Source organism: Vigna unguiculata, chromosome 3, assembly GCF_004118075.2.
Source record: "Vigna unguiculata cultivar IT97K-499-35 chromosome 3, ASM411807v1, whole genome shotgun sequence".
NCBI classification, from domain to species: Eukaryota; Viridiplantae; Streptophyta; class Magnoliopsida; order Fabales; family Fabaceae; genus Vigna; species Vigna unguiculata.
In genome coordinates, this window is record NC_040281.1 from 5,549,531 (window position 1) to 5,600,143 (window position 50,613).

Consider the following 50,613-nt stretch of genomic DNA (forward strand, 5'->3'; position numbering starts at 1 on the left):
ACACTGTTCTTTCTATCCTTGCTGTTGATTATCCGATTGACAAGGTGGCATGCTATGTATCAGATGATGGTGCTGCTATGCTTACTTTTGAAGCACTGTCTGAGACATCTGAATTTGCTAGGAGATGGGTTCCATTTGTTAAGAAATACAATATTGAGCCACGGGCACCAGAGTGGTATTTTGGTCAGAAGATGGACTATCTGAAAAATAAAGTTCATCCAGCATTTGTCAGGGAAAGGAGAGCAATGAAGGTATCAACCTTTTCTTTTACGAAATTTGATTGTTGTGCTGAAAGATGCAAACCTTTGACTCTGCTAATTGTCATTTCTATTTTCGTTCTTGCAGAGAGATTATGAGGAATTTAAGGTGAGGATTAACAGTTTGGTGGCAACTGCACAGAAGGTTCCCGAGGATGGATGGACCATGCAAGATGGAACTCCTTGGCCGGGGAATAATGTGAGGGATCACCCTGGCATGATTCAGGTGAGAAGATATATCAGCTTTTAACAGACCAAAATTAGTTTTTGCATATGATGTTTGCTGAGTTTCTGGTGAGATGATGCGCCCCCTGTTTAAACAAATTCCTTCGCATGATGTTCAAAGCTAATTTATTTTATTACACGACGCTATCACACACCGTAAGTAGACATGCTTATGCCACCATTCCTGCTTTGGGTAGAGAGAATTGGAATTCTAGTTGCCTAATTTTCACTAACTTCTGGGTTAGAAATGCTGACATTCTTTCTTATTTTACAGGTTTTCCTTGGCCAGGATGGTGTTCGTGATGTTGAAGGAAATGAGCTTCCTCGCTTGGTCTATGTTTCTCGAGAAAAGAGGCCAGGCTTTGATCACCACAAAAAGGCTGGGGCAATGAACGCTCTGGTAAGTATCGAGTCACTTTTATTTTGGTTCATGCTCAATTGGTGGTCCATTGGCCTTAATAACTTATGTTTTGATGATAACTATTTGAAGGTACGGGCGTCAGCAATTATCACAAATGCACCATATCTTCTGAATGTTGATTGTGATCACTACATAAACAATAGCAAGGCGCTTAGAGAAGCTATGTGTTTTATGATGGATCCTCAACTTGGGAAAAAGGTTTGCTATGTGCAATTTCCTCAGAGATTTGATGGAATTGATAGACATGATAGATACTCAAACAGAAATGTTGTATTTTTCGATGTAAGTTTTGTGTTCCTCTATTTCTGCATGTTTGAGTGTTTTTCTTTCAGTCCTTTAGTATCAGAATTACTAACTCACCAATTGAAAACAGATCAACATGAAAGGATTGGATGGGATCCAAGGTCCAATATATGTCGGAACTGGATGTGTTTTCAGAAGGTATGCACTATATGGATATGATGCACCTGCCAAGAAGAAACCACCGAGCAAAACTTGTAACTGTTGGCCAAAGTGGTGCTGCCTGTGCTGCGGCTCTAGAAAGAAAAAGAATGCCAACACTAAGAAGGAGAAAAAGAGGAAGGTGAAGCACAGTGAAGCATCGAAGCAGATACATGCACTTGAAAATATTGAGGCTGGGAATGAAGGTTAGAATTTTGAACCATGTGCCTGTCCTTACAAATAAAAATGCATACTGTGAGAAATGTCCTTAACATAACAATACCATATGAATTCTTTTTAGGAGCCAATAATGAGAAGACGTCCAATTTGACTCAAACAAAGTTGGAGAAGAAATTTGGACAGTCCCCAGTATTTGTGGCCTCAACACTTTTGGAAGATGGTGGTGTTGCACATGGCGCGAGTCCTGCATCACTTTTAAAAGAAGCCATCCAAGTTATCAGTTGCGGTTATGAAGACAAAACTGATTGGGGAAAAGAAGTAAGTATTACACAAATCAATTTGTTCGGTTAATTGTTTTTGAAAATTGTTCTTGTCTTATATTTTTCTTCCTCATGATGCTCATAACTGTTGCGTTATTATCAGGTTGGATGGATATACGGTTCTGTGACAGAGGATATCTTGACTGGATTTAAAATGCATTGCCATGGTTGGCGGTCGGTGTATTGCATCCCGAAGCGCCCTGCATTCAAGGGGTCAGCACCTATCAATCTTTCGGATCGTCTGCACCAAGTTCTTCGGTGGGCCCTCGGTTCCGTCGAGATTTTCTTCAGCAGACATTGTCCAATCTGGTATGGCTATGGTGGTGGCTTGAAATGGTTGGAACGATTTTCCTACATAAACTCAGTGGTGTATCCATGGACTTCAGTCCCATTGCTTGTCTACTGTACTCTACCTGCCATATGCCTTCTCACTGGAAAATTTATTGTACCTGAGGTATTCATTCTTCAATGCTCTCTCTATCTATATTCTCTTGAAAGCTATAGAAAGTGGTTACTGACATGAAATTCTCCGTCTGAAATGCAGATTAGCAACTATGCGAGTCTTGTGTTCATGGGCCTCTTCATATCCATTGCAGCAACCGGCATCCTGGAGATGCAATGGGGTGGTGTCTCCATCGACGACTGGTGGAGGAACGAACAGTTCTGGGTGATCGGAGGCGTCTCCTCCCATCTTTTTGCTCTATTTCAGGGTTTACTGAAGGTGTTGGCCGGTGTGAACACGAACTTCACGGTGACCTCAAAAGCAGCAGATGATGGAGAATTCTCAGAACTGTACATCTTCAAGTGGACATCACTGTTGATCCCTCCAACCACACTACTAATAATGAACATTGTTGGGGTGGTTGTTGGGGTCTCAGATGCCATCAACAATGGTTATGACTCATGGGGACCTCTGTTTGGAAGATTGTTCTTTGCCCTGTGGGTCATCATCCATCTCTACCCCTTCCTCAAGGGGTTGCTTGGGAAACAAGACAGAATGCCAACCATCATCTTGGTCTGGTCGATCCTTCTTGCCTCCATCTTGACTCTTATGTGGGTCAGAATTAACCCCTTTGTTTCAAGGGATGGTCCTGTGTTAGAGATTTGTGGATTGAATTGTGATGAGTCGTGAATAAAGAAAAAGGGTGGTGTTGGTTATTTTTGAGTTGCACTCATATATGTTGTTGAAGAAAGAACATTGGTTGAGAATGCAACGAGGGTGGTTCACAAAGTTGGAAGAATTTTCGGATGAAAGCTTTTATTTTTCGGGTGTGTAGAGATAAAAGAGGAAGCAGGAGAGAGAGGGGGCTGACACATTGTTACCTTGTAATAGGGGTTTTTCATTTATTCTTTCATTATATTTTCTGTGGGTCTTAGTGTTATTCTCTTTCTAGTTTCATGTATTATAAGAAAGAGGCATTGAATGATAAATTATTCCCTCTCCAACATGGGGAATCTGCACTCTCAACAATCACCTGTCATATTTTAAGGTATGCTTCTTCTTCTTGTTCTTGTTCAAAACCTTTTCGTCATTTGTAATACCGTCAACTATGGATATTCTTATTCTTATTCCTCAGATGTCTTTTTTTTTTTTCTCTTATATCATTCAACATTCACCAATCATTGTCTTCGCACTACATTCATCAGACATGTGTTGTGGATTTTACCGTTTCTAATTTCTTGCTAATAATAACTTCGAAGGAAGATCTCTGTCCTTACGTTAGTATAGAAAAACTAACTTGTGGTTGGATGGCGATGTTAATGAGATTGAAATATATTGAATTTGAACTCTTTTTTTACGATGAATTGTTTAAATTTTAAAATATTTGTTAAATTTTAATTTTTGTTGTTTGAATGAAGTATTTAAATCATTATTCAACAATATAAAAGCATCTATCAAATTTGACTTGCATCAGCTCAAAAAAATTTTGAGTTAACTCTGGTAAAATCTATGTCATCGGCAACCACATTGGGAGCTATCCTTTTTTATTTCAATTTTCTTTTTATATGTAAGTGAATAAAAAAATTATAATATTATAAAATATTTTCTCATCATAATAGAATTCATTTTTATTTATTATATTTATTTCATCACTGTCAAACAAAACATAAATATTCTGATAGTACCAGAATAAGCAAGCAAGATGTGTAAAAGAGAAAGGGTTATAAAAAAATTGACACAATCCACTTCTTTTTATTAACCGTGTGGGTAAAATCATGATTCCTATTATTATTTCAGCAACTACTTATTCGGCCCATAATAACTTAGGAAGTGCTAAATAGGTCCAGCCCAATGGCCGAAAATGGGTTTGAATTCAAAATACTCACCCTAGTTAAGCCCGGAATAAAATCTAAACATTTTGCGAATTACACTTCCTAAATGCTATATTCACTCTTCTTTCCTTTATTACTTTTACTATTTAATGGAGGTACAAACTCTAACTGTATTCTTTACATTCTTGTTGACAACTCAATCTTTCTTCCCAATTTCCTGTCTTCTTTCTATTCAATTCAATTACCAAACTTTTACTTTACTTTTACTTATTGCAATTCAATCTATTCAATTTAATTGTTTGATAGAATCGCTGAATGAAACTTGTGAATTGTGCATATTTTCCAAAAACAGGTCAATTTCTCATCGTGGTTATTTGAATTTCAAGTCAATTCAAACCCATTGCAATTCGAAGAGATTTTGAATCGATCAAATGTGGAAATATATAAGAATTATCAGTTCAACTGGTCCATTTAAATGTTCATTTACCCTCGAAACCAGTTAATACTACGTTTGATTCGCATTTTATTTTTATTTTCAGTTGAAGTTTTTCTATTAACAATCATAAAAATATAACATTTTCATTTTACATAATTTTATAAGATATTGAGGAAAACGTTATTATACATTGCTAGTAATACTGTCACTGTTGTTGGTCTGATTAATTTTTATACGTAATGAAAGTAAAAGATGAACAACCTTTTATATGTATGAATTGGTGTATGAATCGGAGAATGCTGAGTTTTAGAGAGGGTGGCAAAAACTTTTCGCAAACACATGGTGGGCATGTACAATTTGTAATAAAAAATTAAGTGTGAATCAAAATCGTCAAAATTCCAAATCAGATAAAGAAGACAAAGTTAAACACTGTATAAAATAAAAGTCACATAAATTTATTATTTTTAGATTTTAAATTAATAGTAGTGTTAAACACTTTTATGTTTGTAAAATTAATGTTATATATATAAAAGAATAATTTTTCAATTACCTAACTCCGTATATGAAACATACAATTCACACTATGATATAAGTTCCTTGCAAACATGACTACTTTGGGTGTGTATGACACTTATCATAGGGAATTTGAAAGAGTTGAGCAATGGTGATGTGATTATTTTACATTATTGCTTTGCTTCCACGTTCCAAATTCTCTGACTTGCATAAGCGTATATGCTTTGTTTCCAATGAAAACGCGTTAGTGAATCAAAGAGAGAGAAAAAAAATTGGGAGGAGCTTGTTCATAAATTAACCTTTTCAATATTTTTGTATAAAGAAAACAAGTTTACTTAGTCAATGGTTTCAGACAATCGAAACCTGAACGTAAACCATTATTGCGTGAAAGTATTTTTTTTTTTTCTAAATATAAGTAAAAGTCTCACTATAAATTACTGAGAGGAGAAACATATAAACATGAAAAACCTAAAAACTTATTACATATCAAGATTTTAGGTTAAAAATATCATCATATTCATTTATACAGATTTTAGGTTCACAATCGAAGTTTGATAAAGAAAGCAACAAGAACTGGCATTTTTCATTTGGCTTATCTGTGAAAATAACTTGAACAGATTTGAAGTTTTCCAAAGAGGACTATTTCCTGAGAAAAATAAAAACATTTTTTTGTGTAAAAAAGGAAAAAAAATTCCACATATCTCCATCAAAGTGTGTTCCAAATTCTACAGAAGCAACTATAATTATTTTGTTGTGTGTCTGATTCCTTGACTTGGGTCAACCCAAGCAGAGCTATGATAAAAAATAGTAAAGTCTCAAACCGTTTAGGACTTTCCACGCATTCAAACGAAACCCTTATAGAACAAGTTTTGCTAATTCTAGTAACCGTTGGATGGACGACTAATAAGTCAAAGATGAGATGATAGAGAGAAATCCAACGGTCAAAGATGCATTAAACAAATTATGCGAAAAGTGAAGAATACAAGAATACCAGGTTCATAGAACCAACCTCGTGGTTTCTGTCTAGGTGGTATCGTTTTTTTTTTTTCTAAATTAAAACTCACACAACACGTACCCACAAAACACGCTAATATGATTTGTGTTGTTGAGCAGCACAAAACACAAGCATATGTATATATAATTGTTAAGTGAGTTCAAAGTGTTTAACACCAAAATCCAATGGCAGAATCACCTTCTTCTTCTTTGCCCAAGAGCGTGAAGGATCATAACATGATCATAACTGAGTCTGAGGTTGACGCAGAGCAGAAGCTTATGCAGCTCAGCGATGAAGAGGAGAGGAACAGCATTAGAGGAAGCAAGAGGAGCAGAAGCAAGAGTGATGAAAGTTTAAGTGATATTATAATGGCGAAAATACAAGAGATTTTCGGGAATGATATTGAGGTTTTTCCAACGAAGAAGCAACGAAGATATCGGTCTCTTGTGAGTATTTACATGGTCACAAGACCTGTTAATGCTGCAAATCACACAGGGGTGAAGGCATGATGAGAAGTCAGAAAGTAAAAATTGGAACTTGCGAAATAGTTATGGTTTGGTTTTAATAATTTTCAACTGGGTCATTCCCAGATTCTTGTTTGAAGAAAAGCTTCTCTAGCAACTTCATTCTGAAATGTCCTAAATCTCTCACCACCACTGCTGCGTTCTGTCAGATTGTGCATATTAATGTATTCATCTATCTGTTTGCTTGCGTTTTATATTATCACATTGGCTCACTAACGTGAACGTTTAACGTAATTTTGTAGCTCCTTCTGATACTAATTTGGTGTTTTTGGTTTCGTTTTGTTCGTAAGAGTTATACATTTTACGAGCGAACTATAAATTTAATTCAATTTCATAAAAGTTTATTAAAAGATGATTGCATTTATGTATTCTAAACTTTTTTATATCTTTCAGCAGTGAGTGATATAATAGATCAAACAAATATCATATTTGATTAAGATAATCTCAAATTTGTGACTCTAATATTATATTAAGAATAAATTTTGAATTTAATTCATCTTTACAAAATCGATTTATAAAATAAGATTGTAAATACTTATATATTGTAAACTTGTCTTATCTTGATAGACATGGATGTTTAACCCATTACGAAATAAAAAGATTTCTTAGGTCTCCGGTCTGCACATGTAATATGTGTTTGTGAATGGAGAAAAGCAATGAAAGAATGAATGTGTAAGTGTAACACATATGGTAAGAGTGATTTATTGGTTTGTTGAGTTATTACAAAATGCAAATTAAGGGTTCAGAAGCTTGGGTTATGAAGATAGACACTTGGTCTTCTGAAGTGTAATTAGAAGCTTTGTTCATTGTTGGAGGAAAAACTCGCTGCATTTTACACTTAAGATTTGGAATTTCGTTCTCCAAAATCCGAACACCTTCGTCTTCGAAGTAGATTCACATGGAGTTTCAAAGTTTCAACACATACAAAAGATTATAACACCATTTACAATCCAAAGTGTCTTAAGAATCCGACCATGACATAAGTCACAGGTGGCCGAGAGAAAGAGAGCATAAGTTAGATTGAAAAAAATAAATTAGTTAGATGACATAACATAATACATATACATATTTAGATTGTAAGTGTTGATATAGAAATGGAACACATCTTATATCTATTAGAATTAATAATCTCAAATAATAGTCTAACAAAAGTAAATATAAGACTATATATATTAATTATACACAAAAGAAAAATTGGTGATAAATGGTTTTTAAATGTTATAGAAATAGTAATCATTTGAAGAAGCCAATGAGCAATAAGAGCATTATTCACGTGGTTGCCTTTAGCAATTTCCATTTCAACCTGTTTTATGAGCAAAATTGGGGTCATAACTATTGAAAATTATAGCCTCAATCTCTGACTCATCTATGTATGCATGTATGTACGTTGATTACATGTATGAGAACTCTCCTGTGGTCAAAGAATTCAGCCAATTTCGTCACAACAATTAGGATCTGTAATATTATCTTCTTACAATACTCTAAAATTAAGATGGTTAACAAATATTTTTATTAAAACACGTTTAGTGTTAGGATTAGATAAATTGTATAATTTTAATATCCTAAATCATGTTTATATTAACAGTTTTCATGGTTTTCTGTTATGTGAATTCTATATAAATAGGTTGAACTTTAAATGTATGTTTTGTGTCCTTTCCTTTTCTTGTTTTTCTTTTTGTGTTTTTTCTTTTTGAGATGTTGATTTAATGTAATTTAAATACCATTATATTTAATATTGGATGTTATAATATTAAAAGTTAAAATATGTATTCTCTTGCATATAATAAATATAATATTCAATTAAATGGTTTCTTTATAAATTAGAATAAGTTAAATTATTCTTTTAATCTTTATTTTTGTCCAAAAGTGTTGGTTTTCCAGTTTTTTTTTTCTTAATTTGTTCTTGACTTTTTAAAAGTAAAATTTTATATTTATTTATGTCTTCATTCTTTTTTATATGTGTTTTAGTTAGTAGCGCATATTTTTATACTTTTTTATTGTCCTAACAATAAATTAAAGAAACAATATGACTTAAATGTTAAAATAAATAGTTAAATATGTTTTTTTGTCTCTTAATTTTTAGTAAAAATTAGAATCATTATTTCTTCGAAACTTTGAACTAATTTAATTTACGATTCTTACAAAAGCGTGGATTTAGTCATTTTAACCAAATTTTATTAAGTTTATTTGATGTTTCAAACGTGTTTCTAACCTAACATTGAAGCATAAATGCGTCAAATGATATAGACAAATCAAATGTTATCATGAAACATGTTTAAAAGTTAAATAAACTTAACAAAAATTGGTTAAAATGACTAAATGCACGCATTGCTAAAGTTGGGGGATTAAATTGGATCAAAGTTTCGAAAAGAGACTAATCCTAATTTTTATTGAAAGTTAAGTGATCAAAAACATATTTAACCCTAAAATAAAATATCAAATAATAGTTGCATAAATGACAAATAATTATAGGGGAAACAAAGTAAACAACTACACATAATTGAAATTACAAGACATCTGCCACATGTATTAATTTTATAAAAATTATCGTACATATGGATGTTACTGCACATGTGTGTACGCATTTTTTTAATTATATATGATATTGTAATATTTGTATGTTAATATACAAAGTAAATTTATATTTATTAAAAATAAAGTAGAATAAATGGAGAAAAAAAGATAATATAATTATTAATGAATGAGAAAAGAAAAGAAAATAATTGTTAAAATAATTTTATAGAAAATATGTAAAAATATTTGTTAATTTTTAAAAATAAATAAATAATTATATTGCAAACGGTAAGTTAGAAAAAAAGTAATTGTAGACAAAAAAATGATCTCTTTATATATAGTTATAAAATTATAATGAGATTAGATGGAGGATTTGAAAAAAAATATCTAACAAGTAAATTTTTAAAAGAGATAATGAAAAATTGTGTGATGAAACAAAACTAAGAAAAAAATAAGTTTACATTATTGAACACTAAAACAAATTCTCATATAGAAAAAAAAATATTAAAAGGGAGAACAAAATGGTTAGATTTATGCTTATAAAACAAATTAATTTGATGAAATTGTGATTTATATTTCTTGAAATGCAATACATCACTTTAACAAAACCATGCAAATCAAGAAAATTTATAAATAAAATTATAATTAATAAGAGAAAAAATACCTTAAAATTTTAAGAAAACTTAATTGATATTAAAATATTGCATAGCAAAATAAGGACTTCTTCAAAAGAAACAAAACAATAGACAAAAGAAAATAATTAAAATAGGTTAGTTAGGTTACCTAATTAAGTGTTTTAGTAATTTAATTAAAAATGAATATAATAATAGAGACAAATAATATATATATATATATATATATATATATATATATATATATATATTTATTGTCATCCTCGTACTCACAATTTAATAAGATTGAAATTTAATTTTCATGTTTAGTCGAGACAGATTTTTTTTAAAATTTGGAATAGATTTAAACAATATTCATGAGTATAAATTTATTTTTTGTCCTTACATGAGATGACAACATCCATAGATTTATTTGTACTCATTTGTTTAGAAAGTTTAGAAATGACATGTTATTCATTCGTTGGTATTCTCATATAATTGTACTTTTTTTTCAATAAGTTCATGTAAGTCATCTAGCATAACATGAAGATTTTATTAAAAAGAAAAAAAATAAAAATATGAGAGGATGACACCAAATCTATGATAAAAATATTAGACACAGGCAAAAAATACCTATGATGAAAACATTAAGTAAATACATAGACGAAAAAAGTAGATTAACGCAACACCATTAGGAAACTAAAGCTCAATAATCAAATTCCCTAGCATATTAAATTCACTCACTATCCACAAAAGGCCTTTAAAACTTATTATAACCTTTTAGAAATATTTGTTTTGGAATATTTAGTATTAACTTTCTTTGACTTATCCCGATAAGGTTTTCTTGTATTATGAACTAATTCATTATCCTCCTCGAAATTCTCTCATCAAACATATTAACCTATTTAGAGATTATTTATTCCACAATAGAGTTTCCTTAAACATAAAAAATTAGGAATTGTCTCATAATTACAATGAGTTGAATATAAATATTGTAAACCTCGTAAAATATCGAAAGTGAGAATAACATCTTCTAAAGAAAACATATTACTCAAGGAATTAGAATCCATTAGTACACCACTACTAGAATAAACATTTAGGTTCTTAAAAATATCCATACACAACACAAACATTATCATTTGTCCTTTTTTAAATATTGATTATCTATAACTATATATAAAGAGATTCCTTTTTTGTGTCCACAATTACTTATTCCTAATTTTATCTTTACAATATAATTATTTATTTATTTTTTAAAGACTAACAGTTATTTTTACATATTTTTTATAAAACTATTCCAGTTATTTATTTTATCATTCATTAAAGGTTGTTTTCTCTTTTTTACTCCATTTATTCTACTTTGTCTCTAATAAATATAATTTTTTTATATATTAACTTAATTATATTGTATACACAAAGTCGTTAGAAAAGAAAGAATAAGAATCGAACTATTGAGATATGCCTCCCATCCAAAAGAGAAGAAGATGGAAAAACATAAGGAGATCTTTTTTTTTATTTGGCTTCCATTGTCTTCAGTTCGTGAGATAGCTCCCCGGACCAGATCTTTTTGATAGAATCCTAGTATCGACCTTCCGTTCAGTGTAGGGAAGGGATTTGCCCCAAGCCAAAGGAAGCAAAGTACACGTGTTATCAGTACAAGTATAAGCCGAGTCATATCACACGGGAGCAGGATCCACGTTCCACCTCTAAACTATACGATCGAACAATTAGAATCATGTCTCTTTTTTATGGCAGGTTGAAGTTCCAGGCAAAGGGCGAAAACAACTATGACTGACATCCTTAGATGAGCTTTAGGCCACTTGTCCAAAAAAAAGAGTGAAGAATTTGTCTTTTTCTTCCAGCTGTATGAAGAAACCAGCACGCTAATTATATAATTAATAAAATATCTTAAAATATAATTAAATTTAATGAGTATCAAAGAAAAACTTGACAGAAAAAGAAATATGCAATAAAAGAAAATTTGTCGACTTATACGAAAACAAGACTAAAAAAAGCAATAAAAATAAGTTTAATAATTCAATATGTAAATGAGCAATAAAATTAAGTTTAACAATTCAATATAAAACGGTAATAGAATAAAACATTTATGTATATACACATTCGTATCCTCCTACGATTTTAAAAAACGATTGTTACATACTCGTAAGTATTCAACTCATATACATTGATTTTGTTAAAATTACCTCAGCTTAAAGCAATACCTACAAGCCACGCTACACTAACTCATGGGCGAGACATTACATTTTCAATACATTTTCAATAAAAGCTTCTAACCATTTATAAAATAATCATTATAGTTGAAATGACATGATATTAAGTTGCATACACACAAAGCCATTTAATAAATTATATAACAAACTCAACTCCTTTACTTGTTAATAAAAATTGAGTTAAGTGCACCCAACCCATGTTTTTAATAAGCCAAAAAATATACAATTCATTCAATCCACCAATAGATTAAGAATCGATACTTAAACCACCAAAGACCGAATTGTTCACGTGCAAAGCACGAAATCAAAATAACAATATTAACGTAAACTTACTGGACAATATTAATATTACTTTAAAACACACTATTAAATTATACTAAAATAACAATTTTGTAAATGTCGATTGAATCAAATCCATTTGAGTTATATTCTCCAATAAAGTTTAATTGGTAATAAAAATATTTGAAAAGAAAGTAAATATTCCTTTGCTCACACTCACCTAATTTTTGAGACATAATACATTATAATCCAGAAATCCTTTTCTATCGTTAAAATTTATTTAAAAATCAAAATCGTGAACATTTCATTTTCGTATGATGAACCCCTAATATTTTATAATTTTTAATAAATGTCAAACAGTAGGATAAATGATTAATGCCCAATAAAAGATACAAGATATTCTACATTTCACAACAAGATGAACGGTATGAAAGATTTTTAGAATGCATTGACATGCTCAACGTTAAACTGATCATAAATATCGCCAACATTAACACTACCATCTCTGTAATCTAATACAATTCATGAATCAAAATCTAAATAAACTAGAGCTTAATTTTATGAAAATTGAAGACCTCAAAATTATGCATATTGTATCATCAGGAGCCCCGAGGCATGTATGAATTTTCTTCACTCCCCTTTAAACTTGGATTCATATAATTGTGGTTGCTGCAAAACAAATAATCTCTTGAAATGCAGAAAAAAAAAGAATATTATATATTATAAATTTAAAGTAAAAAAGAAAAAGGGAAGAGAGACAACATACAGGACGCATAATATTTTGATAATTTGATTATCGGATATGATAGAAACACTCTGACATGTTAGTTTGATACATTTAATATAAGGCCCAGGCCAGGAACACTCGCAAGACAACAGGAATACTTGCATTCAAACCCTTGAAAGCCTTACTAAGCTCCTAATATTTTATAAAATAGGATTAAATATGTTTTTGATCCCTCAATTTCAATGAACTTTGGAATTAGTCCCTCTTCGAAACCTGATATCAATTTAGTCCTTCATCTTTATAAATGTGTGGACTTAGTCCTTATTACCAAATTTTATTAAGTTTATCTGATGTTTCAAGTGCATTTCATGATAATATTTGAATTGTTTACCCCGTTTGACACATTTTTACTTCAATATTAACTTAAATATTATCATAAAATATATTTAAAATATCAAATAAACTTAACAAAATTTGGTAAAAAGGACTAAATACACACATTTATACAGATGAAGGACTAAATTGGTATCAAGTTTTGAAGAAGGACTAATTTCAAAATTAACTGAAACTTAAGAGATCAAAAACATATTTAACCCTATAAAATATAAAAGAAGAGAAGTCACAAATATTAAGAAGCTCATAGCGTTATATACATCCCCAACACTGCAGGAATGACGAAAGTAAAAAAGGAGGTCCCAAATACAGACAGAGCTACAAAGTATCTGAAAACCTGCTAATACAAAGACTCTAGTAGGCCAGGGGGGACTGAACCGAAATTTGTTAAAATGCACAAGGACAACAAGTGTGGGATGGTGTTCAGACTAAAGAGTAAACCTACATAGACACTTGAGAAAAAAAAAAAAACTAATAATCCTATCAAAGCAATACCTCAAGTAAAGTTAAACAAGTTCAACTCTCAACTATCAATCTTATGAAAAGTACTACAAAATCCTAGTTTAGATCCATGCAACCTAAGGCTCCAGACATGACTAGATCTGTGCTTTTAGTGCTTTAATGGGATTTTCACCAATTTGATTACCTAGGCCCCAACTTCTGAGAATAGTCTGCTCTTAATTAACTAATCAAATGCGTAAAACAATGAGTCTGGTAGCTAATTTTAAAACACTTATTATTCTCATTCTTCTGCATTTTTTGTACACACTATATGCTAAGAAGTACTAGTTAACCCTTCGATACAAAATGTCACTTCGTTCTCATTTTATCAGTTCTCTAATTTTTCGTAATTTATTGTTGAAATGATATTAAGAAAAAACAAAAATAACCAAACACCTAGTTTTTTATTCATTATACATTACATTTTCAAATAAAAAAATAAAAGATTGCAAGGATTCATGAATACCAAAAGATTACCATGAAGATTGCTGAAATTAACCTTCGTGCAAACCATCTCATGTGCATTGCATGTTGAGCAGCACTCGCTGCTTCCACTGTTTCAAATTGCAAATAGACAAAACCTGCGCTTTTTCTGTGTGCATGCCAAACCAATTAAAGAATTGTAAGTTGTAACACATTAAAGTGGAATTAATTTAATTTTAATTAAAAGTTGAGGCATGTAGTAAAATTGATCATGATTATTGAAGGGCGTTACACATTAATGAACGTACTTGTCAACAAAAATATGCTTCACCCGGCCATATTTAGAACACTCTTCCTCTACATCTTCTTTAATGTCTATATCAAAATCTGGTTCCGACTGCATTCCAATGTTTATCATCATCAGTACTTAGTTAAATGAAAACATTACCTGGTGGTAAAATAAAATCAGTCAACCACAGACCTCAGTGCTAGGATCAAACATATTCTTTAAAAGTAAACACTCGCTCGGGCTTCCTACAGGTTCTACCACTGGGGTAGGCATAACTTGCGCTGGAAGACCTGGTGCACCAATAGGTAAGCTAACAGCCTGCTGAGCAGGAACTGAGCCATTCACAACAGGCATACCCATGCTGCAAAGTAGAAAAAATGTGAAGATTACGACCAGAGTTGCTAAATATGAGAAATACTATTAACAAACCTTGCAGAAATGTCAGCACCAGCCAGCCTCTGCATAAGCAATGCTCTGGAGTGAGCATTTAAAGTCTGCATAGCAAAAATAGCACAGTAGCTAAGCAAGAATTTTGAATACAGATCATTGTTATCATACAAGGAAAATAAAAACGTAGGTAGGAACAAAAAAGTTTACTTAACACCGTCGGAATAGTACTCAACTATAAAGAATTGTGCCATAAGAGAGTACAAAATGACAAAGTGAAAGGTGCAAGGATAAAAGGTGCAGAAAATAAAAGGATAGAATTATCGTATAAAAGAGGGAATGCTGAAAGCACCAGCCTCTAACCTATGTCCATAATTTAATTATAACCTAAGAAAATCCTCACCAGCACTAAGACTTCAATGTGGGCGACAACTATGAAGAACCGACTCCAACACCAAAACTTAGGCACAGCTAATGTCTAAAATATAAGACACCAAACGTGTGTTTGTGTTGAGAGCATATATTGAGAATTGAATTAAGAATTATATTTTCACCTTTGAAAAAATAAACTTGTTAAGCTCGACAATATTTATGATAATAGCATGCAAAGAAAATATTATGAGGGAATGTGTGGTCACTTCAATATTTTATAAAAAATTCAAGATGAAACATATTTCTTAAGACAACTAGTTCAGCACACTAATAATGAGCCTCCAAAAAATGCCAAGTGGCATCATTTGCTAGTTGCTCCAAAAGTGTCTAATCTAGAGTTGGTGACCTCTTACATCATCATTATTGAAAAACATACTCTCTAGTTCTGGATCATCAAGAGACAAATTAGACTCTATGCTCTAATTTTCAATTTTAATGTTTGTTACAGTAGATTAAATCATTTAAAATTCTAATAATTTTTTTTTACTTTAATACAATTTAAATTAAATTTGTTAATTTTTTTAATAGTAAAAGTTTCCCAGAGGTGTCTAACCAAGAGTAAGTGTTATAGCTTGATATTCATGTCCGTGTTAACAGGTGTGTACAACATGTGTTGGATGGTGATATGTCCACCACGAACACATCCTCATCTAATGATCTAACAGTCTGGAAATATATCGACGTACCAAATTTTTAGTAACCTCAACATCCATTATGCAAGGATAAAAAAATGGATTTTATGATACAGCATTTCTGGAGCTTTTGCTTTGAAGAATATTTCTAACTTCTGGAAGGACAAACACTACCTTTTAAGAGTTACATTGATTATTATACACTTTTTAAACACATAATAGAAAAACTTTCTTTTTCTTTAAAGCACACAGTAATTTTGAAATATTGCATGATGAGATATTGATTTAAAATTCTTAATAACGTGCCAAGTTGAGAAAACCAGTTTTGAATACTTTATATAACGAGACAAACTTACCAATCCACCTTCATCATCATCTAAGTCTGCCGATTTTGCAGTGGTATCTTGGCTTCCAACATGATCCGTTACACATGAGACCTGAATTTGATGAACAACATCAATCAGAAACACATGAACTATCAGAATTGTCATCAACAAAAGTTAAAGATACCAGGTTAAAACTAAAATGTCCAACACAAAAATTCTACCTTGATAGTCCTGCCAGCAATCTCCAATTTTCCATTTAAACTCTGAGCAGCCTTGGCATGTTCAAGATGGGTAAACTGCCCAGTGAAATCAAATTAAAGAGGTAAATACAATTATTACATAGAGCAATATTTTGCAAAGTTGGGTGTTAGAAACGAACTTGAACAAACCCAAAACCCTTGCAGTGGCCTGTTTCCAAGTCAAGAGGCAGTTGGACAACCTCAACAGGACCGAATGGCTCAAAAATCTAAAACAGAAAAAAAAAATGTCAAGTGATGATAAAACTGTAACAATAAGAATCAAATTGGTAATAATCTATCAACAAACTAGATCCAGTTTAGAGGAACTTAATTGAATATTTCCAAGAAGAAATAGGTTTTGTCAAGCCACTGGTATTCAATAAAATACTGTGCCTTCACATTCCTGATAAATTTAGTAGAGATGACAAGAGAAATATGCAAACATCTGCATCCTCACCACACAAGCCAGTAAAACAGCAACAAAAAAGAAATACCTCCCGTAGCTGACTCTCCGTCATATTGAAGTGAAGATTCCCCACATACAATTTTCTGTCCACAGCTCCATAAGGACCAGCTACACCAGCTACTCCACCAGAAGCGTTAGACTGAACAAGGTTCTTTTCAGCTTCAGAAGGTTTCACCATTACAGGTTGTCCAAGAAGAAGTTGACCAGAGAGAGCAATAGCCATTGGCACTGACATTGCATCATAAAATTCAATATACCTGCAGCCTCATCAAGAAGTTGCATCAAGTTTTCAGAACCAAGAAACCAATAGTTGCAATCAAAACTTACAAAGCATACAGCAAAGTGATGCAGGGAAACAAAAACTCTAGTGCAGACAGCTCAAGCTGAGTTCATTTGATGTATCTGAATTGTAAAGTAAATGTTAGCCTGTCATAATAAACATAAAAAGCTAAAATATGTAAAGTGGCAAGAAAATAAGAGAATACCGTATGAGAATAGAGATAGGAAACCATTGAGACAGGACGAGAAAAAATTAGCAACAGTAACACATTTCCTTTACATGTAATTACGTATACATGCGACAAATCAAATCCTAAGATAAGAAATCCAACCTAAAACTGGCAGCTGGCCTAAAATGTCAAACAAAACCAAATCCATTAGCATCTCATCTAGATACTAAGAGTCATTCTTCTCACCAAAAAAATTGAATAGTGATAGCCATAGAGAAAAGGAGAGCAAAACTTCCTCCATTTCAACCTTATGAAGCCCCACAACCAATATATGGGACTTCAAATAATAAATGGAGGAAAATAAGGGTCATCAGCATACAAATGAAATCCTCATTGTATGACAAGCAGAGGAAGGAAATGGGAATAGGACCAAACAAAAAACTAGGATTATGTCATCTACCTTGAGTGCGCAGCATGAATTGATTAAACATGAGTGCAAGGTATTCCCACCATCCCTCATCATTATCGCATTGCTAGTCCATTTAAAGATACAGTTAAACATGATTCTTGGAAGTTGATATCCTAATACCACAATAGCACATACATAAAAACAATAAGTTATTTAACAATAAAACACATACCCAACTCCTTTGGATCGTCTTGAGTTCCTATCCATGATCAGACGAACATCTCTCACCTGAAAGGGGAGAAAATTAAACATGACACGTTAAGTACCAATTACAGAAGTAAATATAACACATTCCCAGCATGCAAGCCAAACACCAAATTTGTGGCATTGAAAATATCATCATATGCCCCACAATCACTCATCATACAAACAGTCTGTTGAGACATAATAAAGTTGCTGTCCTACTTGAAAATGAAGGAACAGCACAATATACTACAACAGAAACCAAATATCTCTAAGTAGAATTCAGTATACTCGTAAGAACTTATCAATTCCATGTAATTTGCTAACAGCTATCATGATTGAGAAGCAACAATATACTAAATATAAATTAAGATTATAATAAAGATGGTTTAATATGATAACAAAAGTCATTACAGTTCTAACAGACACGAATGGTGTGATAGGCAAGTGATCACAATTCTACTAGCTAAGTTCATATATTTTAAAAAACAACTAACCTTGCCAGCTTTTGAGAAGAACTCATACACATCTCTCTCGGTTGCTTTTAATGGCATCTGAAATCACCAGAACAAATGGGCAATCATCAGAAAAACGCCATACATGAAAAGAAATAAAACTTACCAATTGTGATAATTTAAAAAATAAAATAAAAAAAATAGGGTCAATCAGCCAACCTGGTAGGCAAAAACAGTTCTCTGGTCCCTTTCTGGATCTGCCTCGGGTTCCACGGCCTCTTTCTTATCCCTAAATCTCCTGTACCACATATTAAAATTGACAAGTAAAAAAATAAGTAGAAAATGTATTAGTAGTAATTTTTATTATGAGCTGCGTTTATAGCATAATTTCACACATACTCCGATAAAATTATAGTTCAAAATGGCACTTAATCTTGAGAGGGTTAATGTCTCCATATCTAACCATATAAATACTATGTAAAACACTTTATCACATCATACACCAAAACATCACTTAATAATCCCTACAATATTATGCATACACCCCAGAAACTTTGGTTAGGATTTTCTTATTTTATGACCCAGAAACATTGGTTAGGATTTTCTTACTTTATTACCCAGAAACTTTGGTTAGGATTTTCTTACTTTATTATCTTCTAAAATAATAATCCATCATTGTAGTCAATAAACTATCATAACACAAATCTAGTTTCCACCCATTAGAAAAACATTATATAGTAATATTAATACCCAAAATTAAAAAAAAAATTATATATATATATATAATAATACCTACATCATGAATTATGTTCAACCTTAGAATCAGAATAGTCAAATAAATGTCAGAGGACCCAGGGCAAGCAGAAGCGGGGTCACAATAGTACCTCCCGGTTCAACAGACGCATACCTTCTTAACTTATTCAGGTATCATACTATTAGAAAAAACCTAGCCGTCTAACTTTACAAGGTGACGTTGAAGGTTGTAAAATAGTTATCATATTAACAGAATTATTAGTTTTCAAACATTGGAATTCTTAGCAGCAAGGACCTAGGCATTTCATCTATATGACAAGATAATTTTTTTAATATAAGAACAAATGTTAAAACTATGTGAATAACACAATCACATGAGAAATGCATAAAATCTACCCTCAAACAATACAAATCCTGTCACATTTCTTAACACCAAATAGACCTCCCAGCCCTCCTTTCATGATTAAAATGAATTGCACAAACTTCAATAGTTCCAACCAGAATAGATAATGGGCACACACCATTAGACATGCCACCACGGACAACTTCAAACATAAAACGAAAACAGATTTCAAGTCAGTAGCCGAAAAACAACAATCACACAATGCATACTAAGGGGAAAACACCAATCCTCTCCAAATCACATCACCAATGCACAGATTTTTTTCTCAGCATCAATCAATTCAAGCCACTCGCAAGCACAGTTGAAGAATTGAACCAACACTGAACTCATAAAGTAAACCGTAGTTCACAAGCTAATTGCAGAAATGAAGGAGGATATAGGAATTACCGTCCATCGCGCATTTCGAAATCTCGCTCCCGGTCTCTGTCTCTCTCGGAGCGACTCCCGCTCCTTCTGGATCTCTCTCTCTCCTCTCGTTCCCTATCCCTCTCTCTTCTCTCGCGCTCCTTTTCTTTATCCCTATCACGATCTCTCCTATCCCTATCCTTGTCCTTATCCTTATCCCTCCTCTCCCTATCCTTATCCCTCTCTTTCTTCTCTCCATCTCTCTCCCTCTCGCTCCTGTGACGACCGGAGGAACGGTCACGTTCCCGTTCTCTGTCCCTATCCCTGTCTCTGTCGCGATCTTTCTTGGAACCACCGTTGTCGTCGTCGCCCCTCCTCTTGCTCCTTCTGTCGTCGGCGTGGAGATCGTCGTCGACGTCGCGCTTCCGGTAACTTCTCTCGATCTTGTCCGTGATGTCCTTCTTCTTCTTGGAGGAATCTACGTCTTCCTCCACTGTCTTTTCCAGGTATTCGTACTCGTCGAAGTCCATTGGCTCCTCTTTTCCTCGAATTCCTCTTCCTGTGCGCGAAGGAGACACTGTCTTAGCTGAATTCAGAAATTCTAGGGTTTTAGGGTTTTCTTCACTCCTTCAGTCTTTGCAGAGGAGAATGGATGTGCTTCCTCCGGTAACAGTATTATAGAAGCTGCAACTCATACCCCAGTAAATAACTATTTTATTATATTTTAAATAGTAATTATGTGATTTACAGTAATTATGATTTGTTAATCCATAATAAAGAATTACAATTTATAATATGTATTTTTAAGGTGATAATTTATAGTATTTATTATTAGGTTTCAAAAATATATTGGATATGCACATCTGATATTATCTCGTAACATATGTATCCATTGGACAAAAATAGTGTTGTTAAATATGTTTTTGTTATTGAATTTTTAGTAGATTTTGGAATTAGTCTATTTTAAAATTTTAGACCAATTTAATATTTTATTTTTTGAAATACGTAGATTTAGTCCTTTTAATCAAATTTTGTTAGGTTTATTTGATGTTTTGTATATATTTTACGATTGTATTTGAGTTGTTTATATTGTTTGACATTTTTTTTAATGTTAAGTCAAATATTATTATGAAATGTGGTTGAAATGTCAAATAAACTTAACAAAATTTAATTAAAAGGATTAAATCCACGTATTTTGAGAGATAAAGAATTAAATTTCTCCAAAGTTTCAAAATGGACTAATTCCAAAATTTACTGAAAGTTAAGGGACAAAAAACATATTTAACCCGTCAAAAATATGTCCCGATCAAGTTTGATTATCTAATATATCAAATATATATTTACAAATATTAATGATTTAAAAACTTTAATAACTTCAGTCATTTAAAAAAAAATAGGTATTTAATAAACTAAATTAAATATACATTAAAAAAATTAGTTGTATTTATTATATTTAAATTTTGAAATATTTTAAATTTTTAATATTTCTTTTATCATATGATATAATATTTGACGTGCAATTGAGAAAAATAAATTAAAACTAAAATGATTAATTTATAAATATTTATATTATTTTGAAGGATAAGTGCTATTAAACACTTAATTTAGTTTAAGGAGTAAAGGTTAAAAACAAAGATATAATTAAGGATCTTTTAAGTTTAATTTAAACATATATTTACATTAAATTAAGTTAAATAATTGATTTCTATAAGATTAAAATTATTTGTTCGTTCCTATCCTTCAACTAATTTATTTTATATTATGATTAATAGATAGCCTTTAATATATATAATTAAAAATAAAATCAATCACAACTCCTCTTTTTTTTTTCTTATCTTCTCCCTCCCTCACATACATGAGTCTTATTTTCATCACACTTTTTTTCTTCCTCAAATCATTTTCTTAACTTTGACCTCACTTCCCTTTTTATTTTCTTTTCTCATTTGTGTCGGAAAACTCACCTCCCATCTCCTGATCCTCTTTCCTTCGTTTCTCCACCACATTTAGAAATGTGACTCAAGAATACACCGAATTTCAAATCCTGGTTTTTCAGTGTTTACTAGAAATACAAAATCTGTTTGGGTATAATTGTTTTCAAAATGTGGTGATTTTCTTGGTTGGATGAACCGGATTTAAAAATAGGGTATGTAAGTGACTAGGTTGGATTAAACAAATTTCAAAATGTATTGTTTTTGGGTATATCGAAATTTGAAAATCAGTTTACGGATTGTTTACCAAATTTGAAAATCCGAATTGGGCCAAGTCGTTTTATCAAATTTCAAAAATCGATTTTGGAAATGTTCAACGACTTTCAAAATTTGGTTTGTGTGACATTGCAATGTGGGTTAAACTTTTAAATCTTGTTTTAGAATTGTTTACTGGATGTCAAAATCCACTTTGGACCAAGTATCTTCACCTAAGCGACACAAATGAGAAAGGAAATGAAAAAGGAAGTGAGATAGGTTGTTTACCCTAGCCAAAGGAAGTCAATGGTGAAAGGTTACTTCGGTCATTTTAGTACAGTTGGGGCGCAAGAAGAAGTCCCATTGATCATATATCACATTTCTATTTATCTTTCTCTTTTTGTGTTGTTGTCATTCACACGATTAAATTTATACTACTAAATTATAGCAATTACAGTATTTTTAAGATAGTAGCTAACATATAAAAAGAGTAAAATCAATCATGAGTCGTCTCCCAAATAACACGAAATTGATTATTAACAAATTAGTTTTATAAAAACAACAATACAAAAGAAGTTAGTAAAATAACATGATATTCGAAAAAGATAAAGAGATACGAAAACAATTATAAAGAAAATAATCTCATTTCACTACTTTCAAAATAGATTATTCATTAGTTATCTAAGGATTATCATTCAATTAATTGTTGTCTTATATTTTCGAATTAATCAATGTAAATTCTCAATTAATTTGTTGGTGTTCTCACTATTAAACAAAATACATTATCAATTAGAAGTATGAACTTTGTAAATTAATATAATAAAATTAATCAAAGTACATTCTCAATTAAATGTTACTATGCCTAATCATGTTTATTTACCTTTAATATAAAGTAAAAAACTCATTAATCAAAGTACATTTTCCATTAATTATTCTTAAAGTTTTCATATTTAATCAAAGCACATTGTCAATTATTGGTAAAAACTCATTCAATTACATGAAATTTATAAATTTAATCAAAGTACATTCTAAATTAAAATTAAAAATCCTTAGACTCATACCATCAACATGCATGTAGATTTAACACTTTACTAACTTGTTACAATGTAAAAATCATTACTTTTCACGTGATTCATAGATAAAAGACAAAGAAAGATAAAAAAAAACGTAAGAATAATAAATAGAACAAAGACATTATTTTAATTTAACTTCAAAATGCATAATGAAATTACAGTAGAACTTGTCCTATAAACTTAGCACTGAATGGAATGCAAAAGTAACATAAAAATATACCAAGACAAGGGAGAAAGAGAGAGAGAGAGAAAGATAACAGGCCCCCCTAAAGGGTTTCTAAACTCCAATGTTCCAAACTTTTTTTCTGCCTCCTCTGTGCAGGAGGTGGTTTGCGAACTAGTGGGTTGTTCGCAATGGCTATGCGTTTTCCAACAAGTATTGACGACGCAATATATTGTGGAAGATTTGTGAGGCGCTGCAATGGCTTTTGTCTTGTTGTTCGTGGGCACAGTTTGTTGTCGAGGTTGTTTGTAGTTGGTGCGTCGTTGCAACTGGGATTTAGGGTTTCACGAGATGTCCACTTGCGATTTGGTTTTGATGTAGATGTGTTATGGGTCACATTTTCTGTTTGGCTTCAATGGTTACACAAATTTACATTGTAGGTTATGCCACGTTTTGCGATGCATTTCTTGGCACTGCAACAATGATTAATTATATGATTTGAATGTGCTTGTCTCGATTTTGGTTGGTGAAAATGGGAGAAACGTGAGCAAGGTGCGTGGTTTTGGTCTTATGGAGCTTTGTGACACATGTTTGTGTTGGCTGGCCTTATTGCAATGGAGATGGCGACATTGATTTGAGTTCATGGTGGATATGTTGTTTTCCAACATTTGTCACGAGGTTTGTGGTTCTAGTTGTCAAACAATGTTTCTTCGATGTAGTTGTTGTGAATGTCGATGAGATATTGGTGGTTCCATGGTGGCTGGTTCATGGGGAAGAGGTTGGAGATTGGAGATGTTGGCATGGCAGACTATGGTTGGTCACTTTTGTGAGTATTAGGATAAAAAATATTTTCTCCATATCTCTCATCCACTGATCTACCTCGTCAAGACTAGTCTTTCCATTGAACTTGGATGGGTGAAGCGGAAGAAAACCCTCCAAACTCCACTATTGTACTCGAGGGGTGGGGAGCTCGTGAATGACCAATTTAAAAACAAGCTTCTCCCAATTGTTGTAAGGCCTCCAAAGGCCTTTGTTGTAATGTTTATGTTGATAGCCTAACCGACTCCATCTGCTACATGGTTAGGTTGTGATGATTCACCATATTAGCATTATGTTGTTGCAATCATTGCCTCTATAGCACCCACCATATTGGGATTATCTGATGTTGGAGAAAGAGGAGGTGGCCTATGTGTCATAACTCTGACCACATAGAAAATAAATGCCAAAGTTATGTTTGTATGATTGTTGTATGAGTTTATGATTTTTATTGAAATTTATTTCCAAACTTATTATGTGATGAAACATGTTGTCATAACAACTACCGTTTACATTACCCCATCCTTCTATTTTGGTGGTTGTGATTTTCACGTGCGATGATCATATTTTGATATAGGAGTATATGTTAATGCTGATATGGACAAGACCACACAACAATCAAAAGTCATTTTGGGAACTATGTTAGGGATAATGTATTATTTTAGTAGTTGTATTTCATAAATGAGTTTCTTATTTTTTGTAAACATTAATTTCCATTAAGGTTAAAAATACTAAATTTTTAATTTGACTATATCTAATGAATAACTTTTAAATTAAGTTAAGACGCTAATATCAAAGTTAAGTAGTAAGATTTTGTTAATTATCGATGACATCTTAGATGAGCGTTAAAAAACGAGCAGTGTACTAAATCGTACAAGTAGTAGGGTGGATAAATGCATATATCGTTTCCCACAAAAACTTGTGTTGTTTAGGAAAATTACGTTTATTCAATAATTAAAACTCAACTTTAAAAGAATGGAAATTGTTGATGTGTATGAAATAAATCTAAAACTAATCAAGCAATGAAATTTATGAAATTACTATATGATAAAAACTTCACGAACTTTATGTCCAAATGATCAATCAATTAGTTGTTTTATTCCATTATAGGTTCTGACATTATGTCTAATAGTGAAATACCCACATATGTGCATTCAATTAATCCATGTAGTTAAATTTAAGAAAATAAATATAACACAAGACTAATAGAGAATAAATATATTGAATTAGTATAAATCACAATGATTGAAAATACATTACATCCAATATTGTGAATAAGGGAGTTAATTACTCCTATACATTCTGAACATTAGAAAAAATAATGATAATGCCTCTAATATCAAGAATAAGCGATTACTATTTAAGGTTGGTTTCATATTTCTTATAAGGATTGTGTTTTTAACTGACTTTCACAACTTGACTGAATTTGCAATTTGTATTTGATTTTTGCAATTTTTGTAATTGAAATAACCAAATACATTGATAATAAATTTTGTTGAGATATTATTCGATATTTTTAGTGATTTCGATTTTTTTTAACTGAATTAGAAATTTACTGATAATATTCTTTAAACTTAATTTACAATATTTGTCTAAATAAGAACCACATATTCATATTTCTCGGTTTATCAAATTAAAATAATAATAAAAATATCAAAAGATAACAGTGAACAAAATAAAAAACAATAACAATACTAATTAACTGAACATTACAAATAATATTGAAATGAGTGTGAGAATAATTTTGCTTTATTTTATCTCATTTTTATTTATTTTTGTCAAGCAATGTATGGAAAAATATGGGTCTATAACTTAAAGGTTTGTTATGTGAATCAAAGTCTTCAAATGTGTTTAAATTACTTTATGCAAGAAGGATTTATGCAATAAGGAGATGTGAAAATGATAAGAAAATATTTTGTTGTGTTTATATTATGTTACATTGGTTGAATACTTTTACCCACCTTACTAGAAACAAAATCAATGTGTTCATTTTTTAAATAATAATAAATTATAAATATAAATAATTTCTACAATAAAAATAAATTTTATTCAGTTTAAAAATAAATTTTTTATTATATGTAGTTATTTTAGTTTAAAAAAATGATTAATTTTAAAAAATGGTTAAATAAAAAAAAGTTAAATTTAAAAGTTACTTAAGTGATAGAGTTGTTAAGTTAAATATTTGAATTTAACAAAAATTAGTTGTTAAATGTTAAAATTAAAAAAAGACGAAATGTGTGAAGAATCTGTTTATATAAAAAATAAAGAAAAGTATTCATGGACACAAAAATACTTCAACACTAAATATATACACCTAAACTGAATAAAAAAAGAACATATTTATATGTTATACGATGAGACAAAAAGGAGATATAAAAAAAGTTGTGTAATAAGAGTATACAAAATTAAGTAAGGTGTGTATAATATTGCTTTAAATTAAAAAAAATCACTTATTAAACGGTAAAATTAAAAAACAAAATATGTCTACAAAATGTAAATTCCCTTTATAATATAGATATAGATAGATAGAATATAGATAGATATAATAGATAGAAGATATATTAAAATAGTTAATAACAATATAAATTCTAATGTGATTAGTAATATTAAAATGGGTATGAGAATAATTTTATATTTACTCTTATTTGTTTTTACCTAACAATTCATGAGAAAATAATGGCTCTATATATAACTTTAATGTCTGTTAGGTTCAACTTTACTTTATGCCATAACAAGACATGACAATGATAGATAATTTGTTATATTTACACTCTTTTACAACATAAATATGAAAAACATAAATATTGTTTTCGTTTTTTTATAATAAAGGATTAAATTATAATCATAAAAATTAAAATTGTTTTATAATTAATGTATCAGGTTTATTTTTTAGAACAATAAAAAATATAATTATAATTATAAAAATAGATATGAATAAATTTTATATAAATCAGTGAATGTTTTTTTATTAATAAAATATTTATTAAATAAAATAATTGTTAGTTACAATATTAATAAACAATAAAATAGTTTTTATAAAATTTAAAAATATATTTTTTCCTAATTAATAATTTTTTTATTATATATAATTATTTAAATTTAAAAATCAGTTGTTGAAAAGATAAAAGTAAAAGATATATATTTTTTTATCAAGTTGTTGTTTAAATTCAAAAAGTAGTTACTAAAAGTAAAATTAAAAAACTTATGTACATAAAATTAATCCCTTTAATAATAATTAAAAAAATAATTTTTTTAGGTAAAATAAAAAATAAATTTAAAGATAACCAAACAAAAGATAGGACAATATGAACAAAATATCGTAACGAGGTTGTTAGTTCTCTACGGTCCAATCCACGCTAGCCCTCCTCACAAGATGAAACAAAATTTCATTATCCAACGGTTCTCAGGAGATAGATCAGCCGGATGATGATGAAGAAGAAGAGTATAAAAGTTAGAAAGGTAAGAGTCCAAGAAAACACCTCAGACTCAGACTTTATTTTCAAAAGAGCGTGGTCCCGCATCAGCGAAACCCGCGCTGTGACGCTCCCACCATTTCATTCAAGTTCCTAATTCTAAATCCAAGTTCTCGCGGGAAAATTTCGAATCCAACACATTTGCGAGGGAACCATCATTATTGGCCAAAAACAAAAGCACAACCACTATCCATTATCACACCCTATACTCACCCTATTTATACACTCGTGCCTGCGCCGAAACTGTTCGACGAAATTCTCCATTGGGAAACACAAAGAACAGAGTAGAGAAAATGTATGTGGTGAAGAGAGATGGGAGGCAAGAGGCGGTGCATTTTGATAAGATCACCGCGCGCCTCAAGAAACTGAGTTACGGTTTAAGCACAGAACACTGTGACCCCGTTCTGGTGTCTCAGAAAGTGTGCGCTGGCGTCTACAAAGGTGTCACGACCAGTCAGCTCGATGAGTTGGCTGCGGAAACCGCTGCTGCCTTGACAGCCAACCACCCTGACTATGCTTCTGTCAGTTTCCTTTTCTTTATCGTGGTCTTTGTAATTCGTATCCGTTGACTAAAGGCTGATATCCGTGTTTTTGTGATTTGTTCAGTTGGCTGCGAGGATTGCGGTTTCGAATCTGCACAAGAACACAAAGAAGTCGTTTTCTGAAACGTAAGTGTGACTGGGAATATGTTTTTGTGTTTTTTTTTGTGTGTGATGATTTGTTGTTTACAGTGGTTGAATTATGAATGTTTCAGGATTAAGATTATGCGTAATCATTTTAGTGAAAGATCTGGAATGAAGGCTCCTCTGATTGCTGATGATATCTATGAAATTATCATAAAGGTAATTATATTCTTTGTTTGACTGCTTATTTATATTGGATCTGCTGTCGTAGTTGGGTCAAGTTTCAAAATTTGGAGTTGTAGGCTATTGGATGTTTTAGTATAATCACTGATTATGGCTGTTATACTGTATGTATTTCTGATTCTGATGTTACGTACTTTGAATTTAATGTTTTGGTATGATGGGATTTTCACTTTTGTGTTGTTTTCTGTTATGCTTCAGAATGCTGCTCGGTTGGACAGTGAAATAATCTATGATAGGGACTTTGACTATGATTATTTTGGTTTCAAAACCCTTGAGAGGTCCTACCTCTTAAAGGTTCAAGGTAAGGTTGTGGAAAGACCACAACACATGTTGATGAGGGTTGCTGTTGGAATTCATAAGGAAGACATTGACTCTGCTGTCAAAACTTACCACCTGATGTCTCAACGGTGGTTCACTCATGCATCTCCAACTCTTTTCAATGCGGGAACACCTAGACCACAGGTACAGTATATGCTAATGCTCTTTATCTCCAATTCTTCCTCTTTTTGTAAGCATTTAGTTTGGTATTTGATAATCCTAGCTCTCATTTATTTGGATCTGCTCATGTTCTTTGGCAGTTGAGTAGTTGCTTCCTTGTGTGCATGAAAGATGATAGTATAGAGGGAATATATGACACTTTGAAGGAGTGTGCTATCATTAGCAAATCAGCTGGTGGAATTGGTGTTTCTGTTCACAATATTCGTGCCACAGGCAGTTACATCCGTGGCACAAATGGGACATCAAATGGTATTGTTCCAATGCTGCGTGTGTTCAATGACACTGCTCGTTACGTGGATCAAGGGGGAGGCAAGAGGAAAGGTATATTGTTTATATTTTATGAGAACACACATTAGTGAATATTTATTGTTTGCCTCTACTTACCATGTCATATTCTTCTCGTAGGTGCATTTGCTGTGTACCTGGAGCCGTGGCATGCTGATGTATTTGAATTCTTGGATTTAAGGAAAAATCATGGAAAGGTATGACTGAAGGGATTCTAAAATGTAGTAATTCACATCATGTAGTTACGGCCCCCAATTTTTAGTTCCTGTTTGTTAAAAAGTAGTCCAATTTTACTGATCTAGTCCTGTGTTAATCCTATCTGTGCAGGAAGAGCATCGTGCTAGAGATTTGTTTTATGCTCTTTGGGTGCCTGATCTCTTTATGGAAAGAGTTCAGAGCAATGGGCAATGGTCTTTGTTTTGCCCCAATGAAGCTCCGGGTTTGGCTGATTGTTGGGGTGAAGAATTTGAGAAACTGTACACTCAGTACGAAAGAGAAGTAAGCTTTGGTCTATGTTGTTGGTTTGTTTTGCACATTTTGAATCCCTTCTTGCTTATTTTTTCCTTGCTTTTTATTTTAACAAATTTATTTGTACATAGGGAAAAGCAAAGAAAGTTGTTCAGGCACAGAGCCTCTGGTTTGAAATTTTGAAGTCCCAGATTGAAACTGGAACCCCTTATATGCTTTTTAAGGTGGTTTATAAATGCTTATTTGACTTTGTTTAACTTTCTATTTTAACGCATTTTAGATATGTTTTTCATTGAATCTTTTTTATCTTCAATATCCTAGGACACTTGCAACAGGAAAAGCAATCAACAGAATCTGGGAACAATCAAGTCATCAAACTTGTGCACTGAGATAATTGAGTATACAAGTCCAACAGAAACTGCTGTGTGCAACTTGGCATCAATTGCTCTACCACGATATGTAAGAGAGAAGGTAGGAAATCCCTGGGTTATTTCTTGTGTTAGGTTCGCCTATATTTGATTTCTGTGTGACTGTACTAACCTGTTATTTCTGTTTATGAATGTTTATCTGATTACCAAAGGGTGTGCCCATGGAATCTCATCCATCTAAGCTTGTTGGGAGCAGGGGCTCAAAAAACCGATACTTTGACTTTGACAAATTGGGAGAGGTACGATGTCTGGTTATTTTCGAACTATGCAGAATGCTGGATGTTTTTAACATGTTCCTACATATGCACTTATATTGGTATTATCATTATATGGCTATTTTTGTGATGGTTGTGGCTAATTACAGGTTACTGCAACGGTGACAACAAACCTTAATAAAATAATCGATGTTAATTACTACCCAATTGAGAATGCTAGAAGATCAAACTTACGACACAGACCCATTGGTATTGGGGTTCAAGGTCTTGCTGATACTTTCATACTACTTGGCATGGCGTTTGATTCACCAGAGGTAAATAATTTTAGTCGGATTGCACATTCATTTACAGCTTAAGCTAGATGTTCTTCAGTTTGATAGGCTACATGGTTATGTGATGCAGGCTCAACAGTTAAACAAGGATATATTTGAGACAATATACTATCATGCATTAAAAACTTCTTGTGAATTGGCTGCAAAAGAAGGTCCCTATGAATCATATAGTGGGAGTCCGATGAGTAAGGTATATTGTTGTGAGAGTCTTCTCTACTCATGCCTTTTTGTCTGAGTTATATTCATAATGCTGTGAATGTATATTGAACTTAATTTTTAGGCTTTCAGTTAGAAATCTAAACATCACAGATGCTTTTATATTTGCAGGGAATTATTCAGCCAGACATGTGGGGTGTGATACCCTCAAGTCGTTGGAATTGGGATGCACTTCGGGAAATGATATCTAAGACGGGTGTGAGAAATTCACTTCTCATCGCCCCTATGCCAACTGCATCTACAAGCCAGATTCTTGGCAATAACGAGTGTTTTGAGCCATATACTTCTAATATCTACAGTCGCAGAGTTCTAAGGTTTACTCCCATGCCATTTTATTATAGCTTGATAACTTGTTGATCTATATTGCTTGTTAACTTTTTGTATTTCAGTGGTGAGTTTGTTGTAGTGAACAAGCATTTACTTCATGACTTGACTGAAATGGGACTTTGGTCTCCTACAATCAAGAATAAAATAATCTATGAAGATGGTTCAGTTCAGAAAATTTCAGAAATTACTGATGACCTAAAAGTCATATACAAGTATGGGAATTGTTATTTTGTAAATTAGCTAAACTTGACTCTTAAGAATTTCATGCTAACTCTGCCTGAAATTGTCAGGACTGTTTGGGAGATAAAACAAAAGACATTGGTTGATATGGCTGTTGATAGAGGATGTTACATAGATCAAAGCCAGAGCTTAAATATTCATATGGATCAACCCAACTTTGGAAAGTTGACTTCTTTGCATTTCTATGCGTGGTCAAAGGTATCAACCTTTTTCTTGGAGCAAGTTAAAATTCAATCCTCATTAGATTATGTTCACGATTTCTCTCCAATAAAGGATTGTGTTAGTTGATGTTCTTTTATGGTAGATTTTGTGTTTGCTTTTACAGTTGGACTTTTTAGTTATAGTGGGTTCCAAACATTTAAAATATATAATAATTCTATACACCGCCTACGGCTGTGTTTATTTATCGGGTTTCCTTTTTAATTTAGATACACTACTACATTAACTTTATCTTGTTAGAAATTAGATCTCTTGTGAATTTTTATGCCAACTGTTTGATGTTTTTTTCCTTTTGTTTTCAAACGAAAGGGTTTGAAGACTGGGATGTATTATCTGCGATCACGTGCAGCAGCTGATGCTATCAAGTTCACCGTTGATACCTCTATGCTCAAAGTAATAAGAATTCTTGTCACCAATCTTATTCATTTTGTTTACACATTTGATATTGACCATTTCTATTGTGTATGCAGGAAAAACCTACTGTTGAGGAAGAGGATGATAATACCAAGATGGCGCAGATGGTGTGCTCTCTAACAAACAGAGAAGAGTGCTTGGCTTGTGGAAGTTAGGGGCATTCAAACTTAAAAATGCATTCTTACTGATTAATTTTGTGCCTAAAAGTGCAAGCCTTAACAATTTATTCTGGAAGAGCACTACATTAGCAGAGCAGGCTTTGGCATTTGTCATACAAGGTCGAGTCCATACAATATAATCTCAATTATTTTAAATTATCTTTACTTTGTATAGTAGTTGTGATGTTAAGTTTTATTTGTATTATATGTTAAATGTTGAATAGTTGAAGGATGTTGAGATAGTAGGATGTGTTTCTATGTTTAGATTAGGTTCGTCATCGAATTGATTAAGTTAGTGCTGGTTCAATGTTTAATGATTGAATTAAAGTGTTCTCATTTCATAAATGATTATACTTAGTTTAAGCTTAAATAAAGTTTGCTCATGTGTGTCTGAAAAAAGGAGGTGAACTAATGCAAAATTAATTAGATTGTATCCATTTAGATGTGTTAATTTTGTTTATTATTTATAATCATTGTCGTTTTTATGATTATATTGGGTAGATGTAGTTTGTCTAATTTTTTATTAAATTGTCTAATGAAGTATTTATTCTATTTAATTAATAGTTGAATTCTTCATCAACATTTTAATTGTTGGTAGGTTTAGAATTTGTTATGGAATCATGAGAATCAATCTAGCAATTTAGCTTTTCATTTGAAAGATAATAAAAGATATTACAAATAATAAAATAAAGGGTTAAATATGTTTTTGGTTCCTTAAGTTTCAGTGAAAATTAGAATTAGTCCCTCATCAAAACTTTTGACCAATTTAGTCCTTCATCTTTCAAAATGCGTGAATTTAGTTTTTTTAACCAAAATTTGTTAAGTTCTTTTGACGTTTTAAGCGTATTTCATGATAATATTTAAATTATTCACACTGTTTGACACATTTTTGTTTCAATGTTAACTTAAATACTATTATGAAATATGCTTGAAACGTTAAATAAACTTAACAAAATTTGGTTAAAAGGACTAAATTCACGCATTTTGAAAGATGAATGATTAAATTGGTATAAAGTTTTGATGAGGGACTAATTCCAAAATTTACTAAAACTTGAGAGACCAAAAATATATTTAACCCTAAAATAAAATGTGTATGATGAACAAGGATGAGATGAGTGTTGTCGAATATCTTTTTGTAACAATCTTTAGTGAATTCAATGTTTCTTAGAAATGCAATATCTGGGTTTTGATTAATTTGATTTAAAGTTTAGAGCTTTTAGAGTGATCTAAATTAACATTCTCTTGTAGATATTCAATGTGGAAGAAAAAAAAATAAAATCCAAACTTACAATATAAGCAAACATTATCCATTAGATAATCTATCAATGTATCATTTATAAATGATTTATAAGTTTGCTTATATTTCACTTGTATAATACACAGTTTAAGAAATGTCTATGCATAACATCAAAACTCATCTCATGATCAAAAGTCATCTCGTGGATAATCTATTAATTTGTCTAGTAAAGTTTAACACATTAAACTCGTCTATCTAGAGGATTTAAAAAATGATTTAATCTAGTTAACATTCAATTAATCTTAATTGGAAAAATTGCTGTTAACAATTAATTCAGCTCAATCATAATTTGGCAAAAATGAGATTAAATATTTTAATTATAATTTAAATATACTTCACAATTCACTTTTTAAAAATATTAGGCTTTATTAATTTAGTTATTGTTCTTACAAGGTTTGGTTGAGTTAGTAATACCAAATATTTCTCATGATCTTCTAATGGAAGTTTCAATGCGAAATTAACTTTGTAAACTGAGAAAATGAACACATAGCGTTGGACGACAAGATGTGGTTGGCGCCTAATCAGAATATTAAAACTTCAATTCTCAATTTTCTTAAACAAAAATTGGGTAAATTTTATTTAGAAGAAAAAAAGCGTAGAAGAGATAAAAAATTGTAAAAAGAAAATAAAGATGTTTGGTTTAGTATATGGTTTTTTACATTAAGTTATGGGTCTCAGAGTTTTTTACTCAGAAATGACAATGTGGGTTTGGTATGACATGTTATCCGGCAGGCTAGTCTGCAGGCCTGTTAAAAAAGTGCGGGATGGATTGGGATATTGAGTCCACTAAGCTGTAAAAGTTTGACCTGCATAATCTCCGACTCGTGTAGACTGTTTAGCGGCCCACACTGATTGGCTTGCCACCTGAAAAAAAAAAGAAGAAAAAACAACTTGTACTTGTGTATATTAATTATTTTTTTTCTATTCTTTTGCATAAACATTCCAAATTTTGTAAGTGGAAAAGACAAATGTTATATATTGTTTAATGTGCTAAAATTTTAGGAATACATCGTGTATGTCAAAATACAAATATGAATATGATAAAAATATTGAATTATCAATTTATCATTCAATTCTTCGAAGTCTTTGTTTAATTTTGTGAACTTGTCAAAAATTTTCAATTTGTTAAACATCGGCAATTTTATCATATTTTTTTTTTTCAAAAAGTGGGCTAAAGGTTATGCGGATAAACCACACTTTTTTTACGTATTGTCATCCATATTTTTACGCTAGAAGTCAAAAAAAAGTTCATAAGTTCATTAGTTTCAATAGTTACATAAGGAGGGAGAGGTAATTTACTTTAATGAATTAAAGGAGCAAAAGGTGAAAGGTTAAATTGAGAATTTAAAGTGTTTCGGGTGCAGAAAAAAGTGTTGGAGGTGAAGGTAGAGGTAGAAGGCCCCTAAGTTAAGAATGAATAACAAAAATCCACTATCGAGGTCTTACAAGGTACAATAGATTATTGTGAGACTAAGGCCCAAATTTAAAACCATGGGACACAATGCTCAATCTTAATAATATATTTCTACTTTTTGACTTTTTACACCCCATTATTACTAAATTCACCCTATAATATATAAAAAAAATTTAAAATATACTTTTTCATTACATTCCACAACAGTTACTTCTTCTAATTCTGAAAAATAAGAAGAGAAACTCGTTTCAAAAAGTTCAATCCATAACACATCCACGTGTGCTCAAAATCTTATTCTAAAATATTTATTCTAAAGAATTCTGTCAAAAATATATCACATATATTCTAAAAAGTTTATTCATTTTAATCAAATTTTGTTAGGTTTATTTGATGTTTCGTATGTATTTAAGTTGTTTATACAGTTTGACACATACTATTATGAAACGTGTTTAAAATGTCAAATAAACTTAACAAAATTCGATTAAAAGAATTAAATTCACATATTTCGAAAAATAAAAGACTAAATTGGTCTAAAATTTTGAAATAGACTAATTCCAAAATTTACTAAAAATTAATAGACAAAAAACATATTTAACATTTTAAAAATTATAGATATTGAGTTAACCATAGTGAAGGTGCAGGAAAAAAAAAAAAGAAGATGAAGAAGGGTCTTTCTATGTTTACGTCAATTTGTGTTACATAAACATCTTATTTTCATTTGTCGTATTATTTTGATTTCACATTGGGTACTGTTTGTAGTGTAAGGTCTAGATAATGCACAAATCGACAATTGATCCACGTGTCAATTTGAATTAATTAAGGTTTGTTTTTTGAGTACTACCCTACTATTTCACAACACGACAAATAATACCGCGTATGTCTTCTAAACAAACAAAGCGTTGACCACCCAAATCTTCTCAAACTTCTATCCACTTCTCACCAACACATTTAATTAAATAAATAAATAAAGCCACAAAATACCAATTTTTGTCTACTAAGTCGGCAAGATTTAATACCAAATTATTGTTTAATTATTTCTTAATCACTTACTCCTTTGATAAGAGGAGTCAGTAGCTGAGAAGAAAAAAAAAATGGAAAGCTCTGCAGATTTTAATTTTAAAACTTAGTTTGATTTAGCTTCTTATTCTTATTTGTCTGTTTGGTTTTATGTATCGCATTTTTTTGTAGTTATAGTGTTTTTTTTTTATAATTTTCTACTATATAATGGTAATTTAAGTATGTGTTGGTGATTGATTCATGGAATTAAAAAAATATTAAAAATTAAAAGCAAAACCTACTATTTTAAAAGTAAGTCAAAAGTAATAAGTTAATAGCTCGACTGTTATTAGATTCGATCTCTTAATTTAGGTTGAGTTTAAACATACCAGACAAAAAATAAAAATTAGGAAATACTTCATATGGAGAATATAGAAATTCCCAATGTATAATTATACCTTTTTTTTTTTTCATTTGCATTCTGGATAATGTAAAAGAACCAATAGTCAACGGTTATTAGTGCTGACATGGTTTCCATTGGTAAACCATATGACATTTTGAAAGTATAAGTATACATTTGAATAAATGATGCAATTTCGATAAATGTAAATAATAAATTAAATGGCAAGTTGCCGCTTTTGTAACAGTGAAGGGAAAACACTAGAATTAAATATATTTTGAATTTATTATTATTAATATTATATGTAGACAGCTAACTAATATTGTCATCTTGAATATTTTATATTAGAAATAAAATAATGTATTATCAATCAATTAAAAAATATATATGTATAACTAATTTTTATATATAAACTAAAAAAATTAGATGTTGTGGAATAAACTATGGACGGTGATGGTCCCCGGTTTGGTTTTGTATAAAACGTACGGCATGATGTACGCATAGAGAAATTGGATTTGAAAACTTGATCTGGTCGTGAAAGTAACATCGTTTAGATATCCATGGATAAAATAAATTAAGATATTTTTTGAAGTCGGCCGTCACTACTACTGTTACCTTTTTTTCTGAGCACCGTCAACTTGGTTCTCTCCACTCAAAGGCAACCAGTTTTCAGGTTCACACCTTCACCCTTTGACCTCCATCTTTTCAACTACTTGCATTGTTTTTGTATAAGTTACTTCTTCTTTTGTTCCATAGTTTAAACACTGAGGAGTCTTGGTGGCGGCCATAACCAGTTCCAATTTTTGGTTGCTACGAAGGGTTAGGTTAAAAATTACAGAGGTGAAGTTGTAAGTGTAAATATGGCGAATGGTAGAGAACAGGGTAACGAGGGTGAAGCGGGAGACTATCGTACGCTGTCAATGCCGATGATGTTTTCGGGGTTGGATAGGGAGAGGGAGATGTCAGCCATGGTCTCTGTTTTGACTCAAGTTGTGAGTGGAGATGAACATAGTCATGATCACTCCATTCTTCATCAAAACATTGACAACAATGGAAACGGAGGTGGTGATGGTCTTACTATTACATCGAACATAGATTCTGGTTCCATCACAGCATCTTCTGCATCTTCATCTTACGGTGGAAACTCTGTTCTCAAGAGAAGGAGGGAAGTTGATACAAGTGATCCTCCAGGTGGAACTTCTTTCCCTGCTATTTCAACATGTAAGCATCAAAGTGAGTAGTGAGTCCTTTGTTTTTGGTGTTTTGTTAAGTGGAAAGTTGGATTTGATTTGTGTGGAATAATACAGATGGAGTTGGCGAAAGTTCAAGCAGGGTGTACGATTACGAGTACAGGGCAGAGAGGATGGGAGTGGGAGAGGAACCAAAGAGGAAATACAGAGGAGTGAGGCAGAGGCCATGGGGGAAATGGGCTGCGGAAATAAGGGACCCATTCAAGGCTACCAGAGTCTGGTTAGGAACATTCGAGACTGCTGAGGATGCAGCCAGAGCCTACGATGAAGCTTCCTTACGTTTCAGAGGCAACAAAGCCAAACTCAACTTCCCTGAAAATGTCAGGCTCAGACACCCATCACCGCAACCACCACCACCACCACCCACCCTTTTCTCCATTCCGTCTACAACTCAACCCATTGTTCACACTCAGCCTCAAGCTCAGAGTTCACGTGATTACGGCAACTTTTACGAATATTGTTATTCGCATGTTCATGAGTTTCCCGTGAGCCTCTATGACCAGGTTGCCGTCTCATCACCATTCTCTGCGGCGGCTTCTCATCTTCAATCTTCACCTTCCTATTCTTCTTCCTCAACTATCACTTCTTCCCAACCACCTCTTCCTTCTACTTATGCCCCTGCTTACACTAATACCTCCCACCCTTCCGCCTCATAGTTATATATAATCTCTCCCTTATTCATTTGTTTAGGACCATAATTACCAATAATTCACCACGTTTGTGAAATATTGTCACTATCTTTGTGGGAAATCCCTTCCCAACAAACTTTTATTTAACACGTGTATTAAAATTTAAAACTCCATTTTAAATAATTTTGACATGAAACTTTGTTTCAAATTGTTCATTTAAAAAGTAAACGGCATAATAAACGTCGTTTTTTAACGGTGCAGTAAACTTCACCTTTTTAATGTACAAATTTGGAAAAGGATGACCAAAATTGTCAAACAATGCATTCCCAACGTACATAGAGAGACACATCTGGCGTAGGTTTGACCTTCCACACACCACACAATTGCCTCATTCTGTATTATAACAAACAAAAATATCGAGCTCCATTTTGACCACCATGTTGACATTTTATTAGCAATGCCAGCATAGGTGAGTGAGCAACTTCAGAACACGAAAAATACAATTAGTGAATGAGGCAATTGATATGGTCTACGATCTACGGAGGTTCTAATTTATGAATAACACGGAGATAACACGGAGGTTATAAAAAGACTCACAATTTAATTATGACTTCCGTCTGGCCACAGTAATTTCAATTTATTTATAACTCATGTATTCTCCAAACGAGGAAATGATGCAAACTCACATCACACGTTTACAATAAATAGATATATCTGTGACGTGCTAAGTGCCAGAAAAAAATATTATGCTTCAAATTTGCTACTTATAGCCGTTGACCAAAAGACTAGAATATCGTTTCGTGAAAATCTGATAATTACTTTTTTCCCTTATTTTTCTAATACAAGCAATAAAGTGGGAGTTTACTACTATCTTCCTTCGAAACTCATCCACCGATGTAGCCTTCGAAGATCCCAAACCCGAACAATAGATGCATTGCACGCAACTAGCAAATTGTCATTCAAGGAAAATATCGTGTCCAAATTGAAACAAAAAAAAAAAAGTAATCGAGAAAACCGGGGAAAAAAATCAACCAGGCAAAAGAATATAAATGAGCAAACACTCGGTTTCTAGCCACTGCTTCAATCAGGATCGTTAAGGATCCTGTCAGGCAGTGGTAAGGTATGAACCAGTAGTATACAACAATGCTACTTACTAATATGAATATATCCAGCTCTACCCTGAACGCATGCGCCACAAAAATATAAAATTAAAAAGGAATTGCGTTCTGCGAAATTCTTCACCAACTCGGTCGGTGACTATTTAAAAAGAACATTGCTGAAATATGCAACTTCAGTACAAAATCACGTCGATATTAGGGTGCCCCTGCAATTACCAGAAACAAGCATTATGGCAAAACAGAAATACTGAGCCGCCGAGAACAGTCGATATTCGACCATTTTCTTTAAACAGTTTTTCCCCATGTCCCCAACCACTCAAAACTGCGATAAAAAAAAATGATGGAAAAAAGGACAAAACCTTACATGTGATTGTAACTGTTGATATGGATCTTCTTAAACCTTCAATGCAGCTTTATGGACCATGGTTTCCTTGTGTATTTGATGACAGCTCTTCTCCACAAGATCAAGAAGTTTATCCAGGTTTGCTGCCCATGAGTTAAGAATATCATTGCTATCCTTTGCGGATTGGAAACAGACTATTCCCATTGGCCTATCAATCTTTGCCACCAGCGCCTTAGACACTACCATATCTGAAAGATGCTTCTCAGCTTCCTGAATTTTGTATGAAGTATAAACTAGAATCATAACACTAAAAGAAATAGCATTTTAAGAAAATGAAACAAATTTCGTACAGATTCCATATTCATATGCAACAAAATAAACCACTAGAGGTGATAAAAGCAAACCCCAGAAGCACACCAAGATCATAATTTTTCCTTTGAAACACAAGCATCCAGTGGCAGGTTAGGTATAACACCAAAACCATTCGAAAAGCTCTCCACGGTAACACTAGACTTAAAAGCACAACAACGACTAAAATCACAAACCTGTACACTGAGACACAAAAGCTCTGCAAGTCTCTTCAATGTAATTCTTGCGTAGTATTTTGAAACAACAAGAATATTCTGAAAGGTAAAGGTTCCGTATTAATGCTCGCAAAAAGAAGTACAACAAATAAAGCCACACAAGACTAATCAGTTATTTTGTATTTACATGTTCAATTATTCGTTGCTTCAGATCCTCTGCTGCTTTTTCACCCAGAGATTCCCCAGAAGCCTTCTCATTCTCAAAATCATTCTTATATGTATCCCATAGAGTTGTCCATTGGATAACTTCCATGGTAATCAGCTGTTTCAAAAGTAACCTAGGCACAAAATATACATCAATACGCACTAAATGACAAGGAAAATCTTAAAAAAATAAAAGAACATGACTTGAAAGACATGATAAAACAGGGGATAGCATACTTGAAGTTCGGAATCTCAGATAGATTCTTATCCTCCAAAGTGGAATTCAGAAGGCTTGACTGCATTGGATCATGTGGTGCTAGAACCAAGTACCAACATATTTTCCTTAGGATCTACATGTACAAAGTAATATTAAGAAAAACATAACAATACAAAACATATCTCGCAGCAACAGAAAAGGTAAAAAAGTAAAACGAGGAGAAAGCTTACAGGAGTCCACTTTGCAGGGTCTTCTTTGACAGATGGAATCTCATATATTGACTTGTAGCAACGGCAAATCTCAAGATAATCATTATTATGGGAATAATACCTTTAAATACAAACAAAACCAGCATAAGAAAACTAAGATTTTGAAATATCATAAAAAATCAGCTGCATAAAATAAGTAGTTAAAACATATGTAGCATGAAGATACATTAAACAAACACTCATCTACATCATTTTACATTACTAAAGTCTGAAAGTAAACATTGCACCAAATTTGAAAAGCACTGGCAATTAGTTGGTAGAATGTCCGCACTATGGCAATTACATACAGTTCACTACTGTCGAAATTTACAAGCCATTTAAAAGGTGGTCTTTTAATTGACACATTAAATATGCCCATGGTATCATAGCTCGTCCCAAACCCATCTAAAAGGTGGTCTTTTAAACCCTTGGCAGCCAACATAAAGCACGTTGATATACTGAATTTGGACCACTCACAACATGACACTGAATTAATGGGAATTACAAAGTTAACATAAAAAAAAATCTTATTTATCAGAGAAATGAACATAATTGATAGGAGACAAAGTAGGACTATCATTATCATTCAAAATCAATTAATTCAGTGCAAAACACACTACCAAAGAGGAAAAATATGTTTTTTACAATACTAAATTAAATTAAATAACAGTTACAATTGAGGACAATTACATACCTAAAAATTTAAATAAAGTATACAGAGTAAAACATCTTATTTCTATATTTAGGACTGACTTGTTTCAGTTTTAGAACAAAAGTGCTCTTCTAAGTCGAACAATGCTTCATAGAAATTATAATAATTATGAAAACCTCTACAATTATTGATATAGTACTTTTCTAATGTGTGAATTGGCTGTGGAAAAGGAATAGTTTAATAATTGATTACATTAATAATCAATTATTTTTATAATTTATAATAATTTACAGAAACGTTATTTTAAGAGAATATACTTCATTAGGGTTGTCTAAAATATCACTTTTTCTACAATAAAATTACAGGAAAATGGTAATGAATTATCAAGTAGCTTATAGTAGTTGATTTTCTATTTGAAAATATTAATTGTTAATAATAAAATGGGAAAACAAAAAGCTAGGCAATGATCTCATCCCGCAAATTTTACTTATGACATCAAACAAAGAATAAAATCTACACATGCACAAAAAGAAAAGAAGGCCGTGTTTACCAATCTGCATTTTATCTTTAAATACTATTGAAACAAATCACCAGAATAGTCAACAAAAATTAGTTCCATTGATATAGTTATTAAAAAGGACAATACAGGAATCGTTGGATGCCCTAATAATCCCAATTGTATTTAAAGAAACTGGAACAAATGCAAGCAAGAGATCTTAAGAGAGTGTGAACATATATTACAGGTACACAGTCATTGGCAGTATGCCTTATTTTGGAGAAGACCTAGAATGCACCTATTGGACTGACTAGCAGGAATGTTTATAGAAGCCCAAAAGAAAGAGCAATTTTCACCTTTTACTTGATTAGACTTATCTCAAATAAAAAGGAAAGAGATATCAAATTTACAAGGGAAGGCATAATAACTGCATCATGATAGAACAAGAAAAGTAGGGCAACATTAAGTACATATTCAATTACCTAATCATTAGCTCATAGTAGATCTGCTTCAACTCCAGCAAAGAGGGTATATCTGCAGGGGCCTCTTCAACAACATTATCACCTTCTTTAGGCTTTTTCTTTTCCTTAGATGTATCGGCATCAAATACTCTAGGACTAATTTTTCTAGAAAGTATTTGTGCACGAACATAATCCTCACGGTCTAGACACAAACGAACCTACATACAAGATTCTTAAGTCAGCTACTGAATTACAACACAAAAAATGAATGCCCTGCTATTGCTGTAATCACAGAAAGAAACACAGAAAAATGTCTCATACTTGTTCCAGAATGAATGCAATCTTCTCAGTCTTGGCCATGGCACCAAAAGTTTCAACCTGTTAATATTATCCATTCCATTAGTAAACTGAAAACTAATTAGTTATGTTATAAAATTCCAGGTCACATAAAAGCAATAAAAATTAACACATCCCCACTGACCGCAATTTCTTGCATCAAATCAGCAGCTTCAGCTATATGCCCTTGATCTTCCTTGATCTTCGCAAGTTTCTTGATCAATCGTGCTCTCTCTATTTCCACGTATATCTAAAAACAATACAACATTTAAAAATACATGATGATATAACAACACTGATTAAAAAGAAACAAAAGGTTCAAAATTAGCACACTCACTTTCCCTGCAGACACACTGTTCAACGTTTTGATGAGTTCTATGCGAGTTTCAACATCTGGTGTCTCATCAATATATTGCATAGCTTGCTGTACCATAGCTGTTACAGCCTGCAAACAAGAACCATCTCATTAATGACAGACAAATACATGCTTCATAAACCAGTTACGTCACAACATTACGATTTTGGGACCCTCCGTGACCGCATTGTCACTGATTATGATTGCATCTGTGAGCAATTTTCTATAATGTCAACGATCACGACGAATCTACGACGCCAACTTAAAACCTTGGTACCATTTATAGAAACAAACAGAAAACATATGTACTGTACACTCTTATCTACGAAGAAACCATACATGTGGTTTTTAACACAGCCTACTCCGCCGAGACTAAACAGCAGAGAACTAACATTCCCATAAAAAAACCGATAGTTCATATACATAGTTTGTGGTCAAAATTAAATTTCCGCCACTCATTTCCTCGAATTTACTTAAAACACGTTTGTATGTAAACATCTTCCATTATAAATGCACAAACAACTACCAATATTTCAGAGCCAAGTAAAACCCTAAACCTCCTCACAAAACACCACCACTGTGCGATTCACAAAACCTAAGAGGTTTTTCCACACAAGTTGAAAACAAAGGAAAATTAACAACCGAAGCTCAGCGCAGCGAGAACCTGTTTAAGCTGGCCACGGCGTTTCGACAAAACGACAATCTGGTCATTGAGGGTTTTCCAGGCTCGCGCATCGAAGCAGAGCTGCAGAATGTCTGTGACCGCCTTTCTCGTTCCTGCCACGTCACCGGCGAGTCTCATCTGCTTCTCCACGTTCAGCAATTGCTCTATCGCCGAGTCCAAATTCGCCTACAGAAATTTTCAGAGGAACCGTCAGCGCAAAGAATCGTTGAATTTCGGTTCAGAGATGAAAAATTGGTAATAACATTAGCAGAGCCATCGAAGCAAAAAAGCAAGTGCGAAGCAAAATTAACGGTAGAAGTGTGGGAATAAGAGTAGAAGACGCATGCGACAACAAAGAAAAGAGAGAGATCTGAAATGGCTTCGATCCATGAATGAACTGAGTGAAAGGGGAAGAAGCGTGAAGAAGAAAGAGTACCATGGTAGGATTGTGGGCGACTGAGAGATCTCCGAAGGAGTTGTCAATTATTGAAAATTGAAAATAAAAGTAAAAGTGGAAGAAGGTAGAAGAGGGTGGAGAAATACATGGATGGTCCTTTTATACGCTGCTAAGGCCCACCCAGGCCCAGCAACGGTCTCAATTCACCACTGGCCCGATCCGCTTCCGTTTTTTCTTTTTCAATTCTTGAATTTTCATTTTGAGTTAATTAATTTCGTTTGGATGAAAAAAAAAATAATTCATACAGATAGATAAAAGATGAAAATTTGTATAAAGAAATCACAATTATAAATATTTAGGTTCATAAAACAAAATTGTTCCGCTAACCTTTTAACAAATTTTAACTAGTATTGTGATGTTTCAAAATATATTTATCTTTTTTAATATATTGATATTAATGTATTTTAAAGCTTTAACAAAAGTAGAACACAAAAAAAAAATCAATAAAACACTAGACTCACTATAGATTAAATTTACATTGAGGGGTGAAACAACAACCACATTAGGTTAAAAATAACAATCATTTGATAAATACTATGAGTTTATTATAGTTTTAAAATAGACCTCTTGTTTATACAACCATTGTTTGTGTCTTTTCATTTTCTATTTGCTGTTACATCATTCCTTGGTTTCTTTCTCTCATCATTCATTTCTGGCATCACCATGTCATTCATTATATAGCATTTTTTTTTTACCTTCTAAAAGAACTAAAACTTGGTTGGTACTTGAGAGTGATCACAACAAAGTAGCTTCTGTAAATATGAAATTGAAAAAAAATGTTTAATTTTTCCTTAACATCCTTAAAAAACAACATTTTCGTATTTTCCTAAAATTTACACACACAGTGTATATGGTTCTCACACAACAAAAGAAGGTACCACAGAGAAGATTAAAAGCAAGCTGGGATGAATTTGCTGAGTCTGAGTTGGAGACGTACATAATAACTTGGAGGATCATTTCCTTTCACTTCACTATTTATCTAACCGTTGGGTTCTGAAGCGGTCGCTGGGCGTGGAATCTGAAAAAGGATGAGGTTTAACGAGTGCCCTATGAATTGGATTGGTGTAACGGTTGGTGGTGTCGTGGGCGTAGTGGGTGCCATATTGACACTAAAAGATGGCAAAGTGGGGATTCCATTAACCTTCGCTACGCATAGTAGTGGCTCCGACAAGTCTCTTTTTGTTCCCGGTTTGCAAAACCTCCAAAACAATTGCTTTCTCAACGTTGTTTTGCAGGTAAACTCTCGTGTTGCTTCTTTTTCTTCGATCCCCAAAAATGAATTTTTATGCTCGTATTCTGCAAAAATTATATTTTTATCGTTATTTCTTTGTTTCAGGCTCTAGCCAGCTGTTTTTACTTTCAGGGCTTTCTTCACGTCGTGATGGGAGAGTGTGGGAATAAGGACCTGGACGAAAACATGCCCCTTTCACTTTCTTTGGCTAATTTATTAGAAGGTAGAATGAATTTGACTAAGTGGATAAACTTCTCTCTAAACATTCACAAGAAAAAAAAAGAAAAGAAAAAGGAAAGTGAATGAAAAAGGTTCCTTGTAATAGTTTCTCTAAAATTCAAGATTCCTTGTAATAGTTTCCTTGTAATAGTTTCTCTAAAATTTGATTTTTGTGACTGTGTTATATATGTGCAGAGTTGAGTTCAGTTAGTGGGGAAAAGGTTACATTGAGTCCACGAAAGACTATGCTCGCCATGTCGAATTACATTCCAAACTTTAGTCTGACTAGTCAGCAGGTAGGATTGTGTGTTCTAATGATTGATTTATAGTGTGTATGCAACTGAATGGTGCCACTATTACTCAGGTCCACTTTTAATGTTCAAGGTGGAAGCTACTCTCAGTAGCTTCTGATTTCCATGTTTTTAACGCAAATGTTGAGCTTTAGATGTGGAACCAAGCACATTGATAGTGGCTAATTGATGTTTTAATTCTGTATCAATTGTGTTTGGTTTTTGTTGTTGTAGGATGCTGCTGAAGCTTTTCTCCACCTGTTATGCTCTTTGAGAGAAGAATTTGGAGATTGTTATGCTCCAAAGATGAGTTCTTTAGCAGACATTTTTTCTTCTAATTATAGAATTCTCACTCCAATACAGAGGGACTGTCAAAGTGAGCAGGAACGATGGCAACAGCACTTCCTTGGACCTTTTGATGGGATTCTTGCAAGCAGCTTGACCTGTCAAAGTTGTTCATCCCAGGTACATGGGACTTTTCTCAATGCAGTACAAAAAACTTTTCCCCATTAGTTGGACATAAACTACATGGTCTTTGTTTGTAATTGTAATCTGAGACTGACTAAAGAAGATCTTAGGGTAACATGACATCACAGCCACTAGGTAAAACTTACAGGAAAAGTGAAATTAGTAATTGATAAGTACCTAAGCACTTGGGGAATCCACCCTCAAAAGCTAGCTATTAAAAGGGGGGAAGAATCAAAGACTTCAATACTCTACCTAGCATCTCATATTACTTAATTAGGGACTTGGGCACCCCATAATATCCAAGTTCCTATCACTAATTTAAAATGGTTAGCAATGAAGAAAACATTGGAAATAAGGTTATTGGATGAGATGACTTGGGTTTTTAAGAAGCCACTAATGACTTACTTTGACATGCAAGTTATGGAAATGACTAGCGCCAACTAACTTAATTACTCCAAACTTACAATAAATTACTACTGACTTGATAGTGTACTTATTGGCTGCATGTCTAGCTGTGTTTACTACTATTTAACTTTACACAATATCTATTTTGTTTTATAAAATAACTTTCCAGTTTCCTCTATCATTATTCTCAGCGTAGTTGTGATAATATCTCTTTTGTAATGTTCATTTATTCTTTTTTTAACTTTATATTTGTTCAGTGCAGATCTCAATTAACTTGGAACATTTTGATTGTTTGCCTCTTTCACCTGTGCTGAGTGGTAGTTCCACCATAGTAAGTATCAAAACTAATCTAACTCATTTGTAGCTGCAATGTTATTTCTTTTATAATTGAAGTGTTGCATGCCCTGATTATTAAATGTGACATGTTACAGAGATTTGGTTGTACACTGGTGGATTGCCTGAAGCAGTTCATTGTTGCTGAACATGTTGAAAATTATCGGTGCAGCTACTGTTGGCATAATGCTGCAATCAAATATCTTTCTGTAATGGAAGGAAATGAGGTCCTCCCTGTGTGAATATTTTATTCATTTAGAGATTGATAAAGGCAGCTTAGGGATGCATAGTTGGTGGTTGCCGAATCCAGCGACTAATCTTTGTGTTGTCCAATATGATTTCTGTGCCATTGTTACTCAGGTAGAGCTTGAAAAACTAAGGAGATGCTCTGATCCAGAAATCTGTGATTGCCGAATAATGTATAATCTTGATAAACTACCTTGGTCAAACAGGTTTTCACATACGCTGAAGCAGCTAAGTATTGCTAGGTGTCCAAGGGTATTCATGCTATGTTTTCTGATCAAACATTTCTAATTTTCTCAAGAATCTTTTCTTTTGTAGTTCAATGTCTGAACTACTGAAACATGATTGCCTTGTTGCAGATTTTATGCATCCAGTTGAAAAGAGTTTCTATGAATGCCTTTGGAGAGCTAGTCAAACTACAGGTACTTGAATCTCTGACATATTGGATTATCTCAGTTTTTGTCTCCCCCTTCCAAAAGGAAAAGAAAAGTTCCCTGGACGTAAACTTGACTGTTATTCTATATTATATATTCAATGAACTACACAAAAGATGGTAATAACTGAGTAGCATATGAATTTTCGTTGTGTTTCACTGTAGAATTTTCTGTCACGATATGGTAATGCAGGGCCATATTTCTTTTCCATTGATTTTGGATGTGTTGTCATTCATGACAACTTGGCTGGGAGCAAAGACACAGGACATAGATGTACAAAGTTTGTCATTAAATTTGAAGTACAACAGAAGAAATATTTTGCCAAATCACTCTGATATGCAATCTAAGATAAGAACATTGAAATTTAGTGGCCTTTATGAAGCAAGGAGGATAAATTCAGATGCTCTTGACGATAGATTTGTCTCCTCTACAAATGGATTGGAACTTCATAGTGACACTGTATTTCCCTGCTCTGGCACTTCAGAAAGTACTCACTCAGATGCACATAAGCAATCCAATGACAAGGTTGGTTTAAGTTTTTTTTTTTTTTTTTTCCTTTTTTTATGTTGATGCATTTAATTTACACTGAACCTTGAAATCCCATATCCTTGCATCTTGTTTCTGTCCATAACATGCCCCCTTTAAAGAAGCTTAATGTATCTATTCATCAAATTGGATGTTGGGCACATGAGCTGAAATTTTCTTTTTCTTTTTCCTTGTTAGCTCTTTACATTCCCTTTCTTTGCAAAAGCTGATATCTTTTGTTGCATTTAAATGAAATTAAGTATAGTAAAACCACTTCTTCTTAAACTTTCCCAAAAAAAAAAAAACTAATTCTGAATCAAACCGGTCGAAACCAAAGGTCTAATAATATATTTTAAAAATTAATATTTTTTTCAGGTTTAAGAAAAGGTCCATTGTGAGCATTTTGGTCATGTGGACTTTTTCAATTGTGATCTTTTTTATCCTATGAACTTTTTTGGTCCCGATGGGTCAGGGTCAAATCTTATGGGGTGGACCAACTTGATAACTCTAATTCTGATCGTAATCAATTATAAAAATAATATAATTTTGGCAATTGTCCCAGACACACCCCAAGTGGTTGATATGCTTTTCATCTTCTAACTCTGTTGTGCTTTATGCAGGCACATGCTTCTTGTGATTTAGTTTCTCAAGAAACATGTTTGTATCAACTTGTTTCTGTTGTCGAACACTTTGGTAAAGCTGGAAGTGGGCATTACACTGTTTACAGAAGTGTAAGAGTGAAGTCGTCAGAAGATGTCTCTAATGATGAGCTTAATCAAACTCCAATGCATTGGTTTTGTATTTCAGATTCTCAAGTGCATGCTGTTTCAGTGGAAGATGTTCTTTCCAGTGAGGCCAGCTTGCTCTTCTACGAGAGAATTCCAAGGAACTGAACTTTCTTTTGCTTTGTGAAGTTCTGGGTTCACAACATGCATTGGTTGCTATTTCTGAATCATAGGAGTTCATGGTGTGCCATCTTAACTCACCACGAGTGAGTTAAGAACTGTGCTGAGGATGTTCCAAATTGCATTCACAATCTCTTGAGCTGGGTAATGAAAGAATAAATAACTATACTTGGAACAGTTTTCAGTTGATTTTGTATCCTCACCTAATTTTGTTCCCTTATTGTGGGTTAAGTTAAGCCCATAAAAAAGATTTAGTTGCAGACTGATTATCTCAACAGCTATAGTTGGAGACTGCAGCAGAAAATACTAACTTTTATAAACTTCAATCCATTAAAGTTGATGTTTCAAAAGAATATATATTTTAGAGTTGGCTTAATTAGTTTAAAGAAAAAATAAAATATGAAAAATATTTCATCTTATCGTCTAATTAAAAACTATTATGGATTAAAAAATATTTTTAATCATTTTCACTTTACCACGCAACGCATCGAGGCCATATTAGAATCATTTAAAAGCGGTTTCATTAAGAAAAAACATATGTTTCTATGCAGATACACCATAGTTTTCTTCCTGAATGAAAAAAGTAGTAAAAAAATTAGTATCATTATAATAAGTTTTTTAATGAAGGATAAGTGAGAAGATACAACAATAGGACATAAATTTAATTTACACAGGTTCAATTTATATATAAGATTTAGTTAAGCATTTTTACACTAAGAAGGACTGATTTAGGAGTGGTGCGATATAAACTGACTACTTTTCTATTTTAATTTAATTTTTATTTTATAATGAGCTACGATAAATATTTTATAGTTTATTAATAATTTACACATCTATTTAACTTAAAGAAATAAATCACTTCAGGGTAAAAGTGTAATTGAGTTAAAATTTTAATTTTCGTATATCATAAATCAACTTAAACCTGATTTAATTGTTATAAATCCATTTTATAAATTCAAAGTTTTTTATTATTTTTAATTTGAATTAAAAAATGACAACTTTTTTTACCTTTTTTTTATTTAATTTTGGTTTG

General features: G+C 32.3%; 6 protein-coding genes across 8 annotated transcripts in view; 4 read left to right on the forward strand and 2 right to left on the reverse strand.

The window, feature by feature from the left end:
- The window catches only part of LOC114178323 (cellulose synthase A catalytic subunit 6 [UDP-forming]-like), a 6,042-nt gene extending 2,622 nt beyond the window's left edge, over nt 1–3,420 (forward strand). The window contains exons 7-14 of the mRNA XM_028064159.1: nt 1–251; nt 346–483; nt 757–882; nt 973–1,185; nt 1,277–1,550; nt 1,646–1,842; nt 1,948–2,298; nt 2,389–3,420. The exon at nt 1–251 is cut by the window's left edge and continues 95 nt beyond it. Coding sequence (XP_027919960.1) covers nt 1–251; nt 346–483; nt 757–882; nt 973–1,185; nt 1,277–1,550; nt 1,646–1,842; nt 1,948–2,298; nt 2,389–2,976 — 2,138 coding nt within the window. The 3' untranslated portion in view covers nt 2,977–3,420. The remainder of the gene's footprint in view (nt 252–345; nt 484–756; nt 883–972; nt 1,186–1,276; nt 1,551–1,645; nt 1,843–1,947; nt 2,299–2,388) is intronic.
- A 9,165-nt stretch (nt 3,421–12,585) lies between these two features.
- On the reverse strand, nt 12,586–20,780 carry LOC114178029 (RNA-binding protein 39-like). The gene is made up of 13 exons (XM_028063703.1): nt 20,135–20,780; nt 18,811–18,889; nt 18,634–18,690; nt 18,126–18,181; nt 17,064–17,292; nt 16,710–16,796; nt 16,552–16,626; nt 16,361–16,441; nt 14,983–15,047; nt 14,746–14,914; nt 14,573–14,661; nt 14,319–14,433; nt 12,586–12,889 (listed from the first exon to the last, which is right to left on the reverse strand). Exons 1-13 carry the CDS (start codon nt 20,620–20,622, stop codon nt 12,851–12,853), a joined length of 1,629 nt encoding a protein of 542 aa, XP_027919504.1. The 5' UTR covers nt 20,623–20,780; the 3' UTR covers nt 12,586–12,850.
- A 7,022-nt stretch (nt 20,781–27,802) lies between these two features.
- On the forward strand, nt 27,803–32,836 carry LOC114179589 (ribonucleoside-diphosphate reductase large subunit). The gene is made up of 17 exons (XM_028065986.1): nt 27,803–28,321; nt 28,407–28,468; nt 28,555–28,642; nt 28,865–29,128; nt 29,245–29,485; nt 29,570–29,646; nt 29,777–29,947; nt 30,049–30,141; nt 30,239–30,388; nt 30,498–30,584; nt 30,710–30,874; nt 30,963–31,082; nt 31,220–31,422; nt 31,498–31,647; nt 31,726–31,873; nt 32,204–32,287; nt 32,365–32,836. The coding sequence occupies exons 1-17, from the start codon at nt 28,094–28,096 to the stop codon at nt 32,461–32,463; spliced, it is 2,430 nt and encodes an 809-aa protein (XP_027921787.1). The 5' UTR covers nt 27,803–28,093; the 3' UTR covers nt 32,464–32,836.
- A 4,153-nt stretch (nt 32,837–36,989) lies between these two features.
- Nucleotides 36,990–38,648, forward strand: LOC114179773 (ethylene-responsive transcription factor ERF110-like). Of its 3 annotated transcripts, XM_028066225.1 has the most exons (3): nt 36,991–37,246; nt 37,330–37,806; nt 37,881–38,648. In XM_028066225.1, exons 2-3 carry the CDS (start codon nt 37,434–37,436, stop codon nt 38,477–38,479), a joined length of 972 nt encoding a protein of 323 aa, XP_027922026.1. In that variant the 5' UTR covers nt 36,991–37,246; nt 37,330–37,433; the 3' UTR covers nt 38,480–38,648. The 3 variants fall into 3 exon arrangements, with proteins under 3 accessions (XP_027922029.1, XP_027922026.1, XP_027922028.1); XM_028066228.1 differs by having other exon boundaries at nt 36,990–37,764; XM_028066227.1 differs by having other exon boundaries at nt 36,992–37,794.
- A 738-nt stretch (nt 38,649–39,386) lies between these two features.
- On the reverse strand, nt 39,387–44,621 carry LOC114179772 (26S proteasome non-ATPase regulatory subunit 12 homolog A-like). Its single transcript, XM_028066224.1, has 12 exons — nt 44,507–44,621; nt 44,071–44,256; nt 43,389–43,496; nt 43,197–43,301; nt 43,037–43,093; nt 42,737–42,933; nt 41,089–41,188; nt 40,879–40,991; nt 40,625–40,775; nt 40,459–40,536; nt 39,935–40,183; nt 39,387–39,776 (listed from the first exon to the last, which is right to left on the reverse strand). Exons 1-11 carry the CDS (start codon nt 44,507–44,509, stop codon nt 39,965–39,967), a joined length of 1,317 nt encoding a protein of 438 aa, XP_027922025.1. The 5' UTR covers nt 44,510–44,621; the 3' UTR covers nt 39,387–39,776; nt 39,935–39,964.
- Nucleotides 44,622–45,277: 656 nt separating this feature from the next.
- Nucleotides 45,278–49,764, forward strand: LOC114179771 (ubiquitin carboxyl-terminal hydrolase 27). The gene is made up of 10 exons (XM_028066223.1): nt 45,278–45,762; nt 45,864–45,981; nt 46,173–46,273; nt 46,502–46,732; nt 47,403–47,471; nt 47,572–47,700; nt 47,834–47,971; nt 48,076–48,138; nt 48,343–48,675; nt 49,296–49,764. Exons 1-10 carry the CDS (start codon nt 45,556–45,558, stop codon nt 49,566–49,568), a joined length of 1,662 nt encoding a protein of 553 aa, XP_027922024.1. The 5' UTR covers nt 45,278–45,555; the 3' UTR covers nt 49,569–49,764.
- Nucleotides 49,765–50,613: the final 849 nt, after the last annotated feature.

Coding starts and splice junctions, on each gene's coding strand:
- LOC114179771 (XM_028066223.1), top strand. CDS start 45,556: ATGAGGTTTAACGAGTGCCCTATGAATTGGATTGGTGTAACGGTTGGT. Junction 45,982..46,172: donor TTTGGCTAATTTATTAGAAG/GTAGAATGAATT, acceptor ATATATGTGCAG/AGTTGAGTTCAGTTAGTGGG. Junction 46,274..46,501: donor TTAGTCTGACTAGTCAGCAG/GTAGGATTGTGT, acceptor TTGTTGTTGTAG/GATGCTGCTGAAGCTTTTCT.
- LOC114179589 (XM_028065986.1), top strand. CDS start 28,094: ATGTATGTGGTGAAGAGAGATGGGAGGCAAGAGGCGGTGCATTTTGAT. Junction 30,585..30,709: donor ACTTTGACAAATTGGGAGAG/GTACGATGTCTG, acceptor GGCTAATTACAG/GTTACTGCAACGGTGACAAC. Junction 31,874..32,203: donor ATTTCTATGCGTGGTCAAAG/GTATCAACCTTT, acceptor TTCAAACGAAAG/GGTTTGAAGACTGGGATGTA.
- LOC114178029 (XM_028063703.1), bottom strand. CDS start 20,622: ATGGACTTCGACGAGTACGAATACCTGGAAAAGACAGTGGAGGAAGAC. Junction 16,442..16,551: donor TTGCTGGCAGGACTATCAAG/GTAGAATTTTTG, acceptor CATCAAATTCAG/GTCTCATGTGTAACGGATCA. Junction 14,662..14,745: donor TGTTTGATCCTAGCACTGAG/GTCTGTGGTTGA, acceptor ATTGGAATGCAG/TCGGAACCAGATTTTGATAT.
- LOC114179772 (XM_028066224.1), bottom strand. Junction 43,497..44,070: donor GCCGTGGCCAGCTTAAACAG/GTTCTCGCTGCG, acceptor TCTTGTTTGCAG/GCTGTAACAGCTATGGTACA. Junction 40,537..40,624: donor AGCAACGAATAATTGAACAT/GTAAATACAAAA, acceptor TTTACCTTTCAG/AATATTCTTGTTGTTTCAAA.
- LOC114179773 (XM_028066225.1), top strand. CDS start 37,434: ATGGCGAATGGTAGAGAACAGGGTAACGAGGGTGAAGCGGGAGACTAT. Junction 37,807..37,880: donor TTCAACATGTAAGCATCAAA/GTGAGTAGTGAG, acceptor GGAATAATACAG/ATGGAGTTGGCGAAAGTTCA.